The sequence below is a fragment of the Phocoena phocoena genome, chromosome 1, assembly GCF_963924675.1.
Source record: "Phocoena phocoena chromosome 1, mPhoPho1.1, whole genome shotgun sequence".
Classification (NCBI taxonomy): Eukaryota; Metazoa; Chordata; class Mammalia; order Artiodactyla; family Phocoenidae; genus Phocoena; species Phocoena phocoena.
The window spans coordinates 107,327,820-107,390,522 of NC_089219.1; the positions used below are offsets into that span (position 1 = coordinate 107,327,820).

Sequence of the window (62,703 nt, forward strand, 5' to 3'; positions counted from 1 at the left end):
CCCCTTTTGGTCCTTATAACTCTGAGGTGGGGAGGATTGCTTTTATTACCCCCATTTTACACAGGATGAAAGTTAAGCTACCCAGTCTGAGACTTGAGTTTTCTGCTCCCAGCTCCATTGTTTCTTCCTTCTCTTTGTGCTTTCTGACCAACCATAACTAAGGCTCTCACCTTGCAAGTGAGGAACCAACATGACATTGCCCCTGGGCAGTCTATTTCAGACAGAGGCAAGGGTAGTTAAGTGTTTTTCAATCTCCAAAGAGTTAGCTGCAGACAGAGATCCACTTTTCCGTCAAAGCCAAGCTCCTGGGTTGGGAAATGCTCAGTGATCTGGGCATTCAGGCAGGGTCTACCCACCAGCCCCTCCGCAGGGTGATGTTGAGGTCCTTGGATTCTTCCTCAACAGGTGAGAAAGCATCCTCTTCCCTCATCCCATGTCATTTTCCTCCACAGAGAGACCCTGGAGTGAGGGAATCAGACCCAGGGACTGCCTTCACCACAGGATGTGGCCGTGGGCAGCCCTGCAGACATAGGAGTCAAAGAACAGCCCAGACTATTTAAGGTTACCTCCTGAGGAGATGCCAGAAGCATTCACCAAAGGGGAGAAAAGATGCACCTTCCCAGAGCTCCACATGTCTGAAAAGGTGTAGAAGCTTCTTTGGTTTTGCCCCAAAGTCCTGCACTGGAACCCAGTGCTCCACATACATTTATTGAACATCTACTATATGCTAGGCTCTGTTCTGGGTACTGGAGATGAAACACGATACAAAACAATTCTGTCCTCCTGGAGTTTACATTCTAGTGGGGTAAAGACTGGAGGGAGGTTTTTGCTGCAAAGGCCCCTAAGAGTCAGGTGGCCAATGTATTTACATTCTAGGCTCTTCTGGCAACAACAGAAATCACTTCCAAGATAGGCTGCAGGAAATTCTTGATCTGAACTGACCATAGGTGACCAGCCAGCCTTTGCATTTTGATTGCCTTAACACTTCTCTAGAAGAAAAGGTACCTGGTTTGAAGGTTTCAATTCTCTCTATTATTTAAGAACAGAGGTTTGGGCTTTATTTATGGGTTTTGTTTCCCCCAGTAGAACAATCCAGCAAAGAATTTCTGTCTGTGTATAAGTACTTAATATTTATGCAGTCTCTAATTAGACTCTGAGGATAAAAGAGAACCAGAGTCCCTGGTTTTACATGAATTTTTTTCTCAGAGGGAGAAAAACAAAAGCCCCAGTGGTAGAGCCCAAAGAAGATAGCATAAGTGAGGATTTTCCACAAGATGGAAGTTAGTTTCATTGTTGTGAAAAGAGTTAAGATATGTAATTCTGATAGGGGCAAACATTTATCAAAGTACAGGAACTCTAAGGCAGGTAGTCTAATGATGAAGTTCGTCAGGTGTTTGTGTTGGGGAGGGAGCATCTTATTTTCCCTAGAATGCCGCATATATTAGACACACAATAAAGACTTCATAATTGATTAGTATTGCTGGCTAAGAATAAAGTTGAGAGGTTCACCCCATAGGACAGAACCACAGATTCTCAGAGAAGCCTTCTCTAGTTGCTTCAGTTACAAATGGGAAGGAAAAAAAAGGCAATTCAGTGTAACAGTGATTAAGAGGGGCAGGCTCTGGAGTGAGACATGGGTCCAATTCCTGACCTTGTCATATCACAACAGTGACAGATTGTTTTTGTTTTTGAAAATTATTTATTTAGGTCTCGGATTCCTCATCTCTAAAATGAGGAGTGTTGCTATAAAGGTCAAGTCAAAAAATTCATGTGGAACTGTCAATACTGGCCCTGGCTCAGTACATGCAGCAAAGTGTCGTTATTTTCCAGGAAGGAGAAGTGACTTGCTCAAGTCACACAGCTAGTTAGGGATAAACCTGAAAATAACTAGGTTTCCTAACTCCCTGTCATGTGCTTTTTCCATCACCACTGCACCATGCCAGAAAAGAGTAGCAAGACAGGTAACATGAGGACTTAGATCAGAAGTGAGTATTATGGTGCCTTAAAGAAAAAGAAAGTCCTGTTGCTTATTGAGGGCTGCCATGTGCCAAGTACCATCCTGCATTCCGTATGTGTTACCTTATTAATCCTCACAGAAATGCTGCATGGCATTATCATTAGCCCTACACTAGAGCTGTCAAACTGAGACTTAGGTAGAATAAATAATTTACCCAAACCCATGTCATACTGTATGCTCTGAAGACTGTGGTAAGACTGTTGATTGTACATGAAATGTATGTGGAAAGCAAAAGGGACTCTGAACAAGGCTGTGAGTAGTCACCCTTTACTACTGTCACTGATCTCAGTGGCTGCCCCTTCATGGGGAGAAGACTGTCATCTGTGGAAGGACACAGCATGATCTGAGAGGACAGCATTTTTACAGTATTTGTTTCACTGTGTAGGAGAATCTGCATAGACCAATGAAGAACCTGCTGCCATCTGGGACCAGAATTCCAGAGGAGTAAACTATCTGCACACCTTGGTGGCAGGGGATGGTGTTTCATTTCCAGTGTGAAATGCCAAATAGTCCAGGAATGATAAAATCACCCTAGTTTTTCTTATGAACTCCTAGAAGTCATCTTTGTTGGTATAAATGAGATCATTTAGCCTAATTAGTTCCAAGCTTAATTAGCAGTAATTATCCCAACATGGGAGTAATATCCGAGCAGGAAGTGCCGAGTCCTCGATTAGACAGATCTCTAATTGGTGTTACAATATTGTAATTAAAGCGTGTTTGTACGCCTCTGCCGCGGCACGCCATTTGTTTCATGTCTGATTAAACAGGGAGACCCAGCAGCCTTTTAGGGGGCCAGGACTAAAGATCTGACTCATATAACACGTTAGCCCTGTGACAAAGAAGATTTGGGGCCCTGCCTCCATGGTCACGGTGAGTGTGCTGCCCTGAGCCTGAGGGCATTCCTGCCGAGAGGATGTGTACTTGGCCTGCTTATCCCTTCCCCTCCTGTGTAGCACGTGCAGGAGAACATAAATATTCGGCTGAAGGTTCATTTTGTAAGTTTTACACTTTTGAGCACAGCCTCATATATAAACTGGAGAAGGCTGTACAAAATGAACAAATAATAATAGCTGTCGTTTATTGAGCATTTACTATGTGCCAGTTGCTGCACCAAACGCTTTAGATATCAAAACGCATTAAATCTTCAGAGAAAACCTCTGAGATAGCAGTCATAATCCCTGTTTTACAGACAAGGACCTGAAAATGAGGGAGTTGCTTCACCTGATAACTCCAGGTCATCCTTCAGGTCTTACCTTGAACATCACTCCTCCAAAAGGCCAACTCTGACCCCTAGACTAGGTTAGCTCCTTGTCACGTTCCCTCACAAACTTTATTATAATTTAATTGTCCATCTTCCCCACCAAATGATAAACTCGTTTCTCCTTTGTTCTCTGCTCTATGCCCAGTGCCCAGCACCCAGCGAAGTGCCTTCACTGTAGCAGGTATTTAACAAATAAGAGCTAAATGAATTGTCAAAGACACCCAACTAATAACTTGGGTGACTCAGACTTAGCTCTGTGTGGTCCTGTAGTCTGTGTGTTTTCCATTGCATCATGCTTCCTTTTTTTATTTTTTAAAATTCCAAGGTTAAGTCTCTAGGTGGTACAAGTACAACACTGGAGGGGAGGGATAGGGGATTTTCTTTCCTCTCATTTTAAAGTGCTGTATTACAATGTTGCAATAAGTCCCTTAACCATTCACCATATTTATCTATTCAATGCTTCAACCTTATCTTACAATTTAGAGATTTTTGCCCATAGTCAAATAATTGGTAATTGAATCTAATAAGTGCAAGAGAATTGGAGTAAACCAGATAAAATTTACGTGCGTTTATATACCACTGGATTCTGCAAAGTTTTAAAAATGTAGCTAGCACTCAGAATCTGTATTTCATTGATTCCTGGCTATAGTTTTGGCACACTCCAAGAATGTCCAGTTATTTTGAATAGTGACACACAATTCTTGCGATGTTTTTCTTCAAGTTAACTTTGCTGGATGTTTAAAAGGGAATGTGGCACAAGAAACATTGTGGAGGAATAAGAGGCAAGCTAGATCAGAATGGAGCCAATGCCTTTAAAACTTTGGAAATCAACTGCTATTTAATCTTGGTCACAGCTGCAACATATTTTGGGATTAAGAAGCTCGACAAGAATATTTGTTTATTCATTAAAAAAATTTAAACATATTTTTTCAATGAATAGATGATACGTATCCAAAGTATAAAATTCACAAAAAGATAAAAATGAAAAGGCCCCCCTCTACCTTGTCCCATCCCCCAGCCACTTCAGAGATAACCAGTTTTCCATGTTTTTCTGGAGATAGTTGATGAATATGCAAACATATACATTTAAAAAGGTATTATTTCTTTTTTTTAAAATTTATTTATTCACATTTATTTTTGGCTGCGTTGGGCCTTTGTTGCTGAGTGCAGGCTTTTCTCTAGTTGCGGCGAGTGGGGGCTACTCTTCGTTGCGGTGCGCGGGCTTCTCATTGCAGTGGTTTCTCTTGTTGCAGAGCACGGGCTCTAGGCACGCGGGCTTCAGTAGTTGTGGCACATGGGCTCAGTAGTTGTGGCTCACGGGCTCTAGAGCGCCGGCTCAGTAGTTGTAGCGCACGGGCTTAGTTGCTCCGCGGCATGTGGAATCTTCCCGGACCAGGGCTCGAACCCATGTCCCCTGCATTGGCAGGCAGATTCTTAACTACTGCGCCACCAGGGAAGTCCTTAAAAGCTATTATTTCTTGATAAAACACCATAGTACACACTGAATCATAAAAGTCAATTAGCTCACTTCCTAGTCAAGGCAAAGACAGGAAGTGAGAGGGAGGAATTCAATATATAGAAACCAAAAGCACAAAGCTCTGTAAGTCTATATTCTTAGAAACTATTACTAAACATCACGGTTATTGAAATTTGAAATATGGTCCTAATGAATGAGAAATGCTGCGTGACTTAGGACAATAATGACATCGTCAAGTGTGAGTCCTGCATCGTCCTGGGTGTTCTGTTCTAACTCTTAGGATGATGTTTCTATACAGCTGTTTATTCCATATCAGCATAATGAGGCAGATGCCATGGGTTCCAGTCACTTAACGTTAGCAACTTAACTTACTGCTGGTCTCTGTCTCTAGAGGAGTTAGGTGAGAAAATGAGTATGAATTCATGCAAATCTATTACCATCGAAAGAGAAATGTCTACATAAAGGACATCATCATTATATATTATTTTGCGTGGACAGGGCTTGATGCATATCTTGGATGACTTATTTTAGTGCAAGAATAACCCACAAATCTTCTGGCAGTTATTACACTAATACTGGGGAATTTTTTTTTGTTTCAGCTTTTGAATAATGAGAAATATCTAACCGTGATATTAAAATCATTGGATTTGCATTTATACAAGTAACAGATAAACAGGGTTAAAATTGCTGCTGTATGAGTATCTTATGATGCCCAAGGAGTGCCCTGGCCAAGGTCATCATCAGTTTACTTCAGTTTATATTTAGAATTTATTGAGCCCTGTGCATGTTAGGCTTTGCAGAAAATCTGATGCCCTGGGAACTGATACTCTTATGTTATTTATCATCTCATTCTGTTTATGAAAGACTTGCCTGTAGTCCCTCTAGCATTTCTTTTCATCCAGGGCTCACCTTGGGTGGAGACAGACTCTGACGCTTCTCTTATGACTGTGGAAGTCTCTCATGACTCTGAGTAGAGTGTGATTCCCTTCTGAAACGTGCCTCTGGCAAACAAGAGGACCAATGCAGTGGAATGTTCTGGAAGCATCATCAAGGACCACAGTAACCTTTTGTTTTTATCTTAAATAGTCTGTTCCATTAGGCCTATAAATGCTCTTGTATTTTGTGCCCCAATTTTTGGCTTAGAAAATATTAGCACTAGAGTTAGAACAAAGTGGCTCTAGTTTTGGGCCCAACCCTTTCTCGCTTTCCTTAGAGAAAAGGTAAGTTTTTGCTTTGTTTCTCTGGACCTTAATCTTTCCATCTGTAATGAGACATTGGACCAAATGATCTCTAAGTCCTCTTGTCTTTAGCATTTTACTAGTATGAGCTTTGGAGCAGTGCTTCCAAAGTTTTCTACCTATTGTCTCATTGTGGGTTTTTTAAAAAAATGTCTCCATGATATCAATCTCTGAATGAATCTGGCTACGATCATGTGATGAATCAAGACATTATGTCTATAAGGACGAACTCCAAAATTTTTGAAATCTAAGTTAATTGATTGTTTCCCTTTTACCCAGCTTAAATTTAGAAAAATTTGCCTCTCTGTAAAACCTTAATACAATCTGAATTCTCCCTCTCACTGTATATTTCCTCATGGTTCCTGGCCAGCTTTTCTTTGCCATCACAATATTTCCAAGAATCTGATTTTTCCTCCTGCTGTCTTATAACTATCTGTGTAACTTACCTCAGTCATTCCCCTTTTGCCATTAATAAATTTAATTAGTACTGCTGTCTTTTAGGGCACACACTGTATGATATTCATCTTTTGGGGCTTCTTCCTCTATATGCCAAGTGCTTGGTACACATTAGGCACTCAGAAAATTGTTGTTGAATTAAACTGAATTTCTGACAGTTCCTACCAAACACGTCCTTCAGAACTTCCTCCAAAGAAACCTTTCTGGACTAACTCAATTCAGACTCTGCATTCCTTTAATTTGTCTTCCACAGTACTTCTGTACACATGGTTTGTATCATATTAACTTGTGTAGCTATTTGTTCTAGCTGTTCCTTTTGAAGTATCAAAAGTGAACCATAAGGGAATGGTACCCAGACTTGGAGTTAGGAAACGTTGGTTCTATCTCTGCTAATTTACTGGTTGAGTGACCAAGGACAGTCAATCAGCCTCCCTAGGTTTCAATGTTATTGTTGTTTAATCTAAAAGATGGAGGGAGGGAAAAGTTGAGAATGGATCAAATGATTCTAGGCTTAGAACTCTGATATTTGGCATACTGGTTCCCTAACAAAATTACAGACTTCTCAAAGGCAAAGAACTTCCTTTTCCTACACTATGGAATAGATATACTGCCTGACATTGATGGTGCTTAATAAATTCTTCCTTAGAAAATGACCGTTATTCTATGCCTTCTGGCAAGAAAGTTAAACCCGAGTGTGCCCCTCTCATATCACAGCCCATGACCCGAAAGGGCTCTCAGATCCGCTCTGGGAATTGCTATTCTGGACTCAGGACATCGGCAGCTAAGACCAGCACACGGTATTAGTCATGAAGTTAAGGGGTACACCTAACAGCTTTGCCTTTTTAAGTAAATGTGTTTATGGTTTGTGCTGCTTTCCTCAGTAAGATCATTTCCTTACAAGTAATGAGAGCTGTGTGTGATATGGTTGAAATCCCGTCCCTCGGCTGAGATGGAGAACTCACGTGATGCTGAGCGGGGCCCATTATCCCACCGGCACTCAAAGGAATGCTCAGTCTGGCAAATATTAACTCAGGAGCTACAGCGGCAGTTAGGAGACAGCCGTCCGCCCACCTTCCCGAACCTACCACTTCTGGGGTATTTTTTGATTTTCCTTTACTTGGCTTGTTTATTTCCCCTTTCATTCATTCTTCTTTCCTCCTTAAAAAAAAAAAAAAAAAAAGCAAAAACAAAACAAGACGTTCTATTTCCTCGATTTGTCCCCAACTGAAAGCCCTGATGTCCTCATTCATTTCAGAGCAAGGCTTTTCCTCTTTTGCCTAAGTGATGTACAGTACATGTATTCACCCTCCCTGCCTCCAAGCCACAGGCCCAGGCTTTGGAAGAATTCTGGAGTCTTCCAGAGGTCCCTGGGAACAGACCGGCTCTGGATAGAATAGATGGGTTGTGAGAGCAACTCAAAACCATTTCTGTGTGCTGGAGAAACTTTCTTTGGAGGGAGAGAAGCATATGCTGTTTTTCCATATGGCAGGGAAGGGAATGACATATTAGGTGGCAGAAAGCTAACACACATCTGAATGTATGTAAAGAAAAGACATAACTAACAGGGAGGAGTTGTGGTTTAGGTTAAAACCACAAAGGAAGTGAAGGACGTTACCACCTTCCTCTTTGTGGGTAGAAGATTCTCCTTTGGCTCATCTCATGGGCTCTGTGAGACTGAGTCTTCCTACAGGAATATGTTTATTGCTTCTACCGTTCTAGAAAAGCACCATGCACTGTAGTTTGTGGTCTTAAAGAGTTTAGACTTGCTTTTTAAGGCATGAACCTGCCATAATGTTCTCCCATTTCCAAACTTCTCCCAAACATGCTTCCCTTATCTTAAATAGAAAAGAATTAAAGCTCTCTGGGAAATGAGGGGAAGGAAAAGCCTTTTCCCAGGTTACCTTAGCAATTTCCCTACTTTACTTTAACTCTCCTTTGTTTTCCTAGAAGAAACCTTCTGATTAAGCTTTGACTTAGCAAAGGAAATTAGTAGTAGTTGTGTTCTCCTAATAGCAACCGTTCATTGAGCACTTACAATGTGCTGGGTGTGTTTGATGGTAACACTTGAGCTCTACCCTGCCTTTCCTTAAAATCTGGCTTTAGAAACATTTCAGCCACCAAGGCCACAAACTTAGAAGATTTGAAGCCAGGCTCTGCCCCTTATTACCTAGATGACCCTGGACAAATTATTTGCTTCCTCTAGGCCTTATCTGGTAGGTCTTGACTGGTATGACAATTGCTTAGATAATGTTGGGGAAAGTCCTCCTTACTGGCTTCTTATTAGAACTAAATGAAGCAACCAACATAAAGGGGTAGGATATCAAGCAGCAAACAGTAACCTCCCCAAAAGATAGCCATACACTAATTGTGTGTAGGTCAGGTTCTGGACCAAACTGAAAGAGATGAAGTTTGCTTGGGAACCCTCCATTTCCTGCCCTAACTCCCCACTCTCTTTCCAGCAAAAGATGCATCCAAGTGTAAATGGCTAGTTAACACTTGGAAGAGCAAAAGCCATACCTCTTTAAAAACAAAACGAAAGAAGCAAGCTTTCCTTATAGAATTCTGTCTTTCTAAAGCTTGAGACAGGGGTTGTTTTTTGGTTTATTGTTGGCAATGTGGGGGGGGGGCGGGGGGGCGGTTGTTGGAAGAGGAGAAAAAAGAAGCGTCTGAGTGCCACACTGTGCACAAGGACAGGTCCTTTAATCTGTGCTTCTTTTGGGGGATATGTTCAGTGTAGGGTCAGTCATAGATTCCAGGTCTCAGCTGCTTTCGATCAGAACTTTTTTTTCCTCCTGTGGTGATTTTGCTTGAGTTTTAGACCCAGGCGAATTTCAGTTGCCTGGGTCTGTTTTTCATTGCGGATTTTGTCAAGATTTTACATCTAGGTTGCATTGGAAAGGCTTTTCTCTTTTTTTTTTCTTCTCTAACTATTCTGTGTAAACTTCAGATTCTGGATTTTTTCCCCAGTTTATTTTATTTTAAATACAATATTAGTGTCTTCCTAAGTACAAGGGTAATAACTATTTATTGTAGAGAATACTAAAACAAAAGAATAAACAAAAATTTAATCACTCATGAACCCAGCATCTAGGGCACTATTCACATTTTATTGCATTTCCTTCAGTCTTTTCTCTATGTACATATATGTGTATATTTCTATCTATATAAATTGTATGTACATATGTTTTGCAAAATTAGGATAGGACAATGTATACATTTTGTATCCAGCCTTTTTCACATAACTTTATCATGAGCATTTTTCAAATGTCATAAAATACTTTTTGCAAAAGATTTATGGATGCATATTTCATTGTGAACGTACCAAGGTTTATTTAACCATTCCCAGTCTACTGGATGTTTAGATACTTCTTTGCATAAATTTCTGTCTGAGTTTCCTCATTTCCTTTTTCCTTATAAATAATTCCTAGAAAGGGAATTACAGGGCAATTAGGGAAAAGAGTACAAACTTTCCACTTTTCATTTTAAAAATTATTTGTACCAGATTATTTTAATACTGGCAAGCCTGTGTATGGCCTCTTTAAAGTCTCTTGATACATAGTGCCAAACTGATTTCCAGAAGTGTTGCTCTAGGACAGGGCAAACTATGACACATAAGCCAAATCTGGCCCATGGTCTGTTTTTGTACAGTCCATGAGATAAGAATGGTTTTTACATGTTTAAATGATTGGGGGAAAATCCAAAGAAGAATAATATTTCATGACATTAAAATTATTTGGAATTCTCATTTCAGTTTCCATAAATAGCATATTTTTGGAACACAGTCATGTTCATTCATATACATACTGTCTCTGGCTGTTTTCATCCTACGGTGGCAGAGCCCAATAGTTGCAACAGAGATTGTATGGCTTGCAAACCCCTAAATATTTACTGTCTGCTCTTTACAGAAACAGTTTGCTGACCCCTGCTTTCATATGTAATCCTACAGGTTGCATGTGAGAGCACTCATTTGACCACACACTGAACATTGGGATTTTCTTATTTTTTGTTAATTTGAACAAGTCAACAAATATTTACCACATGTTTATCCTGTGCCAGGCCTGCATAGAAAATATGATTTATTTATTATATTACTTTTTTTTTTTAAGAAGATGTTGGGGGTAGGAGTTTATTAATTTATTTATTTTTGCTGTGTTGGGTCTTCGTTTCTGTGTGAGGGCTTTCTCTAGTTGCGGCAAGCGGGGGCCACTCTTCATCACGGTGCGCGGGCCTCTCACTATCGCGGCCTCTCTTGTTGCGGAGCACAGGCTCCAGAAGCGCAGGCTCAGTAGTTGTGGCTCACGGGCATAGTTGCTCCGCGGCATGTGGGATCCTCCCAGACCAGGGCTCGAACCCGTGTCCCTTGCATTAGCAGACAGATTCTCAACCGCTGCGCCACCAGGGAAGCCCTATATTACTTTTTTGAGTACTAGCTAGAATGAATTTTTTCGTAAGTTCGAGTGATTTTTTTTTTCTGTTAATTTTCTGTGTATGTGAAGTGTTAAATTTCAACTCAGGTATTTACATTTTTCATATTGCTTTGTGTGAGTTCTTTATATACTAAGAATATTAACTTCTTTTCAGTCATATCTGTTGAAATCTTACTTGTTGGAAATATTTTGTTTTCATTAGGTTGTTTGACTTTTAGTTTTGTGATTTTTTTTAACATACAGAATTTTACATTTTTATGTAGTCAAATCTACTGAATTATTTATTTTTTTCCCTTGATTTTATTCTAAGAATATCTTTCCCTGTCCCCAAGTTCAGATAAATATTCATCTATGTTTCTTCTAGTTTTTTTTAAAAAAACTAATTCATTTTTATATTTATCTCTTTAATCCCTCTGGAATTTTGTATTATATGATGTGAGATAAGGATCTGAATTTTTTTCCCCAAACAGTAGGACAATTATTTCAACATTATTTCTTTTCTGCATTTTTTTTTTTTTTTTTTTGCGGTACGCGGGCCCCTTACTGCTGTGGTCTCTCCAGACGCACAGGCTCAGCAGCCATGGCTCACGGGCCCAGCCGCTCCGCGGCATGTGGGATCTTCCTGGACCGGGGCACGAACCCATGTCCCCTGCATCAGCAGGCAGACTCTCAATCACTGCGCCACCAGGGAAGCCCTCAACATTATTTCTTGAGCAAGCCTTCCTTCTTCTACTTATCTGTGATATCCCCTTTACTAAATTCTTATGTATCCTGAGATGTGTTTCTGACCCACATTCTAGTTATCTTAAGTGTGTGTGTGTGTGTGTGTGTGTCTGTGTGTGTGTGTGTGTGTATTCCTTGTGGATGTCCACTTTGTTGTTCCTGATTAAGTCTGTACAGTACATACATCCTGGCTGGATTTTTGGCTTTTTATTTTTTTTGTTCCTCCAGTGTTTTACTCCTTTACCATTGTAAATTTCAGTAGCATCTCCCCTTCTCATGGTCGATTTGTCAGGAATGTGGTATAAGCTTATCTCCTAAAAGTACACAAATGGTAAGGAACCTTCCTACCAAACAAGAGATAAAGGCCAAAGCCAGGCCTTGCACCTATGTGACCCCAGAAACGTAGTACTCATTTATAACCAATCCAGGTGACAAATAGCATTTGTAACCTAGGAGGTTGGAGGTTTTCTGGCCGAGTAGTATCAACTGGCATGAAAGGAGCAAATCTCTGGAAGGGGTTCCCAGAAGAGCTGTTACATGATGCACAGCCCCTAACCTTCTGTTAACGGCTCACCCCAACCCGACCTTGGTTCACAGTGGAGTTATTTCATTTACCAGGTGTGAAAATTGGATTTTACCACAGAGGAGGGGAGTTATTACCTATCAGGTCTGCTCTTTAGGGGAGCAGAGATTGTGGTGGGATTTATTAAGAGATTTGCTATGCATGGAACATATAATTAGAGATGTGTTCCTTTAAAATGGATTTCCTATCTTTGTCATTTTAGGAGTACTGTTCTTTTCTGTCTGACAGCCTTCTTTCCCGTGTAGGTTGCGCATATCCTACCTAGGATCTGAATATTTTATACGGCACCCTTCTGCCAAGAGAGGGACCTCAGGGGTGTGACAAAGAGTACAGTTTAGGGGGCTGGTGGGGACTGTCTGTAGTTTGGATGCTGATATTAGTCACATATTGATACTAAGAATGGGAGGGGGGATGACAAAGTAATTTTCATGTTTATTAATTGCTGTCTGGTCCAGGCCTCAGTTTGATAGAGATATTAGGGTCACTCTGAGACTCTCTGATGAAGGAATTCTTGAAAATCAATTCTTGAAAATCAAAATAATTACCTGTTGTTAGAGACAGCCACAAATTTAGTATCCGGTTAACCCTATCTGCTTTTTAGAAAGACACCTTGTTTACCATCATGACGAGGAAGTGGCTGAATTTATTAGTGTTTAGCGTTTCCAGCACATTTGTTCTTGCCAAGTGCCTTGGACTTATTTATGTATGTATATTGGCTGCTCTCCACAGCACTCCCATGAGATGAGTGCGTGATAAGTTTTATTATCATCTGCTTTTCCAACGAGGAGGAAACGGGAGCTCCTGAGAAGAGAAGGGGCTTGCCTGGGTTTACAGCTCAGATTGCCCTTCACCTTGTTAGGGGATCCTCAACAAAATGGTGATAAAGGCAGCCCTTGCAGCCTTCCTCTGCCCCATCCCAGTCTTGGTGTGCGACCTGTGCCTCATTTTGTACACCACTAACCAGTGGCTGCTCCCTTAAAAGAAATATCACTACTCTTGGCCTCTGACTGTGCCACCACTTCACACCTCAACTCCTTGCTTCCTCACCTGCTTTATAGTAAAGGCGTCTTCCTCCCCTGCTTTGCTTTTAAAGGCCTTACTGTTTTCCTCACTGCCCAACTCAAATCCCTGGAGTCCTCTGTGACTCAGCCCCTCCATCCACTTCAGTTGCCCAGTGAGCCATGTAGAGTCTGTCATCTGAACGTCTTTCCGTTTGTCCCTTCCCTCCTCTTCCCCCTGCCACTGCCATACTTCATTATACTCCCTACCTGGACGTCTGTAACAGCCCTTGCCTCGGTCCCCGCACTTTCCAACCTCATCTCTCCTGTCTCTAAATCTTCGTAAGCACGGTTTTGATAAATACCACTCTCCCTCTGGGTCCATTCTCCGGAGCTCCCCACTGCCTTCCGATTTAAATGCAGATTCTTACCGTGCATTCAAAGCCTACCATCCTTTTAGCCTTCTCTCCTATTAAGTCACTAAACAACTGCGCGTCAAGATATGGGTAACCACGCGCTTGCCGGCAGACGTCCCGACTCGGCGGGTCTGCGTGGCGGCCGGGAACCTGAACTGTTAACACTCATCCCCCCCATCCCCCAACCCCCGTCAGGTGCGCCGCGTGCCGCGCGCTCTGGATCACCCGCGGCTCCGGCACCGTTCTTACCAAGCCATATGCTATCGGCCCTGTGCCTGGCTGTGCTGTTCGTTTCTCCTGAAACACTCCCCTCCCTGCCCCATCTCCACCTGTTGAAATTTTTCTCAGGCTTTCAGGCCCAGCTCAAATGTCTCCTCCTTCAAGAAGCCTTTCTGATTGTTCCAGAGGGAGAGGATGCAAACTCCTCAGCATTAAATGTAAGGTCCGTTCACACAGTACAGCCCGGCTATACAATTCCAGGTCCCCCACCCCCACCCCCCGTCTCCTGCCGGGTTCCTCCACTATCCCTAAACTCCTACTGAAAATGCATTCTCAGAACAGGCCCTTTTACACATACCTCTGCCAGGAATGCGGTGCCCCTCCCCCTCCTCCTCCCTTCCCCCATCTCTCTCTCTCTCTCCTCTCCCTTTTTTTTAAAACTTATCCTACTAGACTCAGCTCATATGTCACTTCCTCCGTGCCACATTCATCGCAACCAACAGTCTTTCTAGGCTCTCCCCGCCCCCACCGGCACTGAGTTACTCCCTCCTCTGTGCTTCCCCGGCCTTTTATACCCCATAGAGAACTCAATGCCAGTAGCTTACTTCGTGTTTTACCTGTTTAACTTAACCCTAGGCAGTGACCTTGACTAAGGTTGTATTCTGTGGACCGGGCACCGAGTGAACACTCAGTCACTCCTTCTGGAATGCAAGCATGAGGGAGTCTCTTTCCTCCCGAACCATCCCTCCCCCAGAACGATCTTTGCTCTTTGCGCTTTCCCCTTAGCATTTCTCTTTCCCCTGTCTTTTCTGTACTTGTTTTATGCCGCCTACTAGATTGCTGGCACCCTTGAGGGGAGAAACCTTGCAGAGTTTCGCTTGCCATCCCCAAGCCTGGTTCCTTACCGGTTGCAGGAGCTCAATAAATGTTTGCTTAATTGAATTGTAGGGTGTTGTGCTCAGCTAGCTGCTAAACAACCCCATTTAAGGGGTTAACTAATAACACTTGGAGAAGTTCTTCTCATCTGGGGGCATTTGCAATTTAATGGGAATCTTAAAAACCCAAAGGAAATGTTCACTAATGGTGGGACCACAGGCGCAGCAGGGAGGCTCATTTTTGGTGGTGCTGGATGAGGACTGGGGAGTTTTTCCAGCCAGGGAGTCCTTCACCTTTTTTGTGACATGGAACCCCTTGGGCAGTCTGGTGAAGCCTATGGACAGAATAATGATTTTAAAGACATAAATCAAAAGAAATTGTGAACAAAAATAGTTATAATGAAATATCAAAATATTAAAGGCATCAAATTTGTGATATAGTATTACATGTGTTTCTTTATTAGAGCATTAATAAAAAAGATCTACTGGCAGATCTAATAACTACTGTAATTTTGTCGTAGTGATGAGTGTAAATGGTATTTAGGATATCTGCCACAGCTGTAAGATGATGTGAAAATATCTGTGATTCTATTGGTAAAAAGTCATGAATTGCTCTACCTTGATCTCTTGCCTACATTCAGAATTGAAGGAAATTATAAATTTCAGTTAGAAGCTAGTGAAAATAAAGGTTTATTTTCCTTACATCTAAATTCTACCTTGGTGTACACCTTGCACCCGGGATTGAGAACCCCAGCTGAGCTGACCCCACCCCCCACCCCCATATGATGTGGGTGGTAGGTGGTCCTGAAGCCAGTGTTGTTCCAACTTTGGGCTTGCATTCCTATCTTGAGCTCCCTGATTTTTCTTTTTTTTTTTGCGGTACGCGGGCCTCTCACTGTTGTGATCCCTCCCGCTTCGGAGCACAGGCTCCGGACGCACAGGCTCAGCGGCCATGGCTCACGGGTCCAGCCGCTCCACGGCACGCGGGATCTCCCCGGACCGGGGCACGAGCCCGCGTTCCCTGTATTGGCAGGCGGACTCTCAACCACTGCGCCACCAGGGAAGCCCGAGCTCCCTGATTTTTTGAGGTTTTTTTTTTTTTTTTAATCCTTTATTTTCACAGCCAAGGTCTGTAGTCTAATTTTGCTTCATTTATACCAGAAATGTGACAGAAGGAGAAACAAAAAGGATTGTCAGGCCTTGGGGGAGGGAAGACATCTTTAGTCCCCAGCCTGGGAGGGTCTCCTCCCCAAAGTTCTAAGCTTTGGGTAGGGATGGGGTGGGGGCAGGAGGAGGAAGGGTCCACTAATTCTGAGGTGAGAAAGCAGTTGTAGAGTTTACCTGAGTCTCTGCTGGCTCCTAAATTCAGAAGTCAATATTGGGGCCAAAGAGTCTGATTCCAGGGGTGGTCCAGCATAATATCGATCCTTCTTGGTCGTTAGTAACTAAGTGAAATATCATTGCTCTTGAAAACTGCACTCCCTAATGCTGATGTTACTTCTAATTTGGGTAAAAGTGTATGCAGTTCTCTTTTTTTTTTGTGCAGTTCTCTTTTTAACATCAAAATACAGGGAACATATTCAGTCCATTCCCAGTTAGCCTTGTGTATCTTAGTCACTTAGAGGCAATTTTCCCCCAAGTAGATTTACCCTACTGTTTGCCATGCTGTGGGGCACATACCTTTGCTCTCAGTGGGTGTATGCTTAGAGAATACAAGTAAATCTGAATATTAGCTATAGATGCGTCGCTACCAGAGTAAATACCACATTAGCCCAGGTAAACCATCATCCTTGCCCCTAAATGGTAGTGACACCAAACGTTTGCCATCGGCATCTTCCTTTCTTCCTTTTGTCTTGTGTGCTTTTTTTTTTCTTTCATGATCTTATCCATTTTTATTGCTTTGGCTCTCACCTCTGCACCTCTAGCCTACCCTCTTACCTGGTGGGACATCTCCACTTTAGTGTTTAATGGTCACTTGTGATTCTAAAACTTAACTCTCTTTCTGCCTTCACAAACCAGCTTCACGTTTCTAAAGGACATCTTTATTGAGACACAATTTGCATACCATAATTTCACCCATTTTAAGTGTATGACTCAATGCTTTTTTGGTAAATTTACAGTGTTGTGCAGCCATCACCAAAATCCAGTTTTATAACGTATACTTCACCCCAGAAAGATTCCTCATACTCATTTGCAGTTGATCCTTATTCCCAGTCCCACTAAATGTGCTTTCTGTCTTCATAGATTTGCTTTTTCTGGACATTTCATGTCAATAAACTTATACAATATATAGTCTTTTGTGTCTGGCTTCTTTCACTTAGCATAGTGATTTTGAGGTGCATCCATGTTATAGTATGTATCAGTACTTGATTATTTTTTATTGTTGAATGTATTCCATTGTATGGATATACCACATTTTATTTATCCATTCATCAGTTGATGGATATTTGGATTGTTTCCATATTTTGGCTATTGAGAATAATGCCGCTGTAGAGCATTCACATACAAGTCTTTGTGGACATATAGGAGTGGAATTGCTGGGTCATATGGTAAATTATGTTTAACTTTTTAAGAAACTACTAAACTGTTTTCAATGGCGGCTGCACCATTTTCCCTTCCCACAGCAATGTATGAGAGTTACAGCATCTCTCCATTGTCACAACACTTGATATTGTCTGTCTTTTTAAAAATCCATCCTATGTTGGTGTGTAGTGTTATCTTACTGTGGACCAGTGCCACTTTTGAACCACTCTCATTTCTGGCCACAATGTTCCTCTTTTCACCAATTTTATGGCTAGAAGCCAAACTTAAGCTATTTTTTCTTCCTCTTATATTTACATGCTGCAGAAGTGAGCTGCTATAACCTTCCTCAGATAGCGCCTGGCTTTGCCACCTCTTCATTCCCCCTCACACTATGCTACCTGGCTCTGCATCATCTCTACATACTAGTCTTCCAGCTGCTCTTCTTGCTGGTTGAAGCTCTCTCTTCAAATTGTCCTTCCTGTAGTTGCAGATTCATTATCAGAATAGTAACATGAAAAGGGCATGTGTGGATGTGGAATCTGGGGATCTGTGCTCTAGTCCAGGAATCACACTCGTTATCACATGACCTTGAATTAGTTCTGTAACTTATCTGAGCCCAGCCTCCTTCATTAAGTTACGTGACCTCTCTTAACACCAGTTAGGAGAGCCCCAGTTTCCTCATGTGCAAGTAAGGATAATAATAGAGCCTATCTTATAGCGTTGTTATGAACCAACCATACAATCCATGTAAAGTTCTTAGCATAGTGCCAGGTGTATGGGGAACACTCAATCAGTGCTGGCTAATATTATTATTCTAATGATTATTAGGACTACTATTATTATTCACTATGCTGGAGTTATCTTCCAAACCTGTCACATGGTTATCATAAGGACCAGCTGTTGCTATGAATGTGAAAATGCTTTGAAAAATACCATGTATGCTGCAGTGGTATTATTATTACACAGTTTTCCCCTTGCTCAGAGAGAGAGGCTGTGTAGGATAGCAGCAAGGGCACAGGCGTTGCCGCGAGCCTAGCATTCAAATCTGGACTGAGCTGTTTAACTATTGTGAGGCTTGGGCAAGCCATTTAACCTCTTCATTTTGGTTTTCTCACCTGTAAAATGGGTGTAATTATAAATCACATGCAGGATGATACTGAAAGGAAGGTCCCTGTTCCACGAGCAGTGTTCAGTAGACTATGACTTTTTCTTATTAGTGGAGATTTAGAATGTTGTTTTAGCTATATAAATGCATATATACACATGCTTTTGGTTCTGTTTTGATAAATATAGGCATCTATTGCAATATTTTCCAATACACGTATCTTTGTTAAATGTCTACCAGTAAATGACATTATAAAAATTATTCATAGAAAAGCTGTAAATTTTTTTTTGTTTTTGTTTTGTTTCTTGTTTTTTGAGGCTGTAAATTTCTAAGCACGGTACTTTTCTTTTTACAATATTATTTTATTTAGAATGAACAATCTTGTGGTTGAAAGTTACCAACAGAATAAATCATGAAGAAAAAGTAAGCATGTTACTTTTATAATACTAGGGTTTTTGTTACTCTTTTTTTAATTGAGGTATAGTTACTGTATAATATTATATAAGTTACAGGTGTACAATATAGTGATTCACAATTATTAAAGGTTATATATACTCCATTTATAATTATTATAAAGTATTGGCTACATTCCACATGTTGTAGAATCTATCCTTATAGCTTATTTTATGTGGCTTTTTTTTAAACTCACAGTGTATCCTTCTTGCATGCTTTCTCTAAATTATATTTTGTGTCATGAATTCCCAACTTATTTAACCTGTATGCCCATTGCATCCTAATACCCGCACTGAAGAGAGGCTGTAGTGTGGGGTGATTAAGAGCTTTCACCTCAGGTTGACTTGGGTTATAATCTCAGCCCCCAATTAGCTGCATGATTTAGGACAGTTACATACTCCTTGAACCATCTGAGCCCTCAACTGTAAAATGAGAATAACAGATCATACCTCATGACGTTATTATGGGTATTAAGTGAGACAATATAAACATAGTGCTCAGAATAGTGCTTGTTACAGGCACATACTAAATACTCAATAATGGACAGCTGTCATTATGGTTGTTGGAAATGACCTTTACTGTTGTAATTTTTGGTCCACACATATGCTATTCTCTTTTCAGTCCCTGGCTTGCTCCTTGTCTCTCTTCCTCTGGGGTCATTGTCCCCTCCTGGAACTGCTCAAATCCTATTCTTCAAGGCCCAGTTCAACTTCTGACCCTTCAAATTATTGCTTGCTACTCCAGACTTTCCTCACTGCTTTTTTTTTTTTCTTCAAGTCTAGAGTTTGTGTCATGTCTGTAATACAATTTAGGAATTAATTGTTATTGAAATCTTTTTTTTTTTTTTTTTTTGCGGTACGCGGGCCTCTCACTGTTGCAGCCTCTCCCGTTGCGGAGCACAGGCTCCGGATGCGCAGGCTCAGTGGCCATAGCTCACGGGCTCAGCGGCCATGGCTCACGGGCCCAGCCTCTCCGCGGCATGTGGGATCTTCCCGGACCAGGGCACGAGCCCGCGTCCCCTGCATCGGCAGGCGGACTCTCAACCACTGCGCCACCAGGGAAGCCCTGAAATCTTTTTGCTTCCTCAATTGGACTGTAAGGTCCCTGAGAGGGACTATTTTTTCAGCCTCTAATGAAATTCTCACTCTACTTAATTTGGCACTAAGACAGATAGTAGGTATTTATTAATTTTTGATCATGAAGAAAGCCAACATGTAAAAGTCATTATGAAATTTTAAAACCAGGGGTACTTGGTCACCTGTATAGTCTCCTTCATTAATAAGAATCAAGATGTATCCTGAAAAGAATGATTTATTCCAAAACACAGCACAGAGTGGAGAAAGGAGTGGTGGATGAAGAGTTCCAAAGTCAAGGTCAGCACTGTTTGTTAAGTTAGTAAAGCCTGTCTTTACTGACACAAATGACCTTGTTTTTGTTGTCCTCATTACTTCTTGTCATCTCTCTCCTATCTCACCTCTTACTCCAATCCCAGAGGACCTACTGCCCTCAGAAAGCCCTCTGAGTATCTCCTTCTAGCTTAAGTTTCTGGGGAAGGTTCTCCAAGCTTCAGAATTAGCCTTTTCTTTCTTCTCCATAATATTTCCTCAGTGCACATGGTAGTTAAGAAAGATAGAGGTCTGGCCAGATAAATTATTAAAATAAAACAGGGCGAACGCCTTATTATGTTCCTTCCCAAGGGATTGGGGAAGTGACATCTTAAATCCAAAGGTATGAATTTCTTTCTTTCTTTCTTTCTTTGCAGAGCATGGACTCTAGGCATGCGAGCTTCAGTAGTTTCGGCACGTGGGCTCAGTAGTTGTGGCTCATGGGCTCAGTAGCTGTGGTGCACAGGCTTTGTTGCTCCGCAGCATGTGGGATCTTCCTGGACTAGGGATCAAACCTGTGTCCCCTGCATTGGCAGGCAGATTCTTAACCACTGTGCCATCAGGGAAGTCCCCCAAAGGTATGAATCTCTAATGATAGAATTTAAAGGAGTGTATTAGGAGAGTTGAAGAGATACCAGTGACTGAGATTTGATGTCAGAATAAGTGAAGTATTGAGGAGATGGCCTTTTTAGTGCTCCTAAAATCTCTCCAAAGGCCAATCCCATTGTGGATAATCCAGAGATGAACAAATGTGATAATAAAAACCAACATTAATTGGGCACTTACTGTATGCCAGGCACTATTCCTAGACATCTACATTAGTCATTCATTTGTTCCACATACTACCCTGTGAGGAAATACTATCATTACTCCATTTTATGGAAGAAAAAACTCGACCCTAGAGAAGTTAAGTAATTTTTCTAGAGTCGCACAGCCCTCTAATGGCAGAGCTGGGATTCAAAGCTAGGCAGTCTGATTGAGAGCCCCTCCACCCAGAAATGGCTTTTTTGAATCATGAGTCTCCCCTTGTAAACATTCTGGGAAGAGGGAAGAGGCAACTTCATGAGAAAAACCTAGGTATCACCATCATCAGCATAATCATAACCATCATCACAGCAAACAAGGCACTGTGCCATTGTGTACAGGGCACTGCATAGAATGCTGAGAAGGCAAAGAGGCATCTGGCCCCACAGCATGTCTGAACCTGACCCCCGAACCCTTCAGGTTGCTTCAAATGCCTCCACTTCCACAAAGCACTTTCTGCTCACCTCATGGAACTCCCAATAATGTATCTCCTCTGACAGCCACTTTTTGCCTCTGCTCTGCCACTTAGTTATTATATTACTTTCTATCTTGTATTGTGGTTATTTATATACATTGTCACACAGCTGAGCCTTTGCACATTGCTGAGTCCTTTGCCTGGCTGACTCCTACGCATTCTTTAAGATTCCACTCAGGTCTTATTGCATTTCCTGACTCTGCTGTCTGGATTAGATACGCCTCCTCTGTGTGCCCCAAATGCCTGGTATTTATCCATATCACAGCATTTACTATACTTGATTATAAATGTTTACTTGTTAGTATTCCTAACTAGATAGATCCCAGATCCTAACATCAGGGAACATGTCCTCTTATTTGAATCTTCAGTACTTTGCACAATACCTGGCACAAATTAAGCATTTACTAAACTTTTTTCCCCCCAATGAATGAATCTTCCGTATAAGTCTAATTATACTTTGAGGACAAAATTGGATATCTGATTCATTCTTTTGACCCCCTCAAGATGCCCTGCACCTAGTAGATGCTCAATAAATATAGCAATGACTAAATGACTGCAAAACACAAAGAGGTGTCAGATTCTGCTCTCAGGATATAGGGGAGGATTGGCAACTACAATTGAAGGTAGATGACATGAAAAGTTTGCGTGTCTAGGCTATGTTCTAAAATTGGTGATATAGACATCTACGACTGAAATTAATGATAAAGAAAATAACGTTTTTTCCTACTGAAGTTTGAAGTTATTTGGCCAGTAAAATGCAGTCCAATATTCAAACCCAGGTCCAGGTGACTCTAAAGCCAATATTGTTCCTGCTATACGACATTGTTGAGATGTTAGGGTAGAGAGGCCCTAGCTGGGCCCAGAAGAACCAGCAGGGCTAGGGTAATTAGAGACGAATAGGTACTACACAAATGATAATATACATATTATATATATATTATGATAATTATATCACATATATAATGATATCATATATGATATATGATATCATATATCATTATATATGATGATTATATATATATACACACACACACACACAGGTCTTTTAGGGAGCTCTATCTGGAAAGAGCATGGAGAATTGACTGATAGGGGAAAAGCTGGAAGCAGGAATGTCTACTTGGAAATTATTACAACAGTCAGTCTCAACTTGGGAACAGAAAACAAGAAATTGATTTAAGTGGGAATTTGTGGACATTGGTGATTGAGAAATACATAGACACCTGGAAACTTTGAGTCAGGATTACTCCAAAGTTTTGAGCCTAAGTGAGAGGCAGTGAATTCAGAGACAATTTTGAAAGATGGTGAGTTTGTTTTTTGATGTGTTAAACTGACTTCTAGATGGGCAAGCTGAATGGATAGAAACGCAGGATTTAAGCTCAAGAGAGCCCTGAGCTAGACTTGAAGATGTGTTGATCATCTGCAAAGAGGTGATGGCTAAAGTTAGGAGAGTGAGAGAGAGAGAGATCCTAGGGAGAAGTGGAGACAGAAAAGATCAAAGAACCAAGGAGTTTAAGGAACATTCAGGGAATGTTCAGGTCAAGGAAGTATTAAAATCAGGAAAGAAGACAGACCTCTGGCTTCCCTGGTGGCGCAGTGGTTAAGAATCCGCCTGCCAATGCGGGGGACACGGGTTCGAGCCCTGGTCCGGGAGGATCCCACATGTCACAGAGCAGCTAAGCCTGTGCGCCACAACTATTGATCCTGCGCTCTAGAGCCCGTGGGCCACAACTACTGAGTCCACATGCCACAACTACTGAAGCCCACGCGCCTAGAGCCCAGGCTCCGCAATTAGAGAAGCCACCACAATGAGAAGCCCGCGCACCGTAACAAAGAGTAGCCCCCGCTTGCTGCAACTAGAGAAAGACTGCGCGCAGCAATGAAGACCCAGTGCGGCCAAAAATAAATTAAATAAATAAATTTAAAAATTAAAAAAAGAAGACAGACCTCTAATTATCTCTTCGAAGGAAGTGAAATTACGATCTTGAAGAGATATCTGCACCCCCATGTTCACTGCAGCGTTATTTACAACAGCCAAGACATAGAAACAACCTAAGTGCCCATCAAGAGATGAATGGATAAAGAAAATGTGGCGCATATATGTATACTATATATATACACTATCTATACATACACACACAACGAAATATTGTTCAACCATAGAAAAGAAGGAAATGCTGCCATTTGCCATAACTTGGATGAAACTTGAGGGCATTATCCTAAGTGAAATAAGTCAGAGAAAGGCAAATTACTGTATGATCTCACTTATATGTGAAATCTAAAAAACCCAGACTCACAAAAAACAGAGAACAGATTGGTGGTTACCAGAGGCAGAGGGTAGAGGGTTGGGGGAAATGTGTGATGGTATTCAAAAGGTAGAAACTTCCAGTTATAAGATAAATAGGTTCTGGGGATGTAATGTGCAGCATGGTGACTATAGCCAACAATACTGTATTGCATATTTGAAAGTTGCTAGGAGAGTAGATCTTAAAAGTGCTCATCACACACACAAAAATTGTAACTATGTGAGATGATGGATGTTAACTAAACTTAGTGTGGTAATCATTTCACGACGTATACATATATCAAGTCATTATATGTACATCTTAAAATTATACAATGTTATATGTCAATTATATCTCAATGAAGCTGGGGGGTGGGGAGGGAGACAAAACCAGAATATCATCGTATCTTGGAATTCAAACTGTAAGAGAGTAAGGAAAGGATATTCATTGGATGGATTTGGTGATTAGGTTTGGCCATACTGGAGAAAGAATTTTGGTAAGTGGTTGGGTTAATTACCGAGGAAGAAAAGGAATTGTGGTAGCAGAGAATGTAGGTTACCCTTTGGATAAGTTGGGAATGAAAAGAAAGGGGAAAAAAGAGTATTTGTGTAAGAAAGATTTTACTGAAGATACTAAAGAGAAAGTAAATGGAAGAGAGAGAACTGAGCAAAACCCTTCTGAGGTGAGATGAGATGACAAGGTTGGTCCTGCAATGTAGGAGAAGTAGTGGATAAAATTTGGAATAATTGCTGTGGGAAATGACATAGGAGGCAATGAGGATGCATAAAAGGATTGCCAAGTAAAAACTAATAAAGTTCAATTGAAGTTTCATCACCTGAAATTTGATTGAGATCCATTTTCTTGTTTTCATGGGTTTTTTCTAGTAATGTCTGCCAGCCCAGGAGTGGAAACAAATGTACGTACATCTCAGCCTTAGGAATTTCCATTGCTGGGATGATGGGTGGTCAAGGATTCCAAAAGGCAGTGTGGCTAATAAGAGCAACCTGGATGCAAACCATAGAGGTGAGGTCAAAGCTGCAGTAGTTGGGTACCAATCACAGAGAGGCTGGGAAGAGATTGTGGGAAGTAGGAAGAGTTCAGCAGTGAAGGCAGAACCCAGGAAAAATAACATAAGTGTATCTGACGGGCAAAATTCCTAGAGAAATGTCTAGCAGAATAAAATGAAATGAAGTAGTAGAAATACTCTCCCAGAATTATTCTTGGGAAAGAGGTTAATAATAAGAAATGAAATAGTTAATTAGTGGAAACTGAAGAGGAAAGGGGACATGAGACTGTAAGGACAGATGTGAAGAACTGGCCTGAAGACCAAGAAATCTGGGGAGAAATGGTTAGAGCCGATGGAAAACATAGGTTGTTAAGCCATGATGGACTATGGCTAAATTGGAAAGCTGGGGAAGTGGATCAGCATTTAATATATCTATCAATTAGGGCTCAGGAATTTGTGGGCTGAATGTCACAAAGCTTGACTTTTAGAAGGCAGGCAATGAGGGTAGGAGGCACAACCATGAAGGTTTGAGTGTGAATGTGAAGGAGAAACATTGGTGGTACCGTCTAAAGGGATCTGAGTGTCACATCACAGATCTGTCAGAGCTTTTACTGACAGGGTGCCTCTAATTCCCAGGTTGTGGAAAACAGGTATGTGGGGACACAGAACAAGACCCAAGCTCACATCAGAGTGCCAATGGCCCCAGGTGGAGCTGCAGGAAGGCAGGAGGTGGGAATTTTGATTTTTTCCTTACAAAAGAGACACTTAGCCCTCAATTTTCCTGGCAGGGATGAAGCTCTGGGACTCCCCATTGGCTTAAATGGACTGGTAAAAGCTAGGATAGGGAGATTTTTTTCTCCTCCATGGGCAACCTAAAGAAGAAATCCCTTCCTGACTATTTTATTACAGCACTGTGAAAGTCAAGATGCCATTCCATTCTAACCCCTCATTTTCAGTCATAAATGACTATCTTGGTAGTATTCCTTTGGGGTTGAAATTTGCCACTTTTGCTTTAGACAATGAGATAGATGAATTGGTAAGAAACAGTATAAGCAGCAGGAAATCGTGGACAAACTAAGGGCTTTGACCAAGGCAAGGATTTATTAGGGCCTCTTATAAACCTAGCAGCAGCTGCCTGAGTGGGTTCAACCCTTCTGAGTCTTGATCTCATCATTCCTAAGGTAGAATTTCATGTTCTCTCCTACAATAGTAAATATTGTTAGGAATGAATAATCCTTGGAGGTTAGAACAGTGCTGTAGAGTGTTGGACTTAAATTCTAGTCCCTAAAAATGGGCATAATTTTGGCAAGTCATTAAACTTCTATGTCTTAGAATTCTCATCTGTAAAGTAGGAGGTGTTTCTTTCCAACCCTAAGATTTAGGTATACGTTTATCAAGAGCTGAGAGAACAGAAGTGTTTCGAAGGTGGAGTTCACAGGTAGAAAAGACTGGCGGCACACTTAAATAACAGATGCTGTGATTACTTGAAGAACTAAGAAGCCAGACATACAATCCATGTTTGTATCACAGTGTGTGCATATCATCATTACGAGAAGCAAATTTCAGAAAGTACAAAATCAAACCCAGATCTCTTTAGTGTTGAAAGCTTTTATTTTTAACAATCCTACCATTTGGATTTTAAAAAATGATTTACCTTAGAATTTCTAGAGTGACAGAAATAGTTTGAAGCTTTTATTTATAGGATGCTTTTAACAATGATTTCATCATTATCCATTAGTATTTATGTATATACAGTGTACTAGATCCCTGTACAGCAAAATAGAATTCTTTCTCAAGTGAGATGGAAATGCATGGAAGTTAGAAAATTCAGAGGAAAAAAGTCTAGTAAAAATAGATAAACTATTTCATTACAATAAATAATATTTTAAAGTGCATTTCTATCCCTTGTGCAAGGTAGCTAAATTAACATGACTTTCGGCTTGCTTAAATTCTCAGTATTATTGCTCTTTTAGCCTAGTGTTGCACATTTAACATTCATTTGCTTTTTTCTTCTGGTTCAATAAATAATTCCGAACTTTGACACATATAAAGTGTCAAAGTTAAGTGAGGGTGTAAGGCCTAGTAAAATGGTTAAGACTTTTTTGCATGTGTGTTATTATTATAATGAGCTTGTTTTTTGAGCTCTCTGAGCAGAGGTGATCTGGTCTGGAACACCCCAGCCCAGAGTTTATTTTAGTAGTGGTTTTCTCTTACAGATAAGTCTGTGAATCCCTTCTTTCCATCTACCTTAGCAATCCCAAATGCTTCTTGTGTATTTCTGGATTTAGTTGTCTTTTCATATGTCCATACCTGACTTTTTCCTCCTGCCTTCTTTTACAGAGGTGCCTACTATGTTTCGTCAAATATTCTATCACCAAAATTTGACAAGAAAGCATTTTAATTATTTCCCACTTGGAATCCTTCAATCGATCCTAAATTTATATTGTTTATACCTGCTTTTGTCTTTTTTCTTTATTTATATGCTCAGTTATAACAGAAGACAAACAGAAAACATCTTGCTATGAAAAAAACAGTTTTTCATAGAATCTAAGCTGGGGAGCCATGGTATAGAAACTTACATGGCCAGCTTACAGTTTTAAATGGTTTCTAAAGCTTTATCATTTTGGGCTCTCCTGTACCATCCTTTACAACCAGCACCATTCGTTAAAAGATTGCCCTAAGGAAGGTTTCCTATTTTCTAGACAGGGAAAGTGACATAGAGATAAGTACCTGGTTAAAACCATGGTGATAGAAGCAAAAGCAGAAGAAAATTTATCTACTTCTTTTGGCCATGTTGCCTCCATCTATCTTCGGGGAGAATGCGCAGTACACTGTAACATAAGCAGTCTTCGCTTAACTGATTCAGAAAAGCTGCCGGGCCAGTGCATATAGTTGCAGAAACATCTTAGATCAAGACTCTACAAACACAGAGATGTAACACTGTGTTCTGGGGAGGGCTGTGGAGCAGACAGGTCTGTAATAACAGTTGGGCAGGGCAGCAACAAGGGCCACAAAGATAAAACAGGAGTAGTGGGAATCTGAGCTTTATTCAGCAACATGCGCTCACCATGATGCCATCATTTTTCCTTCTAAGAAAAAGTGCAGTCTAATGGGTTACCCTCTCACTTCACAGGGGACAGTGCCGGGATGCCCGGGCTTTGAGCTCTCCAAAGCACAGGCCTTCCAAAAATCAGGGAAGTGATGCTGCGATTAAAAAAGCGGTCGTGAAGCGATTCGAGGATCTAGGTAGAGGTCCTCAATGGGCACTAGGTAGCGATGCGTGAGCGGGGCTGGGCCGGGCCCCATAAGGAAGGGGAAACCCTGCACCAGCCAACGCATGTGCAGGACCTGGCGAGAATGTGCTTTGGAGAAGCTGGAGGAGAGTTCAACCCCAAGAGGGGCCTGCACCCTTGGGAGGGGAGAAAGCCGGCAACAGCAAAGGCAGTGCAGAGATTGAGGGGTGAAGACAAGGGACGGGAGAGGGGATGGGGCAGGGTGGAACCGCATCCTGGAGGTGCGCGGGGGGTCGACTTGAACATTGAAGACTAGGCCGGGACCAGGACAACAGGGAAGTGTGAGGGAAAGACCCCTTCCTTTGGCAGCTTCCAATGTATTTCTGTCAAAGATGGCCAAATTCTACGCTGCCCTTCCCCCCTCCGCGCCTTTTCCACTGGGTTGCTTCTCAATGCTGCGAGAGGCGGTGGTGAGGTCCGGGTGAGTGTGTGCGTGGGGAGGAAGGTGCGGGAAAGAAGCGACCCTCCCTGGCCGCCCCTCCCACCCCACCGGCCTTTTGGGAGGTTCTTTTAGTTGAGAAAGGGGGCTCTGCCGCTTTAAGGTGGGGAATAGGCGTCACCTCTGGCCGGGTGACGAACTGGGGCGGGGACCTGGTGGGCGTGTCCATGCAAAGCAGGAGGTGGTGCCGGCGGTGGGCGGCCCCATAGTAAAATATTGGAGGGAGGGGCGGGGTCGAGGAGGGGAGGCTACTTGGTGGGCGGGGCGAAGGGGGCGGTGCCTCTTCGGGAAGGCAGGGGAGGGGGAGGAGGAAGCGGCCGGTTGGTACCATTACGCGCGTTCCGGAAGGGGGACTAGTGACATTCCCTTGGAGGGGGGCGGGCCCTTCCCGGCGGCGGGGCCCTTGCTGAGTCGGGGAGGGGCGTTCCCCCTTCCCCCGCCGGGCGGAACGTCGGGGCCGGGGGGAGGGGGCACTCCTTCGCTCGCGTCAGAGGCGGGGCCGGCGGTACCTTTCGTGGCGCGGTGCGGCTGGGGGAGGGCCGAGGGGAGGAGGGAAGGGGCGGTACCAGGAGGGGGGTGCCGGAAAGGGGGAGGCGCCGGCGGACAATGGAGCCTATGTGTGCTTGCGGGAGTGGGACGGCGCCGCCGCCGCCGCTGCCGCCGCCGGGGGGAGACGCTGCGCCGCCGCTGCCGCTGGCCCGGGCCCCGGCCCCCCGGGGCTGAGAGCCGCCCCGGACCGAAGCCCCCTCCCATACTCTGTTCCTCTTCTCCCCTCCCCCACTCCTGCCTCGGGGGTAAGTGGCACCTCAGGGGGAGGGGGAGGGGAAGGACCGAAGCCGGGGGTGGGGGGGCCGGGTCCGCGTCCGCGTGTTTTGAGCGGGTTTGAGGGCAGGGGTAGCGAAAGCCGCGTAGGGCTGGGGGGGTGGGGTGAGGGGAGAGAAGCGGTGGGGGTCGAGGTCGTAGATTTAGAGTTGAGTCTACAGAAACCTGTAGGGGGAGTTGGGGGGGCGTCCTCTGCCCACCGCTCACTGAGTGGTGGGGAGAGACGGAGGCATCTCTCGGTTTATTTTTTAGAGGATGTGTCCCAGGCGGTGCTTGGAGAGACTAAACGATGAGATGGGACGGTCCCAGGGTCCTGGGTGAAGGGGCATTCGAGGGGCGAGATGGAGAGCTAAATGAGGGAATTCGAGTTGAGTCTGGTGGGGTCTGTTAGACCCCGGAGATGGATAGTGAAGTACAGGGGACTTTGCAGGCCAGTGACTTGTTGGAGGGTTGGGGAGAAGTGAAAGCGAAGAAGAAGAATGTTCGTGTAGTAAAGGGCTCCAGCAGGTGAGGTGGGGATGTCTAGGTCACTGAGTCATTGTGGGGGTCGTGGACACACCAGTGGTTTCCAAAGTGGAGCTGTAGCCATTAACCTTTGAAAGTTGCAAAGACTATTAAGATGTCACTGGTTAGTGTTGGGCGAGCCTGGTGAAATGGAGATATCCCAAGGAGAAAACAGCAGGGTTGGTTATTATGTTCAGAGGGAAGGGCCAGAGGCCTATAACAGTGTTGCTGGGGGCCTTAGGTGAAGGCTCCCAAGCCTGAAGGAGGAGGCCTGAAATCTGTCCTCCAGAGCCCTGCCCTGTGATAGAGAGGAGTGACTTAGAGCCTAGATTGCAGACAGTTGGAGACTATTAAAGTTACTAAACAAAGTAGAGAAATGGACATAACTATGTGTTGGTAGCGAGAGACTAAGGTGGGGTAGAAATGGTGCAGAGTTAGACTGTGGTTAGGGCAGACATGGACAGATCCCTGGCAATGACTTTAGTGGGAACATGATTGAGTGGCTGTGTAAAGAGTTACATTTTGATCAATGGTGTGTGATGGAGTATTTGTTAGCATTTGATGTATTCAAGAATTAAGTGTTTATTCTTAGGTCAGAGATCTGGACTCTTGTACACTGAGCACAAAGTGATGAATCAGAATTAGCAGGTAGGAAGGATAAGTAGTTGAGAGTAAGGGGTAGGGGGTGCAAATGAATATTGGTAGGTAAGACTCCTGTGTGGACAAGAACTTTTCACTCCTCATGGAGATTGTACAACATGGTTGTTCTGTTGATTTTGGTTTTTGACTGGATACTAATGATATGGGAAGGTTTAACAAGGATTTACTGTGAACAATGTTATGGTCCTAAGTACAAATTTAAGAAAGACCTCCTTACTAACTATTGAAAAAGACCCAATCTGTAAAACACAGAAATGGGTTAATAAAAGCAATTAGATGGCATAAGGATGCTTTGGGGAATGAGGATTCCATGAATTAGTGGTTTCGATAAGAGAAAATTTAATGCAGAGTTGAGATAGGGATGACCTTTCATAGTTTTAGAATCTAGGATCTAATGGTATTGAACCATTAGAATATTATTGCATAATAACAGTGTTGAATGTAAGATGATAATAGTTCCTAAACATAATGGTAGATCGATAAGAAGGTCATTGACTAAAAGATGAAGGAACAATTTCCAAACTGTTCTCTTCTTATAAGGCAGGTTTTATGTAGTAACTTGGCTCCTGAGCTAAGGATTCCTGACCTGGATTCTTAGATGACTAGTGTAAGTGAAAAAGCACTTACGTACTTTGGAATTTATTCTATGGGATATTTTTCCCATAGCCTTCAAAAGTGTGTCTGTTCCCACGGATCAAAAGAAAATGCTCTCTGGGCTTCCCTGGTGGCGCAGTGGTTGAGAGTCCGCCTGCTGATGCAGGGGACACGGGTTCGTGCCCCGGTCCGGGAAGATCCCACATGCAGCGGAGCAGCTGGGCCTGTGAGCCACGGCCGCTGAACATGCGCGTCCCGAGCCTGTGCTCCGCAACAGGAGAGGCCACAACAGTGAAAGGCCCGCGTACCGAAGAGAAAAAAAAAAAAAAGAAAATGCTCTCTGGCTTGTAGGGGGAAAAAAGTACAGAGGTTTCACAAGCATTATAATCAACTTAATATTTGATCATGGTGATCTGGTATAGTGGTTAGAGCCTTGAACTTGGAATCAGGAAGCTGGCTTTACCATTGACTTATGTGTGACTTTAAACAAATCTCTCATATTTATTCTCCAGTTTTCCCATTTATGAAGTGGGGATACCACTGCCCTAACCACTCACAATGCATGCACAGTGCCTTGGACACTTCTGGGAATGAAAGTTTACGTAGCCCAACTTTTTCTCACTTGTAAAAAACTGCTATCTCTGGAACAGACCAAATTCAGCTTCTGTAACAATTACAGCAGCATGCTTGATCAGAGAACAAAAAGAAGTACCTTATACATCCACCTTGTTCTGTTGTCCAGGTTTTGGTTTTATATTAGTTTTGAAAGGTGATACCTCTTCCCCATTTAGTGGTAAAACAGGATACTGATGACACTTGTAGAAATGTAAGCAAAGGTCCCCATGAGAGAGTGGGACTGTACATGCTGTGAGTGTTAACCTAGGCTGATGCTGACTCTAAATTTGTGTGACCTTGGACATGTTACTTGGCTTCCTGGTGGCTTAATTTTCTTCAACTATGAAGTACTGCTAATGGAATGACTTACTTGTCTGTCTGCCTTGGTGACTATGTTAGGGTCTATAGAAACTTTATGTGCTCTAGATCAGAAGTTCTTAATCTTCTACGTCCCATGTTTTCCTTTGGCAATTTAATGAAGCATAGGACTTCTTCTGAGAATCATGTTTTTTAAATGTATAACATAAAATATATAGAATTACAAATGACATGGAAACAGTTATCAAACTGTTAAACAATTGTAATACAGTAGTTTGTATGTTTACATTAAATAACAAAATGTAGCTTCAGGCCTAATGATACTATAATTTTGAAGTAGTGATGAGTGTAAATATTATGTTGAGAGATCTGCAACAACTGTAATGTGATGTGAAGTGTTTTGTGGTTCCTCTTGGTGACATAGTCAGGGGATTGCTAATTCTACTGTGGGTTGTTACCTACATTCACAGTTAAAGGTGGTGCTAACTTTTACTTGGAGGTTAGTGAGTGTGAAGATCAAAATTTTCGCCAGCCAAGTTCACAGGTGCCACCCCTCCTAAGTCTCTCCAGAGACCCCTTAAGAGGTCGTGGATCCCAGGTTAAGAGGTCCTGCTGTAGACCTGCCGATTTTTGAAAGTTGAATTATCTAATGGCCACTTGCCTTTTAAGCTTTGTAGTTTTTTTTCAGCATCTTCACCATGCTAAGAACAAGGGCATAGAGAAGATATGAAATAAAAGTCTATTTTACAACCTGTGATAACTGTTCGTGGTTGGGGAGAAAGTTAAAAGCAGTGATTAGAATGAGGCTTTTGTGCCTGATGGATTTTGCTTTTCTAAACTTCCCAGTCTTCAATAGGATAGAAGTAGGCTATAGTGCTCCAGCTTCTTGCATTTTGGGTTTTAGTGGTTTTGCCTTCCTTCCCCATTTTTGACCTAATTATTTTCTTACTATTCCTTCTTCCAAATATTGTTTTGGTCACAGAGCATTGGGGAATGGGTGGTTTTCTTTGCCGATGGTGTGATGGGCTATGAACTTTTCCATTCTTCTCATTCCTGTAGGACTGAATGTGGGACTAGCTGGTGTTACTCCACTTTGACCTAAAAATTCCTTTCTGTTTGGGAGGCAGAGATCACTCTTGGAAAGTTCCTCTGTGTCCCAATGTTAGAAGAGAGAGCAAATTGGACATCTTGAAAGGTAAAGAGCCCGATGATGAGCACGTAACTTCTGTGATTCAGTCTGTGCATTTTGGATTTTGTTTCTGCTTCTGTAGGGTCTCTTGTAAGTTAAAACTATATTTGTTCATTACTATAGCAGTTCCCAAGGCAGAGGTCATCAAGTTAAATGCAAGTCATAACTGTAAGTGCAATTACCTTGTACTTTCCTATGAACAGGGACTTCTGCAATAAAGTATTTCCTAGGAAAGGCAGATGGTAAGAAGTTAAACAAGTATTTATTGTGTCATCATTGATTTGTATGAATGTGAGGCAAGAGTAGCAGTACACAAGTCTCAAGCTCATTATAATAAACAAATCAACCAGCATTTATTGAGTTTCTTTTGGGCCCTGAGATGATGACCCTTTCCTCAGGGGGTTCCCTGACTATATATAACAGGGAAACAATTTTTAAAATGTTCTAACAGTGTCATGAGTGTAATGCTGTGGGGCCATGGAGGACATTCCTGGGGATAGTTTGGAATCAAGGAAAATTTCACAAAGAAGGGATATTTGTGCTGACATTTTACTTTGGGTAGCCATTACTCTAAATGATGATAGATGACGTTCCTTTTTGAATGGTTAAATTCTGTCGAAACTCTTGAGCTTGATATAAATTTATTTGCTTGCTTAAAGTTTGTTAGCTTGAAGGACAGTAGGTGAGTTTTTACTCTTTGAATATGAAAACATATATTAGCATTTTGTTTGGACCAAAGTTTTCTATGTAAGTCCATAGTATAGTTTTCTTTTCTCCACATGTTTGGGAAAGATTGGTTCTTCCTATTGTGTGCTTTTTCTGAGAGGAAGCCTTTGAGTAGTTGGCATGCCAGAAGTTAAGAATGAGCTAGGAATGGAATCCTGAGGCCTTTTAGTTCCACATTCTAAGTTTGATACTATGCCTTTTATGGTGTAGTGGTCATAGCATAGAAACGAAATTTGTTAAACATGACATAGTTGTAATAAACTTGACTTCTTAGAGCAGGAGAGTGGAAAAGGATCATTGGAAAAGTTGAAATCGGAATTATAGAGGTGATTCTGACCTAAGTTAGACTAATTTGTGAATTTATTTACAGCTTTGTTGTCACCTTATAGAGTTTCCTTTTAAAGATTCCTAAATAATTTGGCCTTAGGACAATCTGGAACTTGGTTCTTCCTTGCCATTTCAAAACTATAAATTCTGGGCAAAGGGGGAGGCTTGGTGTTATAATTCTAGTTTACAAGGACTAGTGTTGGAAATTGTTCTGCCTGGTGAGTTACTTAGTGTTCTATTGAATTATCTAGCTCAAGTCAGTATAGCATTTCACACACAGTAGGCTCTCAAGCAAAGGAAATCATATGGTCCTGTTGTTCAGTCATATGTTCCCACAGAAGTATGTGAAAATAAATTTCCTTGCTGCATGCTTGACATGTAGAGTTACAGTTGAGAGTAGGGAGGAACTGTGAATGGTGTGCACTTTGTGAATTCAAAAGTGTATCTGGAATTTTGAATCTTTCACCTTTACAGTCAGCTCTCAATTCTCTGTACTAATTAGGAATGGGAAGAAGCAAAAATGTGAGGGGTTTTTTTCCTACTAAATGTTCAGAAAAGTAGAAAAATTGATTTTATTTTTTATTAATATTTTTCCAGTTTCTGAAAAGAAAATATGCAGTTGGGAAGGAGGGAAAGTCACAAGGCCCTTGAGATACCTGCAGATTGGATAATATACCCTGTAATAATTGGAAGGTGATTCTGTTTACATGGGAGGCGATAACTTCCTCTTAAACTAATACTCTAGAATAAATAGGAAACCTGTTCTTCTCTTAAGATAGTAACAATGATACTACTGATTTTTTTTCTAATCACTTAGAAACTCTTCTTCTTTATTTTACCCTCATCCAGGTGAGGGTCACCTTTGAGACAGGGGTTCCTGGACTCCGCAAGCTCCTCCCCTCCAGGATGAGCACTGCTGTATCGTGACCCTTGGGGTTTTGGTGAGTAGCCTGATGGATGATAGCACTAGAGAGCATGCGTGGCTTAGAAAGATGATCTTGGGGAAAAGCTTCAACTTTTATTCAACAGATATTTTTTGAGCAAATAGCACGTGTCAGACACTATAGTAAGTGCTAGGAATACAAGGATGAACAAATCAGTCTTGATCCCTGCCTTCATGGAGTCTAGCATGAGAGATGAATGTTACGCAAATGATCACATAATCATACAACATGGGAAATGTTGTGAAGGAAAAACACAGGATGCTATGAAAAGAGTGTAATGGAGAATTTTGTCTAGATTAGTGGCTATACAGTATCCTTTCTCTCTGAAGAAGAAACACTGAAGCTGAGATTTTCTTCACTCAGTAAAAATATTCAACTTGATATGGAAGGTTAGGGGTGAGGGAGAGAGGTGTCAAGAATGACTCCAAATTTCTGTCATGAGCAGCTGGGTGGATGAAGGTGCCATTTACTAAAACATAGAAAACTGAAGGGAAAATACTTTTGGGAGGGAGGCTATATACAGAAGAAGAATTCATCTTTGTCTTTGTTAGGTTTCAGACATCTAGTGAGATGTCAAGTTGGCAGTTGTGTATACAGGTCCGCAGAGCAGAAGCTGAGCCGGAGATGGAAATTTGGGAGTTGTTGGCATGTAAAGAGCTTATAGAATAAGAAGAGAAGACGCCCCAGGGTAGAGTCGTGAGGAACTCAAAATTGTAGAGATTGGATAGAGAAGGGGCCAGCAAAGGAAGCAGATGAAGAGTGACTTGAGAGGAAGGAGGAAGACTGGGAAGGTGTGGTATTATGGGAACCGAGAGAGAGGAGTTTCAAGAAGGAAGTGATCAACTGGCAGAGTCTACGAGATGGAGTAAGATGAGGTTAGAAAAGCGGTCAGTGGTGACCTTAACAAAAGTCATGGTTTTTGTGATCTGTGGGTAGAAGTTGGTTTAAAATGGTTAAAGGGTGAATGGCAAGTAAGGAACTGAAGACTGTGTCTTACCAACTCTAGTAGAGAATCTTGGCTCCAAAGGGGAATAGAATGCCAGAGCTGGTTTTGTTTTGCTTTAATTTTTTTTTTTTTTTAATCTGGAAGATACTACAACATGTCTGGAAGCTGATTGGAAATATCCAGGAGATGCAGGATGTAGAGAGGTGGCCACTGGAGAGAGTGAGGGTGCTCAGTAAGCTGGAAGGGATGGGACCTAGACCACCTGTGGTAGGACTGACCTTTGGGGAGAAGTGGGCTTTTTTTTCGGTTTCATTAATAGGGAAGAAAGATGGGATAGGTACTGATAAAAAGAGATTTGCAGATTTGGTGGTGAGGAATCCTGCCTGGTTACTTCTCTTATCCCTGTTAAGTCCTGGGCAAGGCCATGCACTAGGAGAGGAGGATGCTGGTTGGAGACGGTGAAGGTAAGAAATGCCATTAGGCAGGATGGGTGAGCTTGCTAGAGAATGGCAGTAGTCATGGTTAACCTGAATGTTTATGTTGTGCTGCTAAGCATTTTCTGTGTACTGGCTCACCTTGTCCACCAAGTCCATGCTTAGCCAGGCACTGCAGTGATGAAGAGCATGGCCAGTGTCTGGCTGAATGCCAGCTCCACCACTTACTGGGGTGCGACCCAACTTACTTGGGCAAATTACTTACTGTTTCAGAGCCTCAGTTTCCTCATCTCTAAAATAGGGATAGTAGTAGGACCTGCCTTCTGTGGTTGTTGTGAATGAGTTAGTATGTACACATAGTAAAAATCTTAAGTATTATTTAAGAAGAAAAGAGAGAAAAATTATATAAGCAGATCTTAGAGTTAGGAGATTTAGTTATACTGGGGAAATATCTCTCTCTGGCTACAGTTAACCATTCTGTGGAAGATCTTTTCTAGTCCTTAAAGGTAAACATTTGAACACTAACCTGAAAATGTAGGAGCTGAAAGAGTCTCATTTTATTCTTTGGTGTTGTATGATAAGATACTTGGCAGATTTCTTGCTTCGTTGTTTTTGGTGTCAGGCTAAAGCTAGGGTGACTTATTTCAACAACTCCCTTGGATTAGGGGTTAAAGCACCTGGATTTTATTCCCATCACTAGGTGAGCCCACAAGCTTGTTTCAGCCTTCTGTGCTGTCTCTCCACCCATAAGGTAATGGTAAGGAGATGGCTTAGAGGAAAGAGCAGGTCAGAGAGCACTGATGCGAAACCTGGGAGAAGCCCATTCACACCTGTGTGCTCCATCCGTTCATCTGTAAAATGCCGTTGATTATTATTATTAGAAATAATCTTTGCTACCAGCTCATCAGAAATGCCTGGCATATTGAGGTGATTTGATATTTGTAATATGTTTAGAGTTTCTTTGGAAGGAGAGTGCAACACAAGTGCCAGGTGTTTCTGCTCTGGGAGGAACTGGGTACATCACCACGAGTCCAACCACATTCTTAGTACATCATGCTGAGTATTATAGAAAAACCGAAGAACTTTAAAACAAGGTTCTTGTCTTCAAAGAGCATAGTCTACATAGGGAGATAAAAAATACACGTGGGGGCTTCCCTGGTGGCACAGTGGTCGGGAGTCCACCTGCTGATGCGGGAGACACGGGTTCGTGTCCCGGTCCAGGAGGGTCCCGCGTGCCGTGGAGCGGCTGGGCCCGTGGACCATAGCCGCTGGGCCTGCGCGTCCGGAGCCTGTGCTCCGCGGCGGGAGGGGCTGCAGCAGTGAGAGGCCCGCGTACCGCAAAAAAAAAAAAAAAACAAAGAAAACACATGGGACTATTCAATTCAACGTATGATTGAGTGCTAGAATGTGTGAGGCAGACAGAAAGTACCAGAAGAAGTTACAGAAGGAGACTATATAGGTGATAGCTTCTTTTTTTTCCTGAGGTGAATGTTTTCTGATGGCTTTGTCCATGCAAGATTCATTTACCACTTCTGTTTTACCAGTGATTCCCGATGTTTAGTGGGAGGTTACAATATGGTGTATGATCATATATTATGTTGAACTTGACAACCACAATCCGTTTTATAATCTAAACTGGAAAAACAAAAAAAGCTAAAGGTGGTGGGGGATAAACATACAACCTTAAATATAATCAAGACCAAAATATTTTTAGGATGCTTTCTCCCAAGGTCAGCATAGAAACATTCCGTAACATTGTATTCTATTTCTTTTTCCTGACTTCTTCATTTAAAAGAAAAAAACGTGATTATACGCACTCAGAACTTCCATAAATTCCTTTCATGGTCTCAGGTAAAATCGCTGGGACTGTTGCAAATTTCTAAATGAAGAAATAGACATTTAACACTTGACAATGATCATATTCAGTGCCAAGTCCTAGAATATAATGGACCCTCCCAATTTTAGTCCAGTTCTTGAGGCCTCTCAAAGTGTATGTAACACCTAAGCTACTTCTAACTCCCTTTGATTCTTTAGCCAGTAATCCTGCCTCTAATATCCTCATTCAATCCTGTACCCCATGGATAAGATACCAGAAGGTAGAGCGGGAGGTGCGGGGGGACAGTGGTTACCAAAAAACCACATTGGAACTGCCCTGGAAGAAGCAGTGACTGAAAGTGTATCTTGGTTTTCCCTGTTTAGGCTTCCCTAAATAAAGGGCTTTCTCATTTGTTCTCTGGCTAGGTTTGGGAATATTTTCTTGACCTTTATGCTTCAAATTAGCCTTGCAAATTGGCTCAAAAAATATCTTAGCCTTCAAAGATGTTCTTTTACCTTCTGCATTATGGATCATTCCCATGCTTACCCATGCCTACAGCTCCTGTCATTAAGCAGTGAGAACACAGGACACGTACTCAGCATAATTTAGTAGAAAGATGATAGAAATCAGGGGACAGAACTGATTGTATTGGCTCAATAGTTGATTTCAAAAGTACCTCCTTTAATGTCTCCCCACCCTGAGGCCCTGAGAATATAAACAGAGAGTAATTTGTTTCATGGTTTGAAATTGGGTTGGGTTGGTTACATTTCAGAGCCATCAGAGGTGAAACACCAGATAGTTGCTATGGATTTGGAGTACTCAGTGGTTTCAAAGCATTGTATTGAAGAAAGAAAAACCCAGGTTTTTGAGGGTTTTGTATTTGGATGTAGAGAAATGTAAGGGAGGATATACGGCTAAAGATAAAAATGTCTTTCTCATCTGCTTACAAATGCCTGGTACACGAAGCTTGGGTGGGAGGCTTGTATGCTTGGCAGAAAGTCTTAGTCACCCCTCAGCTGCATTAGCACCAGGGCCTTTTGGCCGGAATATGAACATCTCCCTTTTCTTTAACCCTGATGGAAGCTGAGGAACCATCTAGCTCTGCACCATCAAGTTGGCGGTGCTTTAGCCTTGGTCCTGCTGTAAGGGTGTTTGATGTCTCTGTTTTTGCTCTTTTTGCTCCTAGTGTGCCCTGGAGATGCGAGATTTTCCTTTGGCAGCAGGAGGCACACACCCAGAGAATGCTGGAGCCGCAAGGGGACAGGACCCACTTCCACAGCGGAGAAAAACAAAGAGGAAAAAGGCGTGCAGGTGGCCAGCGCTAAGGGACTCACCCAACAAGCAGTGGGCCACTGCCGCTGTCCTCAGCAGCTGTTTCTGCTGCAGCCCGAGAGGAACTCGGTGAGCCCGTCCCTGTTTGTGGCTGCAAGCTCAGGATTTCAATCAATGCATTCCAGTAACCCTAAAGTGAGGAACTCTCCGTCAGGAAACACACAGAGGTGAGGGCTAGGGCCTGGCCCAGCTGCCCTTTCGGGATGTCATAGTGGACCATGAATGCTCATTGGTGGAACAACATGTTGAATTAGAAGCGAATGGGGAAAGAAAAAAAGATAAGTAAATAGTGATAGAATAGTGAATCAGAGTTTAGGTTAGAGTTTTCCTCTGTTATTATTTGTCCATTATTACCTGGCCGCTCCTATTTACCACCCCTCTCCTCACCAAAACATAAAGAAAAAGACCTTAAAGACCAGCCAGTACAGTGAGCTAAACTTGGCAAATGAGGAAACCGAGACCTGGAATGGTGAGGAGGCCTAAGGTCCTAGAACTGAAACACCAGCCCCTGGACTCCCACCGTGAGGCTTTTTCCTCTGTTCCATGGAAGTTAAGCTGACGCCCTAAAAGAATTGTTTCCTTCTCCCCTGGCGGCAGTGGTTAGTGTGTCTGCTCTGGTGTGATCCTGCTTGTTCAGGGCGTATGTCCTGGAGGGTTTCCCTAACCTGCCAGTCATGGGCAGGTTTCCTCGCGCTCTCCTGGACCTGCTCGTATTTTCCAGCAGGGAGGCTAGTCTCCTGTTACAGCTGTTCCTTGTCATCAGCCGAGGGGCGGGTGGTATTTTGATCTTAACGATGTCTGTTTGTTTACTCTGAGCTAGTCTTAGTGTGAGAGTCATTTCTCTATGTACATAGAAACCGTTGTCCTTTGTTGACAGAAGCCCTAGAGATGGGTCCCCATGTGACTCTAGGGTTCCCAAGGCCTGGCAGGCCACTCTGCTTGATCCTCCTCTCTGTTGAGAGCTCTGAGATGAGAGCAGGGGAGGAGGGAGCAAGCAAGTGGCTGCGGTGAAAGGTGGGGTGGTTATTTAGTGGTCCAGGTCTCCTTGACCTGTGATAAAAATCAGTCCTCCCTAATTTGTGCTGCCCAGTTGCATCCGGTGTCTGATCTCCCTTTGTTATTTGTCTCTTTTAGTAGCCCTAAGTCAAAGCAGGAGGTGATGGTCCGTCCCCCTACAGTGATGTCCCCATCTGGAAACCCCCAGCTGGATTCCAAATTCTCCAATCAGGGTAAACAGGGGGGCTCAGCCAGCCAATCCCAGCCATCCCCCTGTGACTCCAAGAGTGGGGGCCATACCCCTAAAGCACTCCCTGGCCCAGGTGGGAGCATGGGGCTGAAGAATGGGGCTGGAAATGGTGCCAAGGGCAAGGGGAAAAGGGAGCGAAGTATTTCCGCCGACTCCTTTGATCAGAGAGATCCTGGGACTCCAAACGATGACTCTGACATGAAAGGTATGTCTATAAGATATTTGAGACTCAGAGGGAAGTAGGTATTCCTGAGGAAAGGCCTCTGACATTGGTGGATGCCAGAGAGCCTAATAGCAGCCAAGTGGGGAGAGTAGGTGCATCAGATTCAGGAGTTCTCGCAGTTTAAGATGGAACTATTTCTGGTCGTTTTCCTACTAACTGAAGAATAGTTTGGAACCACCTTGTTGACTTCTTGCTCTTGAGGATGCAAGCGTTTTAGGATGTTCCACGGCCCTAGCCACGTTCTTGTGGATGTTTCTGGCCTCCATACTCTTTGTACTTAAGTGTCAAGCCGGTAGCTCCAGTTTGTCTATGCCAGGGTCCACCCTGGAGCGGTCTTTCTGACACTCCTCTCCTCCATCAAATTCATCCTTCAAGACTTGGCTTTTGTGCACTCTGGCTGCCATTTGGCCAGAGTTGTAGGCACAAGAGGCAGCCCTGGCACTAGTCCAGGTTTGTCACAGTCAGTTTCAGTGTGGCAGGAACGAGTGGCTACATGTAGTAGAGATACAGTAGGCACCAAAATGGAGTGAGCCAGAAAGAGTATAGGACCAATGGCTGTGGTTTTAGGCTTTCTCCTCCTAGTATAAAATAAAAAATCTTAACTATAGGCCAGAACATGAAACTAGTATTCAAGCAGTGGAAGTGTTACTTCCCGACCCAAATTTGAAATGAGAACCTGGGTGATCGTTCCCCCTGTCTTTCCTTTCTTCTTTAGGTGTTTGTAGGAGGCCTGTTACGAGCGCCAGCACTATGCTGGGGGCTGGGGGTGCCATGGTCAGCAAAAGAAACAGTTGCTATCCTCAAGGGTTTGAATGCACCTAGACAGCAGATCATTAAACAATTACAGTAAATTTGATAAATGCTGAAATAAGGGGAGCTAGGGGGCTATGGGTTCAACTAGCAGGGGCAGCCAGTCCAGGAGGATCCAAAAGGGGTTTCCAGGAAGGAGGGACATTTATGCTAATATCTGAAGAATGCATAGTAGAGAAGTAAGGAGGTGGGGGAAGAGTGCTTTGTAATTAGTCATTTAGGGAGAAGTGTTTTTATAAATAGAAGAGGTTTCCTCTTAGCAAGGTACTTCCTCCTTGAAATTCTCAAGGTGTTTGCATTATGATGCTGTAAATGCTGGCAGAAAAAAGAGTTTTATTCTTTCGGTGACATGACTCTTTTCATTCTTTTAGAATGTAATTCTGCTGACCACATAAAGTCCCAGGATTCCCAGCACACGCCACACTCAATGACCCCGTCAAATGCTACAGTCCCCAGGTCTTCCACCCCCTCCCATGGCCAGACTACTGCCCCAGAGCCCACACCTGCTCAGAAGACTCCCGCCAAAGTGGTGTATGTGTTTTCTACTGAGATGGCCAATAAGTAAGTTGATGGCTATGTCTTGCTATTGGCGTGGCTTGCGTGTTTGGGCATCTAAGTTCTTACTCCCTTTGAAGATTGATCCTTTTTTTGCCCACTTGTATTATTACTTAAAGTTAACGCTACAGAAAGAGGTAAAATAAAATATAAAACCTCCCCACCCCTACTCCCCAGAAGCAACCATTGATGATACTTCCTTGGCTTTCCTTCCAGAAATTTTTTGTACTTGTACAAATATACATATATATACTTTTTTAAGCACAAAAGGGATTGATTGCACAATATACACTTTTCTGCAACTTAATATTCTTTTTAAAATGACACAAGTAATGTCCATTTTGGAATAATTAGAAAATGTAAACAACTAAAAAAAAAAAATCTCAGGAATTTACAGAGATAACTACTGTGAATATTTTGGTACATACGTCTCTAGTGGATGGATGGGTCAATGGATATTTATTTATTTATTTAAAATGTGAATATACCCTAGTTTTTTTCATTTAAGATTTTAAAAATTAAGATATAGAATGAATCTTGGCAGCCTTTAATTATTATTAGGTGTGAGAATTCATTTTACCCTTCTTGGGTTGGGAATTTGAACTAGGATGCTCTATAAAACACCTACTAGAGTGGATGGCTTTGAAGGAGAAAATCCTGGGGGTTTTTAGTACCTCTTTTGAGATTTGCTAATGGCTATCTTTTAATTTCAGAAGTTTGATGATAAATGATAGACAAATAATGAAAACCTTTTTCTCTTGATTTCTTCTCATTCAACATTGCTGGTGGTTCTTTATACTTCTCCTTCCTCTCTTATACCAGTTTAATCGGGTTAAAGTGCTTTAAATTTACAGTTAGTGAAATAGGAACAAGTCCTAGTGTGTGCATCTCTTCTGTCTTTGCAGAGCTGCAGAAGCTGTATTGAAGGGCCAGGTTGAAACTATTGTCTCTTTCCACATCCAGAACATCTCTAACAGCAAGACAGAGAGAAGCACAGCCCCTCTGGTATGTCATTTTGGAAACGGAATAATGGTTTAAAGGTTCTGCAGTGACTGTAAAGGTGGGAGATGGTGAATTTCACTGATAGGGAGATAGTCTTTTTTTTCTTCTCCCAGTTTTATTGAGATACAACTGACTGACAGCACCATATAAGTTAAAAGTGTACAGCCTACGGTGCTGTATACTGTATACTTTAACTTACATACGTGACGAAATGATTACCATCATCTCATATAGATACAAAATTAAAGACATAGAAAAAAAATACATTTTTTTCCTTGTGGTGAGAACTCTTAGGATGTACTTTCTTAACAGCTTTTATATAGAACATATGGCAGCATTCATTATATTTATCACGTTGTACATTACATTCTTAGTACTTATTTATTCTATAACTGGAAGTTTGTGCCTTTTGACTACCCTCCTCCAATTCTCCCTCCCCCAGCCCTCCCACTTCTGGTAACCACAAATCGGATTTCTTTTTCTATGAGTTTTTTTGTGGTCATGAACCTGCAACACTATGTGAGTTTGTGGTATACACGTAGTGATTTGATATTTCTATACATTTCAAAATGATCACCATGATAAGTCTAGTTACTGTCTATCACCATACAAAGATATTACCTACTCATTGACTGTATTCCCCACAGTGTGCATTTCATACCCGTGACTTATTTATTTTGTAACTGAAAGATTGTACCTTTTAATTTTCCTCACCTATTTCTCTTCTCTCCCCAACCCCCATCTCCTCTTTCAGCTACCTGTTTGTTCTCTGTATCTATGACTCTGTTTCTGTTTAGTTAGGTTTGTTCATTTGCTTTGTTTTTTAGGTTCCACATGTAGGTGAAATGATACACTATTTGTCTTCCTCTGTCTGACTTACTTCACTTAGCCTAAACCTTCTAGGTCCATCCATGTTTTTGAAAATGGCAAGATTTCATTCTTTTTTATGGCCAAGTAATATTCCATTGTATATATGTACCACATCTTCTTTATCTGTTCATCTATTGATGGGCACTTAGGTTGCGTCCATATCTTGGCTATTGTAAATAATGCTGCAGTGAACATAAGGGTACATGTATCTTTTCTAATCGGTGTTTTTGTTTTCTTTGGATAAATACCCAGGACTGAAATTGCTGGATTGTATGTTAGTTATATTTTTAATTTTTTGTGGAATTTCCACACTGTTTTCCATATTGGCTACACCAGTTTACATTCCCACCAACAGTGTATGAAGGTTCAATGGGAGATAATCTTGATGGTATAAACTACATTCTGAGCATTTAACCTAATTGTGTGGTTTTAGGCATATCACACTGCATTGGCCTTTTCTACTAACACGCTGATATATTGATGAATTACTAGGAGAGAAGAGGTACAAAATAAAATAGGAGATATTTAGATATCTTAGGATTTCCATCATGTAGCCATCTCTGGGAAATTCTGAATTCAGACCCTCTGTAAAGAGCAGGATTTTAAAAAATAGCAAACACTCTTGAGTTAACTGAAGAACAGAGAAAAAGCAGCAACAAAAACTGCAGTACTGGAGTACATGCTGATGATACCATAATTAAGGTCTCAGTGACTTTCAAAATGATTCTTATTTATTTCAAAGTGAGAGAACCATTGAATGCTTTTAATTGCTTGATATTTCCAAAATTATAGTAAATGTTAGTCTGTTTCCTCTCTGGAACTTAAGCACCTACTATAAATTACATTAGAAAATGCATATAATGGTTGTTTTAATGCATGTAGTGTTCCAAATTGAACCAAAAGATATTTCTTGTGTCTCACATTGTCAAGGCATTGCACCGAGTGCTGTGGGGACACTAGAGGTTCAAGATACAGTCCCTGCGTTCAGGAAGCATAAAATCTAAAACTTGGATGAGTCTTAAACGTGGGAAAAGTTAAATGACAATAAACGACTGAAGTGACAATTCAATACAGAATGGATGACATTTCGTCCTTGTTGTATATGAACATAGAAGTCCCCCCTGTGACATAGCAGGCTTAGGCTTTCCTAGGCCTAGGAAAAGAATTTCATGTCCCTCTGCATCTCTGCTACTCAAGGGTAGACGATGGATATATATAATATTTTAAATGTATATATTTTTAAATTTATTCTTTAAAAATATTTGTTTAATTATAATTTATATTGTTTTGGAATGCACGGGGTACATTGCAACTCAAACCGACATTTTATTGACTTAATGACAGATCTTAAGTCATTAAGACAGTTTTCACCTCCACCTTCTCTGGTACTAAAATGAAATCAGAAAAGGAGTTTATAAGGAGTGAATTGGGAATAGTCCAATCACCATTGCTCCAAATCTAAAATATAAAGGGTGGTACTAAACTGTTTCTTCTGTCACGGTCACCTTGTAGGAAATCAGTGACCACCCTTAACAACAAAACCAAACTTAAACTAGCACTGGAGAGAAAATTAAGGTGACCTCCACACTCCAGTTAAGGAGTCAGAGAGACAGAGGACACTGCAACATCCAGAGTCATCCAAGTTCAGCCAGTCTTACCCCACCAGTCTCGGTCTGCAGACACAGATGCGTGGAGAATACCAGCAAGTGGAACATTTGCATATATACCCACGGAACGTGAACTGTTCGTGTTCAGGGATATGTATGATGATTCCTGTACAAATCTGCGCCTTGATAAACGTTCCAGAGAGTAGGTGGGGATGTAAGTAAGAGTGAGTGTTAGGGGTTTGGAAATACAGTCTGGATTAAGCGAACAGGTAGGAGCAAGTGAACATCAAAAAGGGATCACGCGGCTCACTGGAGGCTGGTGAGAGATCCCTTGATGGAGTCGCTAGACTGGGCCTGTCTGTTCTTCATTACCGCCCTTCTCTAGTACCAGTACCTCCAGCAGTGCCGAGGTGTAGACCCAGAACATTACGAGTCCCTCTTCCAGACACTGACAGCGTCCGTGTCACCTATTGTAGGTGAGCGTGCCTTTACCCAGGACTTAGTATAGCATCGGTACTTAATAAATAATAATAAGGCGATCATCCAGCCTGTAGAAAGGGCCGCGTGCTGTCTATTGGAAAGAACAGATCAAGAGACACCACGAGCTAGATAGCCTCAGATTTCTCTGCAGACCCTTCCTGCCTGCAGATGGTCTTACTACAGTTAATGTACAAATTCTCGTATGGAATCAGTGATCACAAACTGAAAACAGAAATCGGAGATGTCAGGCCCCTGGAAACTCAAGGATAGGAGTACTTCACTAGTCACCGTGCCAGGGGAAACACTGAAGTGGAGCGGCCGTACCTCCCGCCTCTGACGGGCAGAGTACAGAGCTGGAGGTGAAAACGACTTTCTCTTTCAGTTGAAAACATTAGACTTTTTGATTGACAATGAGAAGTCTACATACCCAGTTATACTTTCGGGGAAAGAAAAAGGTGTTAGGTACAGCCTCCCACATACCAAGAAACTAATCTCTCCCTGAATCAGAAACACATAGTAGACATGTGATATCAAACCTGTTCCTCGAAATAGATACTCAAATGTATTCACTTTGGCAGCGTGGCTTTCCCTTGGCATGCTTTAAAGTTATTCAGCAAGGGAAAGAGGATGCCGTTTGACAGCAAAGTGTGAGAAAGAAATCAAAATGTCTGCATGTCCAGAGTGGGGTTGTACATGAGCAGTTTCTACAGCAAGTGTCAGTGTAGATTTATGTGGCTGGGACAAGTCCTTTATAACATATCTTGCTCTTTTCATTGCCCTTCTGTTCAGTTCACCAATGATTTTTAAAATCTCGTTTATCTTCAGAACACACAGATATCTGCCCTTCGGAATGATCCGAAACCTCTCCCACAACAGCCCCCCGCTCCAGCCAACCAGGACCAGACTTCCTCCCAGAACACCAGACTGCAGCCAACTCCACCCATTCCGGCACCAGCACCCAAGCCTGCCGCCCCCCCGCGTCCCCTGGACCGGGATAGTCCCGGGGTAGAAAACAAACTGATTCCTTCTGTAGGCAGCCCTGCCAGCTCCACTCCACTGCCGCCAGACGGTACCGGGCCAAACTCGACGCCCAACAACCGAGCAGTGACTCCCGTTTCCCAGGGGAGCAGTAGCTCTTCAGCAGATCCCAAAGGCCCCCCACCTCCACCGTTGTCCAGTGGAGAGCCCCCCCCGCTGGGAGAGAACCCCGACGGACTGTCTCAGGAGCAGCTGGAGCACCGGGAGCGCTCCTTACAGACGCTCAGAGATATCCAGCGCATGCTTTTCCCTGATGAGAAAGAATTCCCGGGAGGACAGAGTGGGGGACCCCAGCAGAGTACTGGGGTGTTAGATGGACCTCAGAAAAAACCAGAAGGGCCAATACAGGCCATGATGGCTCAATCCCAAAGCCTAGGTAAGGGACCTGGGCCCCGGACAGACGTGGGGGCTCCATTTGGCCCTCAGGGACACAGAGATGTGCCCTTCTCTCCGGATGAAATGGTTCCACCTTCCATGAACTCCCAGTCTGGGCCCATTGGACCCGACCACCTGGATCACATGACCCCTGAGCAGATAGCGTGGCTGAAGCTGCAGCAGGAGTTCTATGAGGAGAAGAGGAGAAAGCAGGAGCAAGTGGTCGTGCAGCAGTGCTCCCTCCAGGATATGATGGTCCATCAGCACGGGCCGCGGGGAGTGGTCCGAGGGCCTCCCCCTCCGTACCAGATGACCCCCGGTGAGGCCTGGGGGCCTGGGGGTGCAGAGCCCTTTGCTGACGGGATCAACATGCCCCATTCTCTGCCCCCGAGGGCCATGGCTCCCCACCCCAACATGCCAGGTAGCCAGATGCGCCTCCCTGGATTTGCAGGAATGATGAACTCTGAAATGGAGGGGCCTAGTGTCCCCAACCCAGCATCTAGACCAGGTCTCTCTGGAGTCAGCTGGCCAGACGATGTGCCAAAAATCCCAGACGGTCGAAACTTCCCGCCTGGCCAGGGCGTCTTCAGTGGTCCTGGCCGAGGGGAACGTTTCCCAAACCCCCAAGGATTGTCTGAAGAGATGTTTCAACAGCAGCTGGCAGAGAAACAGCTGGGTCTGCCCCCGGGGATGAGCGTGGAAGGCATCAGGCCCGGCATGGAGATGAACAGGCTGATCCCTGGCTCCCAGCGACACATGGAGCCGGGGAATAATCCCATCTTCCCTCGCATACCAGTAGAGGGCCCGCTGAGCCCTTCTAGGGGTGACTTTCCAAAAGGAATGCCCCCACAGATGGGCCCCGGTCGGGAACTTGAGTTTGGGATGGTTCCCAGTGGGATGAAGGGAGATGTCAGTCTAAATGTCAACATGGGATCCAACTCTCAGATGATACCTCAGAAGATGAGAGAGGCTGGGGTGGGGCCCGAGGAGATGATGAAACTCCGCGCCGGCGGTGCAGACATGCTACCTGCTCAGCAGAAGATGGTGCCCCTGCCCTTTGGCGAGCACCCTCAGCAAGAGTATGGCATGGGCCCCAGGCCGTTCCTCCCCATGTCTCAGGGTCCAGGCAGCAACAGTGGCTTGCGGAATCTCAGAGAACCAGTTGGGCCCGACCAAAGGACTAACAGCCGGCTCAGTCATATGCCACCACTACCTCTCAACCCTTCTAGTAACCCCACTAGCCTCAACACCGCTCCTTCCGTTCAGCGCGGCCTGGGGCGGAAGCCCGTGGATCTCTCTGTGGCAGGCAGCCAGGTGCATTCCCCAGGCATTAACCCTCTGAAATCTCCCACGATGCGCCAAGTCCAGTCGCCAATGCTGGGCTCGCCCTCGGGGAACCTCAAGTCCCCCCAGACTCCATCGCAGCTGGCAGGCATGCTGGCGGGCCCAGCTGCTGCTGCTTCCATTAAGTCCCCCCCTGTCTTGGGGTCTGCTGCTGCTTCGCCTGTTCACCTCAAGTCTCCATCACTTCCCGCCCCGTCACCGGGATGGACCTCCTCTCCAAAGCCTCCCCTTCAGAGCCCCGGGATCCCTCCAAACCATAAAGCACCCCTCACCATGGCCTCCCCAGCCATGCTGGGAAGTGTAGAGTCAGGTCAGTATGCTTTCATCCTCACAGTTGCACCTTAAAGCCAGAGATTGCAAAAGCCTGATGTACATCCTTTAAGAAAACTGGTGTCTTAACCTGATTATGCAACCAAAGGAGGTGGCTTTTGCCAAGATGGACGTAGCTGTGGCAGAGTGCGTAATCGGTACTTCCACGGGGTTATGCTCTTAGTGCAGAATATGTTTCTCGGATAGGACTGGGAGGAAAATGGGAAATGTGTGTCATTTCACTGAATGATTTACGTTTGCACAGTGAACTCACGGTGGTGCAATAGAATGTCTCAACAGTGGGTAAATGTGCCTTTAAATACTAGATCCACCCACTTCAAAGGGCTGCCCTTCATCATGTCAAGAGAGTCTGAGTATCATCCCAAGCAAAGAGGAGAGGCTGCTGAGAGACTTGAGTGGTTCTCGTAAATATGTGTTGACCATAGAAACTGTTACCGAAACATTCTCCTTGGTAAACTGCTGTTCTCAGAGATCAGCTACGATTTATTAGTATTTTCTTCCTAGGAGAAGCTCTCACTGATGATGGTGGTTTTGTGAACGGGACCAGAGGTGGTCAGTGGAAGATGAGCACTGAGGTATAAATACTAGGTCTGTGCTGTCTCCACTTGAGGAAGACTAGAATCAGAATAGGATAGGAGATTTATCCTCCCAAGCTCAAGTGTGTCTCTCCGTTAGGTAGCAGTTCACAAAAGCAGTACAGTGGAGTTGCCCCCTCAGACCTTTTCAGTTCAGACATCTTGGTGGCAGAAAATCAATCAAGAGCGTGTGTAGGGCGATTCAGTTAGTACCTGGGGTGGGATTGCTAATCTGGCTTCCTAGCATACTAACGCCTGAGTCGAATTCTAAATTGTGATTGGCAAGGGAAAGAGATCCATAAGAGTTGCCTGTAACCCATGGTTTTCCCAAGTTTGAACTAATATTTCTTATGCATTCTTGGTGCGTTTGTCTTCCCATCTGCTGAGCTGTCACCTCCATCTCACACTGCAGTCTCCCTCTGCACACACGCGGAGCTTGACTAGAGACTGATGATTCATGTCCTGGGTCTAATAACACTGTCCTGTTCATCTGTCTCATTCCTGGCCCTGCTCGTTCATAACGATAGGCCCAGTAGCTTTCAAGAGAAATCTAATTCCCTGCCCTTTTTTTATTTTGCTTTCTTCTCCTAGGTGGCCCCCCACCTCCTACAGCCAGCCAGTCTGCCTCTGTGAGTATCCCGGGAAGTCTTCCCTCTAGTACACCTTACACCATGCCTCCAGAGCCGACCCTTTCCCAGAACCCACTGTCTATTATGATGTCTCGAATGTCCAAGTTTGCAATGCCCAGTTCTACCCCGTTATACCACGATGCCATCAAGACTGTGGCCAGCTCAGATGACGACTCCCCTCCAGCTCGTTCTCCCAACTTGCCATCAATGAATAATATGCCAGGTAAGAAATCAGGAAGATAGGATATGGAGCTAGCTCTGGACAAAGGAAAACTTCTTGAAGTCTTTTCTTGATGGCCGGACGTTCACCAAGTTGGAAAAGTATACTATCTGAGTTAGTTTCAGTAAAACTAAAGTGTCTTGCCTAGAGGAAGAGAATGATCACAGTATTTTTTATTAGCTTAATTCAGAATTTGTTGATAAGAAAGCAGGCTTCTTTATAGTTCTTGTCACTTTCTTATGGAAGTTTTGATGCTTCTGTGTACCTAGATGCTTTTTTTTTTTTTTTTTTTTTTTTTTGGTGGAGGTTGGGGAGGTCCTCCTGGCACATAACTGAGAGCGGTATCCTTTTAACATGCTGATCAGAATGTCTTTAGTCCTCAGATATTTTCCTGGAAGGGCAGCCTCAAACCACAAGCAGCCACAGGATTTCAGACAATGGAAAGCCCCTATTTCCTAGAGAATCGCTTTCTTTAGAACTAGAGAGAATAAAATTCCTCCCTTCCCTACTCATTCTGTTCTCCTTCACCCCTACACCTCCCATCTCCCCAAATCTCACTAATAGGACATGATCTGGGATGGTGAAGGTGGTCAGTAAAGAGACCGTGACTTTTGAGCCATGGGTTTCTGGTTCCAGTTCCATTCTGATTGTTAGGGATGCTCTTTATCATCAAGCACCATCCTTACCATTCTCAGTGGTTAACTCCATGGAGAGACCAAATATTTAAATGTCCCAGAGACCATAGTAGAACCTGTGTGTTTTCCTTTTCCATTAAAAGTTAGCTTTTCTTTACCGTTTCACGTAACGTAGAGTTCGAAACGCTCTCTCTGTAAGGTAATATAAAGTAGTGATGTCAAGTATCGATTGAAAAAGGCCTGTTTGGTTTCCTTGTTGTTATTGCTGATTCTTAGACTCATAGGACTGATTAGTCCTCTTTCTCTGAAAAGGACCAATACTAAGCCATCCAGGCAAATTGTTTTCTTCTGTATTAAATGTCTCCAATGAAGAAGACTGTACTCATTTGCATATTCACTTGTAACTTTTCACACAGGAGACTTTCTTCCTAGCTGTCTTCTATATACCTTTATGTCCTACAGTTTAAGACTCAATAATATATTGTCTTGTAGAGCTGTTGGTTTGTGTGCCCCAAAATGTATTATAATCTTATTGAGGGCAGAGATTGTGCATTGTATGTTTCCCCAGCACAGTACCGTGCACACTTGATGCACAATAGTTTTTTTGTTAATTTGATTTATGATAGTTTTCCTGAGTTGCTTTCGGTTAAGTTGATTCCTTTGATATCTTTGTTTTTCTAGGACTGGGCATTAATACACAGAATCCTCGAATTTCAGGTCCAAACCCCGTGGTTCCAATGCCAACCCTCAGCCCAATGGGAATGACCCAGCCACTTTCTCACTCCAATCAGATGCCCTCTCCGAATGCCATGGGACCCACCATACCTCCTCATGGGGTCCCGATGGGGCCTGGCTTGATGTCACACAATCCTATCATGGGGCATGGGTCCCAGGAGCCTCCGATGGTACCTCAAGGACGGATGGGTTTCCCCCAGGGCTTCCCTCCAGTTCAGTCTCCTCCACAGCAGGTTCCATTTCCTCACAATGGCCCCAGTGGGGGGCAGGGCAACTTCCCAGGAGGGATGGGTTTCCCAGGAGAAGGGCCCCTTGGCCGCCCCAGCAACCTGCCCCAAAGTTCAGCAGATGCAGCACTTTGCAAGCCTGGAGGCCCAGGGGGTCCTGACTCCTTTGCTGTCCTGGGGAACAGCATGCCTTCAGTGTTTACAGACCCAGATCTACAGGAGGTCATCCGACCTGGAGCCACCGGAATACCTGAGTTTGATCTGTCTCGTATTATTCCATCTGAGAAGCCTAGCCAGACACTGCAATATTTCCCTCGAGGGGAAGTCCCAGGCCGTAAACAGCCCCAGGGTCCTGGACCTGGGTTTTCGCACATGCAGGGGATGATGGGCGAACAAGCCCCCAGAATGGGACTAGCATTACCTGGCATGGGAGGTCCAGGGCCAGTGGGAACTCCGGACATCCCTCTTGGTACAGCTGCATCCATGCCAGGCCACAACCCAATGAGACCACCAGCCTTTCTCCAGCAAGGCATGATGGGACCTCACCATCGGATGATGTCACCAGCACAATCTACAATGCCCGGCCAGCCCACCCTGATGAGCAATCCAGCTGCTGCCGTGGGCATGATTCCTGGCAAGGATCGAGGGCCTGCCGGGCTCTACACCCACCCTGGGCCTGTGGGATCTCCAGGCATGATGATGTCCATGCAGGGCATGATGGGACCCCAACAGAACATCATGATCCCCCCACAGATGAGGCCCCGGAGCATGGCCGCTGACGTGGGCATGGCTGGATTTAGCCAAGGACCTGGCAACCCAGGAAACATGATGTTTTAAGCTGCTAAGATTGGATGTGCCGATCCTTGTCAAGATGAGATTCCAGGTCCTGAGAGCTGCTTTGAGGGAGTTCCAGGAGTACTGTTGGTCATGCAATAGGAGAACAGAGACCCAAGGGCTGCTTTGGGGGAGGGGGGAACTCGAGAATGTATGGATTTATCTGAAAACAAATTATTCATTTAATCAACAGGTGTGTTTTTTTTAAGATTTATTTTTTAAAAATTATTTTTGTGGACTTGGGTATCCCATGATGGCACCTACTTTTGGGAATCTGTAGCCGTGCTTTGAGAATTGCCATGGGTCATGTGTTGCACCATTCTCTGTATGTTTACGTCCTTTGGACTGGCTTCTCCCAGGATTCTTTTCTGGTTTTGTTTTTGCTTTGGGCTTTATTTTTTTTGTGTGTACTGTACTATATTGTAAAAGGGATTTTAGCAGAGACTTTAGTCTTTGGGACAAGAGAACAGGAATGCTGGGCTGTTTACTTTAGGTGGAGAATCCATCTTCAGACCTTTGGACTATTTTCTTTCAACTCCAGTGTATAGAAAAACCAAACTACGACCTCAGAGCAGAGTATTAATGAAAAGCACAAAAAGAGGAACTAAGTTCAGCGAGGGGTGGGGGGAGGGGGGAGATTTTTCTTTTTAAAAATAATGATGCTTAGGACATTTGTTTTTCAGTTCAAGTGCTCTTCAGCACTGTCTGTCTCTCCCAATCTGAAGACCCACCTTCACATTTTTCTCTTGTTTTCCCTCCTCTCTCCTTCCCTATCTTCTTGGTTAAGTGAGTTTCCTCCTGTTGTGTCCCCCACTGGTGACCCCCTGCTTCCCTCCTCTCTTTTTCCCTTTGGCAGCTGCAATACACGGTGTTATTTTGGGGAAATCTAACGAAGCCTCGCCTTCCATGCCGAGCGTTGTCCCGGCTCTGGGAGGGAAAGGTCTGTCTTTGGGATGCTCAATGGTCTTCTTTGCCCTTCGTCTTTCCTTCCCCAACCTACCCTTCCCTGCCCACCTTGTTTTCTGTTCTCCTTTTATTAGGAATTCCCAAGTGAATTTTATTAATGTGGGAGTGGAACAGATGCTAAAAGCTATCCAAGATTTTGTTTTTGTTTTTAATTTTGTGTTTCCTTCCCTTTCCTCCCCGTCCCATGCGTCAAACGTTCTGTGTAACCTCCATTAAATTTGGTACAAAACCACTCACCAGAGCTGTGGTGTCAGAAAAATAAAATATATTGTTTCTTACAAAACTGAATTGCCTCTTTTGTCCATTTGGATTCCTGTTTGTTCAGTATTGGGCTTATTAGTTGCCATGTGACCCAGAAGCATAGTAGCTTTGTATCGGAGTTGATCTGGGTGAAGGTTAGGGGAAGTACATAAAAGTGCTTTTGCAGATGAAGCGTATTGCTTGCTGTTGAGTAACTACTCGTGTAGACTGATCCTGTGCTGTTTCTGTCCCAATCAGGAAATCCTAGCTATAGGCAGAAGAGCAGCCCTGGTCCCCAAGCCCCACCTCTAGAGGCAATTCATGGTCTTTACTGGGAATTTTTGTGAGAGCCAGTGTAATGGTGTGAAGTAATTAAGAGGCCAAAGGTATATTTTTAGTTATTTGAAAAGCCATGAAATGTCCCTGGAGCTTGTCAAGGTGAAGTATTCTTACTGCACCCGCAATCGTGGGTTTCTGTCGTCCGTTCTGCTTCCCCACCTCGCTGCCCGTCCGCATACCCTCTGCAGGCCCTGCTCAGTCTACACAGTTCACTTCCACGCACACACCTTCGGCACGTCAGCGTGTGTCCCGCAAGGTACGCCCCTAAGGGACCAGCTGTTTGTGTTTCTGTACAGTTAGGTTTGTTCTGGTGTGTGTATTTGAGTTGTAGGCGTCTTTAGCTAAGCAAGTGGGCATCTGTGTGCATGTTTGTTCTCAGGTGAGAGAATCTAAGCGAGGAGCAGCAGGTGCAGAGTCGTCTGCAGACAGGCTTGTACAGATTGGGCTCTGCTGGTGTTCCACAGTCTGAGTTTTGCCTGTGAATGTTGCTCTCTCTCCCCGAGAGTGTTCTGAGAGTCGTTTTCTCTTCCACCTTCAGCAGCACTATTTTCTCAGTAACACAAGAGCCCCGGACCACAAAAGTGAGATTTAATTTGAGCACCTCCTCTACCAGTCACGTCCACTCTACTTGCATTCCCTTGCAAATTCTTGAGGGGCCCTAGGAAGTAGGTCGTCATCATCTCATTTGCAGTTGAGAAAACTGGGCTCACTGGTTTAAGAATTCTGACACAATCAGATCTTTACAGAGGGTCCTGGGCGGTGAAAATTTTACCTTGTGGAGAAATTAGGAGAGTACAACGAGCATTTTGTTTCATGAATTTAGCCCTGTTCCTAGGTTCTCTGGCTTTGAAGTAATAGAAGAGAACAGGGAAACAGCTAGGCATGGGGAGCGTGAGATGAGAGCCCTGAAAGGAAGGCTGGGACCTGGCGTTTGTCCACTGGTCCAGCTTCGTGGGCAGCCCCACTTCCTGCTGCATCTCATAGTGCTGTGGTCGCTAATGCTGTGTGGTCCCTTTGCGTCTGTCCCAAGGAGGGGAGCCAAAGGCAGGCAGGAGTCTTGTGGACCCTTGCTGGGAGAGAGGCTGGGGATGTGGCACTCCGCGCTGCCCCCTGCTGGAGAACTTGCAGCAGTGCAGACCAACTTACCCGTTTCAAAGGAGCTGGGTTTTGAAAAGACCCCTTCATAAATCTTCATTCATTTACATTATCAGCTTATACATTTCATCATGATGACATCTGATAAACCAAGTTCATTTGGGGTTTAAATGTAACAATTTCTAATTTGCCACTCTTGCTATGAAGTAAAATCACATTTGAGAGGTTGGATGCTTTTGCATGGAGAACTAATGATGCAAGATTTTTTTAAAAATCAGCGAAGGGGTGATAAAGGTGTTTCATGTTAACATAATCCCGTGAAAGCCAAGGCAGTCTCTCCCACTCCTGCCCCTGCCAAAATTTTGGGATTAAATGAAGGAGATACAATAATGATGTGTAACTTCATTTCTGGGGTAAGTGGTGAGGTGTGGATCATAGCATTATTTCTTAAGGACTAATGAAGCATATGTGGTATTTTCCCTAAAACAATGTGAAATAAAATTACTTTTTTAAAGGATCTGCACTTATAAATGAAAACAAGCAAACATAACTGAAGAGGCCTTATGAGGGGTTGGGGCAAGAGAAAATAAGTTTTAAAACAATTTTACATATTTTAAAGCTATGATCCAAAAAAATTGATCCAAAATTTCTCCCAGCCTCCCTGCTCTCCTGTACTTCTTGATACTGTGATCGTGATGCAACTTCTGTCATCAGGGCAGCTTCCTGGCCATGCGACCTGTGCAGGTGCACAAGGCCCGGCTTGGTTTAATGCCCTGCTGCCACATGTTGAAATTCTTAATAATCTTCGAACAGGGGCTCCACATGTCCATTTTGTACTGAGCCCCACAGATGAAGTAGCCGGTCCTGGCTGTTGTGAGAAATTCAAGCAGCTCCACAGCAGAGCTGGGATCCTGGTCTCTATCTTTATTCTTGCTTTCTCCTTCCCAGTGGTCGGGAGTACCCTAGACAGGGTGGGTACTGTGTTCCGTTTAAACTGTCTACACTTTAGTCACTTCCTTTTCCTTTTCTGACTACTTTTAAAGTGCTGAGAGGAGAGGAAAGCTGTATTTAACCCAAAGACTCATTTATTCAGCAACCATTTAGAGAGTGCCTAGTGTGTGTCAAGAACTGTGCTAAGGCTGGGACCGGGAAGTGCATGTGTGAATTGACCATTCCATGCATTGCCATAGTGAAGGTGCGGACAGAGTGCCGCGGGCCAGAGAAGAAGGTACGGTGAAGACTCCATGAAAGGTGGTTTTGAGTTTACTCTTGAAGGAGGGAGTACTTCCTGGTGGAGGGTGGTGGTAGGCTTTTAAACAGGAAGTGGGGGCAGCAAAGGCCTGCTTGTTGCAGCCAGCTGGGCTCTTCAAACGGGGTGGAGAGAAGAAATTAGCCCAGAAAGAGAACAGGCCACGGGAGAACCTGGGGTGGCCCGCTGAGGAGTTTGAACTTCCAAGTTTTAAGCACGGGAATCTGGTGATGAGATTGGCTCTGCAGAAAGATTACTGCCCTGGGGTGTGGAGGATAGGCTGGGGGAGGGGTGAGAGAACCACAGGAAGATCACATGCAAAAACTTGCTTATTCTACGAAATCTTTAAACTCACAGACTCATCTCTTTTGCTTTAAAAAACATCAAATTGCATCATATTTCTTCTGCTGCTTAAATAAGTTGAGCCTACTGTCACTTTCTTTTCTCTAACCCAGACCAGTCATGTTTTTCAAAATCACAAACACTTATATATATTTAAGAAAAGTCAAGGAATCTTAATTTGGTGGTAAAATTTTAATGACACATTTAAAGCAAACAGTTTATAGAGCCCAGAAGCCGGTTTGTGGCCCAATATTTTATATTGGAGGGAGTTAAATCATAAACTAGATTAAAAAGAAGGTATGCTATGAGGATTGTGTAAATTAAAAAAGCCTCTCTCTCTCTCTCTCTCTCTCTCTCTCTCTCTCCCCCTCACATGGCTCCTTATCTGGGTTACTGTAACAGACCCGATCTGTTTTCTGCCTATAGGTAACCACACTTCAACTGTTAACTTTCTGGCTCAGTACTTAATTGTGCTTGGCAACCAATACTGCCAGAGGAAGAAGGTGAGTATATGAACACAGAAAGAAGATCAAGAGAAGGTTCAGAAATGAGTTACTCACATGTATTTAAAGCATGGAAAAATTCAGTTATTTCACCAAACATACAAGAACTCAGGCTTCCCTTGCAAAATCCCCCCTCAGAGCCTGAAGCAATTATGAGGGACCCCAGGGTTCCAAAGAACAGGTTAAAAAACAAAAACAAAAAAAATCCCAGCCTTAGGAAAGTGCAGGTCTTTCCCATGGCGGGGAGGGGGACAGGACTGGACTGGTTTGATGTGTGACTCCAGGAAGTTTGGTTCTTCATACTGTACAACCTGCCCACAGCTCTGTGCTAGACTCCCTCTTTCTTTCTCCTGTGGCTGGAGCTAGGGTCAAAGGCAAAAAGGACTTAGAAATCTCAGTGGTATTCAGTGTCCAGTTAATTAGTGTTGAGGGTGGATTTAACTTTTCAAAAAAAATTTTTTTTTTTTTTTTTTTTGGTCACAGCCTAAGTTTCTTCCGTTGAAGACTCCTGGGAGCCTGTATTTATTTCTCAGTCTTTGCCAAGCTTTCAGGAGCTTTCATTTTCCCCGCTTCCCACATAGAAACCCCACAGCTCCACCGAGAGTTTCTTTTCCTGGAAACTCTCGCCCTTCCCCATGAATCAGTCTGATCTAAGCATGTGCTTTCAGCTGGGCTTTAAGATCTCTGGAGCTCTGGCCTCTGGCGGCTCAGTTCCCAGCATCAAATGCAGTCCAGCCGGGCCCAGCACCTTGCTAGACACTGAGTCATCACCATTGCCTTCACTCAAAGTGTATTTGGTTACAGGGAATCATGGATTACTGTGATTTATTTTGTTCTCCAAACTGCAAAAGTTCTTCCAAGGCTTTGGTGAAGTTCTCTGTTAGAGCTGTCAGCAGTTGAGCTATTAAAAAATTTCATACACACACACAGATTTATTTATACAAATGTATATGTACTTTTAATATACTACAGTATGTAAATAATTAAATGCTAGTTTTGAAATGTCAATACACTGTCATAAAGATTAGTTTGTCTTTTCCTTGTCAATGAAGCTAGAGAATTCCTACAATCCTCTTCATTCCTATTATACTTAGTGTCTGCAAGGCCTTTAAAATATAATCATTATTATTTAGAAGTATAATAATACCAATAAGGAAATACAAGGATCACATCCATACAAAGTATGAACTAGGCGTCACTTGGCCCAGGAAAGAAATGGTCCTTAGCATTATATAACAGAATCCATGGTTTCAGCAAGGGCCTTATAAGAAACATTGGGCATTTATCTTAGATCCTGCACTGCGCTGGGCACAGTGGAGTAAAAGGAAAGTATAACAGCTGCCTACAAGGAGCCTACATCTAATTGAAGAGATATATACTAGCAATGGCTGTAAAATAGAACTGACACCTTCACATCCTTCAGGTCTCAGCTTGTTACCTCCTCAGAAAGGCCTTTTCTGATTACCCCATCAAAACATCCACCCATCCTCAGCGCGCGCACGCACACACACACATATACACATCATCATTTTGTAGCACAACATCCTATTTGTGTCCTCTACAGCAATTGTTTATTCTATCTCACCCACTCCATGAAGTCAGGAACCGAATTTTTCTTGCTCATCACTTGTTCACGAGCATCTAGCATAGTACCTGCATTCTAGGAGCAATCAGTAAATATTTATTCGGTGAATGAAAGAAAGGAAGGATCAGCGTGAGTTTGGGTGGCCAGGAAAGATTTTGTATGGTTGTGGTACTTGAGGTGGTCTCTATAATAAAGCGGGGGTGGGGGGGGCGGGGGATACACAGAAGGACAGCACACATGAGGGAAATGGAGTGGGAATGAACCGGTGAAGACAATCAGGCTAGTTGACATTGAAGCGAACAGCTGAACCAAAATAGATCATTTGAGTAATAGAATGTGAGATGGAAAAGACAGGGAAAGAAGAATGGCCCTAAAAGGCAAGAAAAGAAATTTCATTTTGACGTGGGAGGCAGTGGGAAACCGCTCTTTGGTCTTGGTCAGGGGAATTACATGGTAAATATTTTATAAAATGAGTCTGGCAGGGGCATGCAGAATGGATTGAAGCAAGCAGCCCCAAAGCCGGAAGAGCTGACTGGCAGCACGCACAAGTCATCCAGGGATGAGGAAGTAAGGCTGCTGGCAATGGCAGTGAAGAGTAAAGGGTAAAGCCAAGAGGGCTGTGAAGGAAGAGCCCTGAAAACGTCATTAGATATTGGGGGAAAGAAGAAGGAGGAGTCAAACAATGCCAAGACTGAGAAAATGAAAGGAAGCTAGAATCATGGTGTCGGAAAGGACCCACCTACTGCCCTACAGCGTTCCTGACAGGTGGCCACCCAGTACCGGGAGGCCATTCTACTGAATGTCATCAGTTCTAATATTTAGAAAATTCTGCCACACGAAGAATCAGCCTTCTTTTAGCTTTCTGTCTATCCCAATTCTGCTCTTAAGAGTAAATACAGAATAAAGACAGTCCTTATTTCACAGGCCAGCCTTTCAGATAGTTGAAAACAATTATTCTGTCCCTCTTAATTTTCTTTTTCCCAGGCTAAATCCCCTTATTCATCAACCAAGAACCGTGAGATCTGGTTTTGAGTTCCCTAACAGTTCTCAAAGTTTTATCCTGCTTTATTACAGCTTATAAACTCCTTGAAAGTACAATACCGAGAACTGAAGAGAGCGGTGCCCCAGTCTTGTCTGATCAGCACTGAGCACAGTGAGACTAGTTACCTCCTTTTACCTGAACACGGTTCTACGAATAGGGGAAAGTTATCTTTAAAAAAAATATATTTCTGCTGTGGGGTTACTTTGGAATTTTAGGAAATGAAAACGCCAAGATCTTTTTCATGTAAAATAAGTCATTGCCCTAATCCTATATCAATTTTGCTTATTTATATTCTGCATTCAGAATTTTACAGTTATTCCTCCTTAATTTCAATATTAATTTTAATCCATTGTTCCAGAATCTTAAAGTCCTTAGAAAATTGTTCTAACATTGTTTGTTTTGGTTCTCTCCAAGTGATGAAAGGGCCCAGAATAAAGTCCTGAAGTTCACAATTAGAGTTACTCTTTTTTTCCCACCTATTTCTTTTTATTGTGCTAAAAATGAACTAACATAAAATTTACCATTTTAACCATTTTTTTCTTTTAAAGAAGATGTTGGGGGTAGGAGTTTATTAATTAATTAATTTATTTTTGCTGTGTTGCGTCTTCGTTTCTGTGCGAGGGCTTTCTCTAGTTGTGGCAAGCGGGGGCCACTCTTCATCGCGGTGCGCGGGCCTCTCACTGTCGCGGCCTCTCTTGTTGTGGAGCACAGGCTCCAGACGCACAGGCTCAGTAGTTGTGGCTCACGGGCCTAGTTGCTCTGCGGCATGTGGGATCCTCCCAGACCAGGGCTCGAACCCGTGTCCCCTGCATTAGCAGGCAGATTCTCAACCACTGCACCACCAGGGAAGCCCCCATTTTAACCATTTTTAAGTGTACAATTCCGTGGTAGTAAGTATATCATCGTGGTTCAACCATCACCACCATCCCTCTCCAGGACTCTTCATCTTGCAAAACTGAAACTCTGTGCCCATTAACAATAACTCCCTGTTTCCTCCTCCCTCCAGCTCCTGGCACCCAGCATTCTACTCTCTGTCTCTATGAATCTGACTGCTCGAGGTGCCTTGAATAAGTGGAATTATCATATAGTATTTTTCCTTTTGTGACTGGCTTATTTCACTTAGCATAATTTCTTCAAGGTTCATCCGTGTTATAGCATGTATGAGAATTTCCCTCCTTTTTAGCACTGAGTAATATCCATTGTGTGTATATATCCCATTTTTTTAAATCCATTCCTCTTTTGGAAATGGACACTTGGGTTACTTCCATCTTTTGGCTGTTGTGAATAATGCTGCTATAAACGTGGGTATACAAATATCTGTTTGAGTCCCTGCTTTAACGTTTTTTTCTTTAAATAATTTTTTTTTTTTTTGCGGTACGCAGGCCTCTCACTGTTGTGGCTTCTCCCGTTGCAGAGCACAGGCTCTGGACACGCAGGCTCAGCGGCCATGGCTCACGAGCCCAGCCGCTCCGCGGCATGTGGGATCTTCCCGGACCGGGGCACGAACCCGTGTTTCCTGCATCGGCAGGCGGACTCTCAACCACTGCGCCACCAGGGAAGCCCTTTAGTTAATCTTTAATGTAAGTCAACTTCATTAACTTACAGAAGTAGAATTGCTGGATCATACGGTAATTCTAAGCTTGATTTTTCTGAGGAATTGCCAGTTTTCCACAGTGGCTATACCCATTTTGCATTCCCACCAGGAATGTACAAGGCTTCCAATTTCTCTGCATCCTTGCCAACACTTGTTATTTTCTGTTTGTTTGTTTGTTTGTTTGTTTAATAATAGCCATCCTAATGGGTGTGAAGTGGTTTGGGTTTACATTGTCCTGATGACTAGTAATGCTGAACATTGTTTCACATGCTTATGGGCCATCTGTATATCTTCTTTAGAGAAATGTCTATTCAAGTCCTTTGCCCTTTTT

The 62,703-nt window shown here is 43.3% G+C and overlaps 2 protein-coding genes across 2 annotated transcripts; both read left to right on the top strand.

Annotated features, from left to right (window-relative positions):
* Positions 1 to 39,548: 39,548 nt before the first annotated feature.
* Positions 39,549 to 39,755, top strand: LOC136139907 (uncharacterized). Its single transcript, XM_065898216.1, has one exon. It carries the CDS (start codon positions 39,549 to 39,551, stop codon positions 39,753 to 39,755), a length of 207 nt encoding a protein of 68 aa, XP_065754288.1.
* A 41-nt stretch (positions 39,756 to 39,796) lies between these two features.
* On the top strand, positions 39,797 to 53,420 carry BCL9 (BCL9 transcription coactivator). The gene is made up of 7 exons (XM_065888447.1): positions 39,797 to 39,849; positions 40,817 to 41,133; positions 42,333 to 42,522; positions 43,422 to 43,521; positions 47,301 to 49,542; positions 50,729 to 50,989; positions 52,303 to 53,420. Exons 1-7 carry the CDS (start codon positions 39,797 to 39,799, stop codon positions 53,418 to 53,420), a joined length of 4,281 nt encoding a protein of 1,426 aa, XP_065744519.1.
* The last annotated feature ends 9,283 nt before the right edge of the window (positions 53,421 to 62,703 follow it).

Bases quoted from the DNA above. Each gene is read 5' to 3' on its own strand.
- BCL9 (XM_065888447.1), top strand. From the start codon at position 39,797: ATGCATTCCAGTAACCCTAAAGTGAGGAACTCTCCGTCAGGAAACACA. The intron at 39,850-40,816 runs GTGAGGGCTAGG...TGTCTCTTTTAG, and splicing joins CCGTCAGGAAACACACAGAG to TAGCCCTAAGTCAAAGCAGG. The intron at 50,990-52,302 runs GTAAGAAATCAG...TTGTTTTTCTAG, and splicing joins ATCAATGAATAATATGCCAG to GACTGGGCATTAATACACAG.
- LOC136139907 (XM_065898216.1), top strand. From the start codon at position 39,549: ATGCGAGATTTTCCTTTGGCAGCAGGAGGCACACACCCAGAGAATGCT.